The sequence below is a fragment of the Sciurus vulgaris genome, assembly GCF_902686455.1.
Source record: "Sciurus vulgaris genome assembly, chromosome: 3".
Classification (NCBI taxonomy): Eukaryota; Metazoa; Chordata; class Mammalia; order Rodentia; family Sciuridae; genus Sciurus; species Sciurus vulgaris.
In genome coordinates this window covers 22582908-22647013 of record NC_136463.1, presented here as the reverse complement: position 1 = coordinate 22647013, position 64106 = coordinate 22582908, and the positions used below count along the sequence as shown (strand labels likewise).

Here is a 64106-nt window from a genome sequence, read left to right as displayed (position 1 = left end):
TTTGTTTATTTTGATTCATTGTACACAAATGGGGTACAACATATTTCTCTAGTCGTACATGAAGTAGAGTTGTACCATTTGTGTAATCATACATGTACATGGGATAATGATGTTTGTATCATTCTGTTATTTTCCTTATCTCCCTCCCCCCTCTTTTTCCCCTATAAATCCATCCTTCATCCACTCTTGCCTCCCTTCCACCCCCCATTATGTATCATTATCCACTTATTAGAGAAAACATTTGGTCTTCGATTTTTTGGGATTGGCTTATCTCACTTAGCATGATATTCTCCAGTTGCATCCATTTACCTGCAAATGCCATAATTTTATTCTTCTTTATGGCTGAGTAATATTCCATTGTGTATATATACCACAGTTTCTTTATCCATTCATCAACTGAAAGGCATCTAGATTGGTTCCACAATCTGGCTATTGTGAATTGAGCAGCTATGAACATTGATGTGGGTGCATCACTGTAGTATGCTGATTTTAAGTCCTTTGGGTATTGGCCAAGGAGCAGGATAGCTGGGTCAAATGGTGGATCCATTTCAAATTTTCTGAGGAATCTCCATGCTGCTTTCCAGAGTGGCTGCAGCAATTTGCAACCCCACCACCAATGTATGAGTGTACCTTTCCCCCCACATCCTCGCCAACACCTATTGTTGCTTGTATTCTTGTTAATAGCCATTCTAATTGAGGTGAGATGGAATCTTAGGGTGTTTTGATTTGCATTTCTCTAATTACTAGAGATGTCAAACAATTTTTTCATATATCTGTTGATAGATTGTATATCTTCTTCTGTGAAGTGTCTGTTCATTTCCTTAGCCCATTTTCTGATTGGGTTATTTGTATTCTTGGTGTAGCGTTTTTTGAGTTCTTTATAGATTCTGAGATTAGTGCTCTATCTGAAGTATGAGTGGCAAAGATTTTCTCCCACTCTGTAGGCTCTCTCTTCACATTACTGATAGTTGCCTTTGCTGAGAGAAAGCTTTTTAGTTTGAATCTATCCCAGTGGTTGATTCTAGCTTTTATTTCTTGTGCTATGGGAGTCCTGTTAAGGAAGTCTGATCCTAAGCCAAGAAGTTGAAGGTTTGGACCTACTTTTCTTCTATAAGATGCAGGGTCTCTGGTCTGATTCCGAGGTCCTTGATCCATTTTGAGTTGAGTTTTGTGTGGGGTGAGAGATAGGGATTTAGTTTCATTCTGTTGCATATGGATTTCCAGTTTTTCCAGCACCATTTGTTGAAGAGGCTATCTTTTCTTCATTGCATATTTTTGGCACCTTTGTCTAGTATGAGAAAATAGTATTTATTTGGGTTTGTGTCCATGTCCTCTATTCTGTACCATTGATCTGTCTATTTTGGTGCCAATACCATGCCGTTTTTGTTACTATTGCTTTGTAGTATAGTTGAAGGTCTGGTATTGTGATACCCCCTGCTTCGCTCTTTCTACTGAGGATTTCTTTAGCTATTCTGGGTTTCTTATTCTTCCAGATGAATTTTGTAATTGCTTGCTCTATTTCTGTAAGGTACACCATTGGGATTTTAATTGGAATTGCATTGAATCTGTATAGCAGTTTTGGTAGTATGGCCATTTTGACAATATTAATTCTGCCTATCCAAGAACATGGGAGATCTTTCCATCTTCTAAGGTGTTCTTTAATTTCTTTCTTTAGTGTTCTGTAGTTCTCATTGTAGAGGTCTTTCACCTCTTTTGTGAGATTGATTCCCAAGTATTTTATTTTTTTCGATGCTATTGTGAATGGGGTATTTTTCCTAATTTCTCTTTCTCTGAAGATTCATCACTTATGTATAAAAATGCATTGGATTTATGAGCATTGATCTTGTAACCTGCTACTTTACTGAATTCACTTATGAGTTCTAAGAGTTTTCTGGTGGAATTTCCAGGTTCCTCTAAATATATAATCATGTCATCAGTGAACAGGGATAGTTTGAGTTCCTCTTTTCCAATTCGTATCCCTTTAATTTCTTTGGTCTGTCTAATTGCTCTGACTAGAGTTTCAAGGACAATGTTGAATAGAAGTAGTGAAAGAGGACATCCCTGTCTTGTTCCAGTTTTTAGGGGGAATGCTTTCAGTTTTTCACCATTTAGAATGATATTGGCCATGGGCTTAGCGTAGATGGCCTTTACAATGTTAAGGAATGTTCCCACTACCCCAATTTTCTCTAGTGTTTTGAGCATGAAGGGATGCTGTATTTTATCAAATGCTTTTTCTGCATCTATTGAAATAATCATGTGATTCTCAACTTTTAGTCTGTTGATATGGTGAATGACATTTATTGATTTCCGGATGTTGAACCAACCTTGCATCCCTGGATAAAACCCACTTTGTTGTGGTGCACTATTTTTTAAATATGTTTTTGTATGTGATTTGCTAAAATTTTGTTGAGAATTTTTGCATCGATGTTCATTAAGGATATTGGTCTGAAATTTTCTTTCCTTGATGTGTCTCTGTCTGGTTTAGGTATCAGGGTGATATTGGCTTCATAGAATGAGTTTGGGAGGGTTCCCTCCTCTTCTATTTTATGGAATACTTTGAGAAGTATTGGAATGAGCTCTTCTTTAAAGGTTTTGTAGAACTCGGATGAGAACCCATCTGGTCCTGGACTTTTCTTTGTTGGTAGGCTTTTGATGATCTCTTCTATTTCATTGCTTGAAATTGATTTATTTAAGTTGTGTATGTCCTCCTCATTCAGTTTAGGTAATTCATATGTCTCTAGAAACTTGTTGATGTCTTCGAGGTTTTCTGTTTTGTTGGAGTATAGATTTTCAAAATAGCTTCTAATTATGTTTTGTATTTCACTCTTTTCTGTTGTGATATTTCCTTGTTCATTCCGAATTTTAGTAATTCGAGTTTTCTCCCTCTTTCTCTTTGTTAGTGTGGCTAAGGGTCTATCAATTTTGTTTATTTTTTCAAAGAACCAACTATTTATTTTGTTAATTTTTCCGATTGTTTCTTTTGTTTCAATTTCATTGATTTCGGCTTTGATTTTAACTATTTCCTGTCTTCTACTATTTTTGGTGTTGGTCTGCTCTTCTTTTTCTAGGGCTTTGAGCTGTAGTGTTAAATCATTTATTTGTTGATTTCTACTTCTTTTGTTGAATGCACCCCATGAAATAAATCTTCCTCTAAGTACTGCTTTCATAGTGTCCCAGAGATTTTGATATGATGTGTCTTATTTCTCGTTTAGTTCTATAAATTTTTTTATTTCCCTCCTGATGTCTTCTATTATCCATTCATCATATAATAGTGTATTATTTAATCTCCAGGTATTGGAGAAGTTTCTGTTTTTTATTCTGTCATTTATTTCTAATTTCAATCCATTATGATCTGATAGAGTACAAGGTAGTATCTCTATCTTCTTGTATTTGCTAGCAGTAGCTTTGTGGCATAAGACATGGTCTATTTTAGAGAAGGATCCATGTGCTGCTGAGAAGAAAGTGTATTCGTTCTTTGTTGGATGGTATATTCTATATAAGTCGGTTAAGTCTAAATTGTTGATTGTGTTATTGAGATCTATGGTTTCTTTGTTCAATTTTTGTTTCGACGATCTATCCAGCTGTGAGAGCGGTGTGTTAAAATCACCTAGTATTATTGTGTTGTAGTCTATTTGATTTCTGGAATTGAGAAGGATTTGTTTGACGTACATGGATGAGCCAATGTTCGGGGTATAGATATTTATGATTGTTATGTCTTGCTGATTTATGCTTCCCTTAAGCAGTATGTAATGTCCTTCTTTATCCCTTCTGACTAGTTTTGGCTTGAAGTCCACATTATCTGAAATGAGGATGGATACTCCTGCTTTTTTGCTGTGTCCGTGTGCATGGTATGTTTTTTCCCATCCTTTCACCTTTAGTCTGTGGGTATCTCTCTCTATGAGATGAGTCTCTTGCAGGCAGCAAATTGTTGGATTTTTCTTTTTAATCCATTCTGCCAGTCTATGTCTTTTGATTGATGAGTTCAGGCCATTAACATTCAGGGTTATTATTGTGATATGATTTGTATTCCCAGTCATTTGACTCATTTTTGTTTTTTGACATGATTTGATTTCCCTTTTATTTGGCTATTCCTTTAGGCTAGTTCCTCCCATTGCTGATTTGCGTCGTTGCTTTTCATCTCTTCCTCATGGAATATTTTGCTGAGAATGTTGCAATGCTGGCTTTCTTTTTGTAAATTCCTTTAGCTTTTGTTTATCATGGAAGGATCTTATTTCATTGTCAGATCTGAAAGTAAGTTTTGCTGGGTATAAGATTCTTGGTTGGCATCCATTTTCTTTCAGGCTTGGTAAATGTTGTTCCAGGCCCTTCTAGCTTTTAGTCTGGATTGAAAAATCTGCTGATATTCTTATTGGTTTCCCCCTGAATGTAATTTGATTCTTTTCTCTCGCGGCCTTTAAAATCCTGTCTTTATTTTGTATGTTAGGTATTTTCATAATAATGTGCCTTGGTGTGGGTCTGTTGTAATTTTGTATATTTGGAGTCCTATAAGCCTCTTGTACTTGGTTTTCCATTTCATTCTTCAGATTTGGGAAATTTTCTGATATTATTTCATTGAATAGATTGTTCATTCCTTTGCTTTGTTTCTCTAAGCCTTCCTCAAGCCCAATAATTCTTAAATTTGGCCTTTTCATGATATCCCATAATTCTTGTAGATTCTGTTCATGATTTCTTACTTTAGTGTTCTATAGTTCTCATTGTAGAGGTCTTCCACCTCTTTTGTTAGATTGATTCCCAAGTATTTTATTTTTTTTTGAGGCTATTGTGAATGGGGTAGTTTTCCTAACTTCTCTGTCAGAGGATTCATCACTTATGAATAAAAATGCATTAGATATATGAACATTGATTTTATATACTGAACATTTTTATTTATATTGTTTTTAATATTTAATACAGTCCTATGAACTATTTTCCTTACTCTTTTAGTGGAAGAATCAAAGCAAGCACAGAGAGGTTAAAGAAAAAAAAGTTGTTCAAGATTAAGCAAAGATTAAGCCTATTATGTCTCCAAGTGGTCAGGGAAGGGGTGAAGAATAAAACTTTCAAGCCCTTGCTGAAGCTGTTTAATTTCCTGCAAAGTTTCTTGTTCCTTGTCAGCTCTGCAGACTTCTACTCATCTGCCATGACCCTGTTGAAATGGTTCCTCAATGACATCTTTCCTGTTAAGCTACTTTTCCTGATAAGTCACATATCATTATTCTTTGTCTTGTGTATCTAATTTGGCACTCAACTGTATTATAGTCATTGCGTTCTGTCATTCCCCCAAGTGCAAGGCCTAATACCCTGAAGTCCTGGGCTACAGCATTTATTTTTGTTACCACAGGGTGGGAAGAGATGATACCAGTGTTAAATGTTTGTGAAGTGAATGAAGGCTTTTTGATGACCTACAGGCTTGTAACGGTCCTTTCAAAAACATACATCTTTTGACTGCTGGAGTAAAGAAAGGGAACACTCCAAACAAATGGATTGCCAGTCCATCTGAGGAAAACTGCATTTATGTGGTAACATATCATCTGATAAATGACATGTCAAAAGTTGTGGAAGTTAAGTCTCAACTTATATTGAGACTTGTTTATGGACACCACGAATACTGTGCTTAACTCAAAGGCCTGTGTTCACACAGAAAAAGACAGGAAGGAGGTAAACACCAAATGGTAATATCAGTCCTTCACCTCCTGACTTCCCTGTTTTACTCTTATTGCTAGAAAAAAAATAAAAAGATGCCATCATTACCAGTTTGATATCAGTCTGCCAAATTTATTTGCTGAACATCTATTGTTTTCATTTTTATTTTACATAATACAGAATTGGGGCAGTTTACCTGAGGGGTGATCCCAGGAGATGCAAGTGAGGAATTGGGGAAAGTAAGACAGAGGAGGAAGGAAACTCCCCAAAATTTTTGTGTTAATGATGGGGTCACTGCTGTGGGCAACTTGGGAGCAAGCATGGTTACATGTCTGAGGCTGGAAGCATTTGGCTGCTATGATTGTATGCTCAGAATATTCTAGAAAATCAACTGAGTATTGACATTAACCATGAGTTCATTAAAATACCAACTTGTAAAAATCAACAGACTTCTTAAGCACTAGCAACAATCCTCCATAAAAGGTAAGGGGCCAAAAATCCATCATTCTTATGATAAAAAAAACATGTAAATAAATAAATCTGCTGAGCAATACAATTGACCCAGATGGAGGAAAGTAGTAATATTTCCTGAAGGACATATGTGGATAAGTTCCAAGCACCCTTAGTGTGTGTGTATCATAGTGAGGGTTGAATCCAGGACCTTGTGCTTGCTAGGCAAGCACTCTACCAACTGAGCCATATCTCCAACCTGTCAAATGGTATTTTAATAAATACCAGAACAACAAAATGTATAACTAAAGCCAGATTTGTGAATAAATGCATATATGCAGTACACATACATTTAATAAGTATTCATCTCATACCAATGGCTCTCAGATGATATTGGCTCTCCAATGGCTATTCTAGAAGACATTCTTTGGGTTGAATTCTTCTGTGTTATTTAGATTTTTAAAGACTGCATATTTATGTACAAATAATGAAATAAAAATCCCCAGAAAAGAATAAATATGATTAATATAAAATTCACAATTCTCTCCACAGATTCTGTTAAATGTGTTTTCTGCTCTTTTGTTTTACATTCCTATTTCTGTGATGCACTGAAAGACTGAATGTATACCTCAGTTCATCATTCCAGCTCTCAAATTAGTTATCCTGAATTCCAGATTGGTTTTCTGAATAGGTTAAGATCCCCAGGAAGCAGACACTGAGATGGAGATTAGCATGCCTGAGGCTGATGATGTGTGTTCTTGGGACTAACCCCTGTGGAAGGGAAGGGAGGGGAAGGGAGCAGAATTGCATACTGGGAGAAATCAAATAGGAGCAGCCTCTGTGGAAGTCTCAGCTGACCCCCCAGGAGCTGTGAAGCTCAGAGGACTGGTTAGAGACATCCCCAGGGCAGGAGAGCAATGAAGGATTTTATTGTTTCATGCTGGAAAGGGGACATGATCTTCGACCAAAAAAAAAAAAAAAATCAAGGTCTCCGGCAATATCCATGAGCTTTCTACAGGCCCTTCATTGACATCACCTGGCTGGCCCCATCGCATGGCAGGATGAAAGTCCCACTGACACTCTGTCCAAATGAAGTACATCTACTGTACATGTGGACAAAGGTTTATTGCATGTGACTGAGTAGAAAATACATAGATTTTGCTAAGCAATCTTGGCTGCTTTTATTGGTCCCAAAATATTGAATGATGGTATTTTAAAAGATCATGAATTCCATTCAATTTTTCCAAAACTTTTCCCTTTATTATTATATTCATGGACACTCTTTGATTTGTTTATGTGTTTCATTCCTTTTTTTTTTTTTTTCTAAAGACTACAAAGTAGTGAGTTGATTTACCTAAGACCAAAAGACTTTCTAGAGAAAACAGGAAGTGTTAAATGTTGTTTGACTTCTGTCGGAAGGTTGCTGAATATGTACTGCCTCCCCTACAGAGACAGGCAAAATGTGATTACCCAGGACCCAAACATAAAAACTTTTTAAAAAGAGAGAGTGACAGCCATTGGTGTTAATATACCCTTTGTTTAGCTGTACATACAAATTATCATGTTTGTGTCCTTAGGCCAAGTTTTAAGCTTGTTATGTCTTGTTTTCCTTACCTGAGGTTAATTACTATATATATCATAGAGGGATGTTCTGAGGCTTAAGAAGATCATATATATGAAGCATTTGGCCTGGTGTCTAGAACGTCTCAATTTTATCGTTGCAAAGATTATAGGTATGTGGTGATTGTATAATTTCTTTTTTGATACCTGATTCAATGTATAGGTTTGTTCATTGCTTCTATTTAATTAATGTATAGGCTGTACATTTTCTCTGCTAGTACAGATATAAATCAAGCTTTTCCAACTTTGACACCATAGACATTTGGGGTGGGATCACTCTTGGATATTAGGGTGCCCTGTGCATTGTAGAATGGTTAGCAGCATCCCTCGACTCTTCCGACTGGACAACACCTGTGCCAACCGTGTCCCTAGACACTGCTGAGGCCTTCCGAGGGCAAATTTGCCCCTTGTTGAGAAACACTGGTGTATGGCTACCTCATTTCCCCCAATGGTTATATTGTCTTCCTAGGAAGCTACCAAGGTGTACTTAACTACTCACTGATCAATAGATATTTGATCTTTTTCTTACTTTTCTTTTTAAAAACGATGAATGAAGATCTCCTTTCAAATTTTATAACCAAGCCAGATTTGGTGGTGCACACCTGTAATCCCATTCACTTTAGAGGCTGAGGCAGAAGAATCACAAGTTCCAGGCCAGTCTGAGCAACTTAGCAAGACCCCATCTCAAAAAAAAAAAAAAAAAAAAAAAAAAAAAAACAAAACTCTGTGCTCTGTGGCAGAGTGCCCCTGGATTCCTACCCCAGTACTGCAGGAATCAATAAATAAAATAAAATAAAATAAAATAAAATAAAAATTTATAGTTAAAAAAAGAGCAACGATCATAGTAAATTTTCAATAATAGAATGGAGGTTTATTTTTTTCCATAGGAATAACAAGGTATATGAAAATCCTTGCAAAGGACCAGGCAGTGATACGTCATTGGATTTTAATGTCAGAGGGGTTAAACACCTGTGGCCCTACAGGTGATAGAAGCAATCTTCGATTCTTTAAGCATGATGAATGGATGTCCTGAAGATGAAGGCAGACACGATGGAGGTAATGCGTTAAATTAGTAGGAGATCCTCAGTGAGTTCATTTGGGGAAGGCAAGAAGTCGGGACATAATTCAGGATATGGATACAGAATTACTAGGAATGAGATTGGCTTATGGGACTAAGGAGATCAGTTCTCTTGAGCATGACATGCTTTAGAAGGAAAGTCTTTGTGTGTGGGGTAAGAGTAGATGGGGAGGTGGTGTGTTCAAAGGCAAGATTCAGCAGTCGGGGACGGCACAGCACATGGGGCGGGGGCAGGTGGAGATGACACAGGTGGGGCGGTAGCAAGTGGTGTGGCAGGAGACATTGCCACAGACTGGACGCAGGCGGCAGCAGGTTTGGCAGCAGCAGGAGTCACAGGAGGGGCGGCAGCAGCTGGAGATGCAGCAGCAGGGCCGGCAGCAGCTGGAGCCACAGCCGCTGGAGCCACCACAGCAGCTGGAGCCACCACAGCAGCTGGAGCCACCACAGCAGGGGCTACAGCAGCAGCTGGGGCGGCAGCAGGTGGTCCTGCAGCAGGTGGTCTGGCAGCAGCTGGGCTGGCAGCAGCCACAGCCCTGGCCAGAGCAGCAGCATCCACAACAGGAGTTGCACATGGTGTCAGAGGATGGAGGTTCTGGCTGGGTTTCCAAGTGGATGAGTGTTCAAGTTTGATCTTTCCTTGCTGTCTCTTGCTTTTATACCCTGCTGAGGGTTGCTAGAACCATGTGAAGGATCTTGTTTATACTAAGAAAAGATCAGTTAGTTTTAGGTTATTAGATAATTGTGTTTATCTGGTAAATATCCCTATTTATAGAAAAGGTACCACTTCCTTTTCCTGTTGTATAATGAGCTCTCCCATTTGGTGAAGCCAAGTGAATCAGCTCCATTTTTCTTCCTCTCTGATGTGTCTCCTAAGGTAGACCCCTCACATGTCTTTCATTGGATTTGATGTTTATTCTTCATTTATGTATTTGCCTCCAGAACTGGAATAGGTTTTATGGTGAGTAAATCTCCTCTGTTGTGCAATAGGTTGAAAGCAATTAGGTGATTCTGATACAAAAATAGGATGGAAGACCTACGTTTTTGAGGTATATGGGAGGTAGCTTGTGTGCAGTGGTTTCTTTGGATTTTCTGGATGGTCAGTGAGGTGTAAAGGATTCCAGTGACATTACTGTCTATTTTGTCTGACTGAATCTATTCAATCTGAAGAGTTATAATACAATGGATTCATTACTTTTAAGTAGTAAAATCACATTGGCATGATGGATCCTTTTAAAAAATATTAAAATTTTAATAATATGTTTATCAAAGGCAGGGTGTCATAAGGGAACATTTTGGACCTACATTTTGGTAAGTCAATATGTCCAATGAGTACATCATAACTGAAGTGTTAATGAAAGTATAATTTTTCAGAGTCTGACCTGTTTTCTCTCAACAATGTTTGTGGAGACATTTTCTTTGATATTAAGGAGAAGAAAAGGGTACACTTCAATCTCTGTCCTATAATCTCAAGGCAAATGACACATACATAGGAAAGAGTTTGATAACTCTTTTCCAGGACCATTTTATTAGTAAACAAAATAATAATTGTGTATTTAAATTCATACATTCCCAGTGAAAAGTGAGCTAATGCTAATTAGTTAGACTTTGTTGAAGGCCTGCTATGTGTCAGAAATTTTCTGAGTCCTCTATGATTGTTATCTTGTTTACTAAGACTCCATCAGGTGGACACAATTTTTCTTAATTCTTCACACATGAGGTCACTGAGTTCCAGGTAGGCTGAAGTACAGAGTCCAGAGGGGTGGTGGTTCCCTCTTAGGAAGTTCAAGGAAGGGGTGAAGAATGATAGCCCATGCCAGTTCTCAAGCCTGGAATCTTCCACTTGCCTAGAATATTGTTTTCTCCTTTGTCAACTTAGCAAACTCTCATGCAGACATAAAGGTCCAGCAAATTTCATTTCCAAAATTTTCTTGACATCAATTATGCTTAAAATGAATCCTTCCCTCCTCTTTGCTTCAAAATATGACTCTGCTCTTCCCTCCTCTTTGCTTCAAATATGCTTATGATAAAGTGACATACTTTATCGTGATTGTTTTAGATCTCCTTTTCCCAGTCTTTTTTGGTAAGGCCCACAAGGTACTAGTCTCACGAAAATGTCTGATTCACAGTTATTAGCATAGAAGCTAGTCAGGGACTTGGATGAAGGTTGATTGAGTGAATGTGGGATTTATTGAAAGTGTAGGACATTTACTCAGTCTTTAATGCATTTGTATAAAATCCAGTTAAATGGAGAAGAAATGAAAAAGAAATGATATGAAATGAAAAAGAAATGAAAAAGTGTTCAGTGAGTGCATGGTTGTTCAGTGAGTGCATGGTTATGCTTTTGGCATTTGCCTGTGTCAATAACCTGTATAGGTAGGGTGTATAGGAAAGCCGAGAAAGATAATGCTCAACAGGTAGGATGAGGAGAATTTAACAATGTTTTTGAATTTATACAGAGACTGAATGTCATATTATCACTCAGGGGAAGAAAGCTGTGAGCAAACATGTAGGCCTTGCAAATAGTATTTGACGTGGGCTGGGGGAGCAACAGGAGGCAGGGTAGAACATTAAGGGTTAGTTGTGTTCTAGGGGTGAATGGTGTCTAGTGTGGTGTAGCATGGTAAGTATTGGAACAATAGGCATTTCAAGGAAATCAACCAGAATCAGCTACAGAAAGACAGTAGAGGTAATAGGAGACCTTATTATTAAAGAAGATTCTCAATTTAACATGTGCCTATTTTTATACCCATGCATGCATAGATGTTTTGCAATTAGGTTCTTCTTGATAGTTGAAAGACAATCACTTGTAGTTTAAAAGTGCAAGATAAGAATCCATCAAATGCAGAGAAACTACCAAATGCTTGGGAGGAATTGTAAAAACTCGATTATTTGATCATTATTGATGGAAATGTAAAATGGCACAGCTACATGGGAAAATAGCTTAGTAGTTAAAAAACATGTAATTATTGCATGACCTAGCAATTGCAATCCTAAGCAATAAAAATTTAAATTCTCAAAAGAGAAAAAAAAAAAAAAAAAAAAAAAGAAACCATCCCAAAGTAAAAACACAAGTGACTAGATGGAAAAAATATTTGTAATGTATGTCACAGGCAAAGGTTAATAGTATATAAAGGACTTCTAAAATAGATTAGAAAAAAGACAAACTGTCTTTTTTGCAGAATTTTTTTCACCTTATCTAGGTACTGAATTTCATGCAGTAAGAGAAATGAAGTAATATGGAATACCACTTCTCACCTGTTAAGTGGTCAAAAATTCAAAATTTGACAATATCTGCTAGTGAGATAATGTGGAAATAAGCACATCACACTTTTCTTGTGAGGATTTGATTATAACTAGCAGCATTATTCTTTGACCTAGCTATCTCAATTCTGTAAAGTATCCCAAAGATACTTATGCAAAAATATAAAGAGATGTTGTACAAAATTACCCATAATAGTTCTAGATGTAAGAGCAAAACAGAATAGCAACAAAAAAATGGATCCAACCTAGGTGTCCTTCAGTGGGGTACTGATGAAAATCTATAGCATGATCCTAAAATGGGGTATTATTCAGTTGTAAAAAATGAATCAGGAGTATCTTTATATTGGACTATGAAGTCATTTCCAGGAATATATTGTTAAGAGCTGATAAAGCAGATGGAAAAAATGTGTATCATATTCTACAATATGTCTAAAAAACTCAGGTTACAAATATAAAAAAATTGTTTACATTTGAAAATGATGGAAGAATAAAGATAGAAAAAATAATACCATAAAAATGGATTTTTAGGGCTGGGGAGATAGCTGTCGGTAGAGTGCTTGCCTTGCAAGCACAAGGCCCTGGGTTCGATCCCCAGCACCGCAAAACAAAACAAAACAAAACAAAAAACGGATTTTTACTTCTAGTTAAGATGCAAGAGCATATGTCTACATAAATATTTGTTCACAAGTATCCATGATAACTGTATTTGTAATAGAAAAAAGTATGGAAACAACAGGCAAATGGATAAACAAACTAATATGTCCATGCGAAGAAATATTTCTCTGAAATCAAAAGGAATCAACTATTGATAAGTGTGACAACTTGAATCTCAATATGCTGAGTGGAATGCTAAGTAAGACAATGTGTACAATATGTAATTCTATTTATAAACAATTCTAGAAAATACAAGCAAATTGATAGGGACTGCAGATCAGTAGTTTCCTGGAGCTGGGGAATGGGGAGAAATTTCAAAGGAGATGATGGATGTTGATTACCTTGACGATGGGGTTGGTGACTTAAGTACATGCAGAGATCAAAACATCCAATTGTGCACTTTAAATATATAGTTTATTGTAGGTCAGTTGTACCTAATAAAGCTGAAAGAAGAGAAAAGGAAAAAAAAAAAAAACTCATGGGAGTATCAACCACAATTTGTTTTCAAAGAGTCTGCACAGAGAGGGTGAAAGGAACAGGGTGAAGAAAACACAGGTAGGTGCTAGATTTCTTGAATAGACCATGCTCTGTAGCTTTGAATTTGGATCCATATAAATATTTTGCATGACTGCAAAACAAAATTAAACTTGAAAAATCTCCCAAGATCACAAAAACAGTAATAACAGAAGTGATAATAGAACGTCACTGTATCCAGTGAAAATAGTTATCTCAAGAAAACAAAGTTTTTTCAAAAACCTGAGAAACGATCTCAGTTCATTTTCAAGCAATCATATTGTTATTGTTAGTGTTGGCAGGGTTATTCCAAGATCATTGCACAAGCATTGTGCAGTAAAGAAAATGGGTCATTCTAGTGGAGAAATGTTTTTGGCATGGGAGAAAGGAGATGGGTGAGTGAAGAAACTGGATGTTAAATAAAAACCCTTGAGTTCTCTGTAGAAACTCACGATGTGGCTTATCCTTTAAAAATTATTTTCTAACTCTGAACACTGAAAAAAACTAAGATGAATAAATATTAACTTAGAAGCCTTCTCACATTTCAATTTATGGTTTCACATGTCACTTTCCACTAAAAGGAATCAGGGTTCCTTGGAAAGGTGGCTGGTTATGTCTGGGGAAGGAAATGTACAAATAAGTCTGGAATATTTTGTTATATCCAAACCAAGAAAACCTTCAGAGTCTACTAGATTCTGGTCAAAAGGACTCAGGAGCCAGCTCGAAGTTGCTTATTTGAGCATCGCAAGGGACATGAGCTGGAATGGACTGATACCCCATCAATATACTGAAATCTATGAGTTCCTATTGACAGGAAATTTTTAAAGAAAGTAAAGCCCTTCCTTAGTTACTTTTGATTGATGCACACTGGTAAATAAATGGAGAGCATTAAGCATTTATTTTGCCTTTCTAGAAATATTATTCATCAGCGTAACCACACATCCATGAGAGCATATGGAGAGGATTCATTACAGGCTATTTCTCTATGGAATTGTCCGAGGTAATCAATAACAAAGCAATAACAGATTTGCAATATCACAGTTTTCCCATGCTTCATGAAATGATGGTTCTCGGTGATGATCATCTGCAGCTGCGAATACCACAGAGACACCTGGACATGATGTGGCCCCCATCTGCCCCAGTGGAGAAGCACACCACACCCATGAGGTAGTGGTGGAGTCCTCAGGGTCGTTGGAGGTTTGCCTCCTGTTAGTAGGCTCAGCTGTTCTCTGGGTGAAGTTCCTGTAACTCAGTTCTCGTCATTGGTATGTGACCCAGAGGAGAAGCAGGAGAAGATAATGAGGGAAGCCTGAGTCGTTTTCAAGACTGAGGCTTCTACATCATCTTTATGAAAAAGGGTGGTCCTCAACACCAACAAGGAGAACTCACCACTTCTGCGAGTGCAGAGAGTTCAGGGAAATTGGGGGATCCAAGATCTCCAGTTGCATCGACTCAGACACTCCAGTCCTATTTCTCCCAGTCTTGTTCTTTCCCATTTGCAGCCCTGGCCTTGGCATGGCAAAATGGTCTGAGAAGCAAACCACTCTGGATCTCTGCTACTCTATTCTTAAATCCTAGGCTTGGTCCTCTGCTTTATCCACCCTCTGGCTGCAGGAGATGAGAGCTTGTATTCTGTCCTGAAACCTCTGCCTGAAATCACATGTGTCCTGTGATTTCTGACTTCAGCTTGCATTGCTATTCCAAATCGCCCATTACTCCCAGCAACAGACGCCCAGTTCCATTATTCCTATAGTTGCTACAAATTGCTTTCATGGATATGTAACACCAAAATATGTTCTTCCATAGAACATTGTTTACACTCTTTCCAAAAAGTTTTTTTTTTTTTTTTTTAAATTCTCAATTTTAGCCTTGAAATAGATTGTAGTGACAACCAGGCTGTGATAAATATGTCTCAACTTCTAATGTAGAACTGACAGCCCTGCTCAATGTCCTACAGTGCAGGTAAAATACAACTGTCCAGATCAAACAAACTCTAAGAGAAAAACATGATCACACTGAATCTCCCATTCAAGAAGGTGGTGGTTTATTTGGGTATGGAAATCTGACATAGGAAAAATTGGGGGTTAATACTTAGAAAAGAGAAACTTAATTGAACAATGAAGAGCAAAACTGCGAAAATCCATAAGGTAGAAATATTGAACTCAAATTGTGGCTTCTTGAGCTTGATGATCTGATTGGTGCCCACAAGTTAGGAAGGAAATTCTGGAGAGAACTAGTCAGGTCAACACAGAAATTGGTATATTACAAGCAAATCCACACTTGGGTAGGAGTGAGAGAACCACGTGGAGGAATAGGACTGAGGCCAGGATGGCCAGGATGCGCCTGTGGAGTTACTGGGCCTGAGGCAGGCTTATTAAAATCGCCAGACCCAGCTTAGTGCAGCAACATCAGTCTCTCTCCGTGTGACCTAATGGTCAGCAGTGAATGAAGTTCAGCATCTCTGGGGAAAGAGGAGATGGGGAGGTGGTGTGTTCAAAGGCAAGATTCAGCAGTCGGGGACGGCACAGCACATGGGGCGGGGGCAGGTGGAGATGACACAGGTGGGGCGGTAGCAAGTGGTGTGGCAGGAGACATTGCCACAGACTGGACGCAGGCGGCAGCAGGTTTGGCAGCAGCAGGAGTCACAGGAGGGGCGGCAGCAGCTGGAGATGCAGCAGCAGGGCCGGCAGCAGCTGGAGCCACAGCCGCTGGAGCCACCACAGCAGCTGGAGCCACCACAGCAGCTGGAGCCACCACAGCAGGGGCTACAGCAGCAGCTGGGGCGGCAGCAGGTGGTCCTGCAGCAGGTGGTCTGGCAGCACCTGGGCTGGCAGCAGCCACAGCCCTGGCCGGAGCAGCAGGATCCACAACAGGAGTTGCACATGGTGTCAGAGGATGGAGGTTCTGATGTTAACTAGAGAGTGAGTTTCAGTGAACTTTAAAGTCCCTTTGCCATGCATCCTCTTTTATACTCTGCCTAGGCTGTTCTGACCATGTCCTGGACCATTTCCTGATGTTTTTCTAAGGAAATATTAGCCATTAAGTGACATCATGTGTTTTTCCAAATATTTGAAGGTGAAGAAAAGTAAGATTTCCTTTTCCTTGTGCATCACAACAGTCCAATCTGGTCTTTCTCACTGAATTGCCACTTCTATTTCCTTGTTTGTCAACTTTGTCTTCTGAGGAGAGCCCGCCTCATGGAGTCAGTCATTGGTATGTACCTGTGGTCTGTGTGTCACTCACCATGATTTTGGGCAGATTAGTCTCATGATGCCAAAATCTCTTTTGATGTTGAAAGAGAATCAGAATTATAGTAGGGAAATAGAAAAAAGTTTGTCTTTGTAAATAATTCCCAGTGAGCCATGAGGAAGATAATCCTACCTGTGAGTCATGAATGCTCATTAGGTAGTGACCTGTCTAGACTACTTTGAGGAATGCATCAGGCACTACTTCATTCAGTTTCAAACTCTTACCAATAACTCATTACTTTACATAAGAAAGGCCATTTGGAGCCAACTTGAAGGGACTCTTACTGACCCAATATGGGACAACTTCAGTACCAAAATTAATAATGGCAGTAATAGATTTTAACCCTTCAAATAAAACAATAATTCATGTCTCTGCTGAAACTAATTAGAGAAATTATAAAGGGAGGTGAGGAAGTTATCCATGTCAGTAGAATGACAATAAATGTAGAGGAATAATGGAGTTGTAAAATCACTTATTTATATAGATCCTAATAAAACCAAGTACAATTAAGTAAATTTCATCAATGAATGCTATAACTACTGGGTACAATTTTGATCAGGAACAGGGTATTTGTACACTTCAAAATATTTCCCCATCCCAAAATGGAGAATATCATGCTAAGTGAAATAAGCCAGACTCAGAAAATCAAAGGTCAAGTATTTTTTCTCATATGTGGAATCTAGACCAAAATAAAGGGAAAAAAGTGGGGGAAATTAGATACCACAAAGATATAGAAAAGGACAGTGAGGCAGAAGAAGAAGATGGAGAGGGAGGAGGGATGGAAAAGGGAAGAAAATGGGGAGTTAATTTATAAAATCATACTATGTGCATATATAAATATACTACAGTGAATTCCACCTGTATGGATACGTAGGACACACCATTCAAAAACTAACAAATTAGCCAAAGAAATAGTTTCCCATTAACGATTTACTAACTTCAAAGGGAACAATGCTAACTTATGCTGTGAACAAACTTGAGAATACACATTTAACCCTGGGATCAAAGTTAGTATCTTTTATAATGAACAAACTGACCTGGGTCTCTTGAAGTCATATTCTGAGAAGACATCGCTTATGTAATATTCATGTCAAAAGCCAAAATCTGAATATAATTATGAGGAAACAGCAGATATACTCAGACTAAGGAACACTCTGCACAGGGGCTGACATGTTCTCTTGAAAAATATTAGAGTTACCTAATGTTAAGATGGGCTGAAGAAGTGTTTCAGGTTTTCAAGAAAACCAAAGACATGAAATTGAAATGCAAAGTGTGGATGTGGATAAAAATATTTTTGTAGCACAGTATTGGCAATGTTTGGATATGGAATGTATATTAGATAAGGGATAATAGTATTACATCAGCAATATTATTGTCATTGCATCCATCCATCCATTCATCCAGTCCCCCACCGATTTACTTATATTTTAATCTATTAATATAGAGAGAAACCAACTGTGGCAAAATGACAAATCTAGGTGAAAGTTTCTTTGCATAATTATTGCAACTATTCTGTAAGTTTGAAATTTTTTTCAATAATAAAAGTTTAAAAGTACCAAAGAAGATTGGGATTGAGAACATTTTTCTTCAGTGTTTGTATATTAAGAGTGGGTAGTTTAGCTGGGTGCAATGGTGCATGCCTGTAATCCCAGCAGCTCGGGAGGCTGAGGAAGGAGGATCGAGATTTCAAAGTCACCTAGGGAGGCCCTAAGCAATCAGTGAGACCCTGTCTCTAAATAAAATATAAAATGGGGGCTGGGGAAGTTGCTCAGTGTTCAAGTACCTGTGTTCAATCTCTGGTATCAAAAAATAAAAAAGAAAACGAGTGGATAGTTTGGATCTTTGAGGAGAAAGGCAAAATATATGATGAATTTTACTTTAGAGAAGCTTCTAGTATAAGTACCCATTTTTATTGATCTAACACATACAGTAATTCTTTCATCTTCTAGGGTCTCTGAAACTAAAGAATTTCTGGTAACATGGTTGACTGAGTGGTTATGGACAGATCCACTTCCTGATACAAGCAAGTAAAAGTGCTTCAAAAACATTCAAAAAATATTTCAATTTCATAGATGAATTTGAAAAAGGAAGAGAAAAATAAAATGAAAAAATTCTTAATTTTCAGAATCAAAGGGGAAATCCAAGCAGCGAACTCTAGCATATGTCTTGTGGCCTATGAAGTCTTGTCATACAGTTATAGGCTTTCAGAATTGGAGGCTGGTAGTCCCAGGCAGGTACAAGAAATGGGACCTTCCTTGAATTATCACAAGGCAGGGTCTAGGACATAAAACTCCTGCATAAAGTTTGTATTCTTAAAGTGGTAGCTTGTGATGAAGATGGAGACAGAAAACCTAAGTCTGATTTCATAAATTCTAAGTGGCAATCAAATCTCTCGTGAACATTTAAATCACACAATGCCTCCAAACTTCCTGATTTGTACTCTATGCACAGTGAAGTAATCAAGGTTAGAAACTAACTGCTACTAAATAGAGAATGTCTTTGGAGTCATCAGGCACAAAAGCGAAAACCAAAATAACTCCCAGACAGAAACAATTCCCACAAAAGAAAATTTCAAAACAAACACATTAAGCACATGGTGAAATAAATCTTAAGAAACCAAACACAGACTGTTTGGAATGTTCTTAGGGACACTTCCTGAGTAAAATAAATCCATGGCCAATGTTACAAAGTACACAAGAAATAATCCATCATATATTCACAGTTGATAAAGAGAAAGGGAATATAACTCGGAGGAACTGAGATAACTGAGATTCTGAAAGATCCTATTAATGAATCGCTTTAAAAGGCAAAGAAAAAAATAGAAATAAAAATTAAGAAGTTGGAAATTACAGACAATGACAAATTTGGAAAAGTGTGCCATAGAATTACCTTTGTGGTGATCACCATTCCTTCTATATCACCTTGCTTTGATATGTTGCTTTCCTTCTGCTTGAAGAAGGAAGATAACTTTATTTCACTGTCCTTTTCCCCTGCCTCTGGCTATGTGATTCTACACTGGCAGTGTTTTTCTTTTCCCAGCATTTTGAAAATGTCTTTTCATCAGCTGGATGTCAGGTTTGCTCTTCTTTTGGGCAAAATATGTGTTGTTGCTTTTTTTCCTCCTTGCTGGCTTGCTTTGTTTGTTTGTTTTTCTAATATAGTTTATATTGAAGGTATAGGGCATGATATTTTGTACAAGCTAATCAACATCTTCATCCCCTCACAGGGTTACCTTGGTGCAGGTGGTGAGAACACTCCATGGCTGCTCTCCTAGGAAGTTTCAAGTCTACGAAATAGTATTGTTAACTATGGCCACCATGAAGTATATTAGATCTCCAATCTCTATTCTTCCTATATAATTGCAAATTTGTACTCTTTGACTAATATCTCCCCAGTTTTTAACCAACTTCCTGACCTGGAAACCAAAGTTCTCTTCTCTGCTTCTATAAATTTCACTTTTTTAGGTTCTTCCCTGGGATGCAAGGATGGTTCAACATATGGGACTAATAAGCATAATTCACCACATCAATAAAGATAAGAATCGCATGATTCTCTAATAGAAGCATAAAAAGCATTTGACAAAATACAGCATCCATTCGTGTTTAAAACACTAGGAAAACTAGGGATAGAAGGAGCATATTTGATATTGTAAAGGCTATATATGGCAAACCCCAGGGTAAAATCATTCTGAGTAAAGAAAAAATGAAAGCTTTCCCTCTAAAAATAGGAACAAGACAGAGATGCACACTTTCACCACTTGTAGTTCAACATAGTCCTTGAAACTCTAACCAGAGCAATTAGGTACGAGAAGAAAATTAAAGGGATAGGAATAGGAAAAGAACTCAAATGATCTCTATTTGCTGATGAAATGATCCCAAAAAACTATATATTCAGAAGACCCAAAAAACTCCACCAGAAAACTTCTAAAGCTCATAAATTAATTAATCAAAGTAGCAGTATACAAAATCAACACCCATAAATCCTATATTTCAATGATGAATCTGCTGAAAAAACTAGATTGTAGAACCAACCTAGATGTCCTTCAATAGATGAATGGATAAAGAAACTGTGGTATATATACACAATAGAATATTATTCGACCATAAAGAGGAATAAAATTATGGCATTCACAGGTAAATGAATGGAATTGGAGAATATCATGCTAAGTGAAATAAGCCAATCCCAAAAAACCAAAGGCCAAATATTTTCTCTGATAAGTGAATGATGATACATAATGGGGGTGGGCAGGGTGGGAGGTTAGAGAAGAATGGAGGAACTTTGGATTATATATAGGGAAATGAGAGGTGGGAGGAGTTGGGGGTAGGAAAGATGGTGGAATGGGACAGACATTATTACCCTGTATACATGTATGATTACATGAATGTTGTGAATCTACATCATGTATCACCATAGAAATGAAAAGTTGTACCCTATTTGCATACAATGAATCAAAATGCAGTCTGTAAAAAGAAAAAAAGAAAAAAATTAGGAAAAATGATCCCATTCACATAGTCTAAAAAAAATACTTGGGAATCAATCTAACAAAAGAGTGAAGGACTCCTACATAGAAAACTATAGAACAGTAAAGAAAGAAATTGAAGAAGACCTTAGAAGATGGAAAGATGTCCCATGTTCTTGGATAGAGAGAATAACTATTGTCAAAATGGTCATGCTACCAAAAGTGCTATACAGACTCAATGGAATCCCCAACAAGATTCCAATGATGTCCTTCATAGAAATAAAAAAGCAGACATAAAATTTATTTGTAAAAATAAGAGGCCAAGAATAGCCAAAGCAATCCTTTATAAGAAAAGTGAAGCAGGAGGCATCACCATACCAAAACTTAAATTATACTACTGAGTGACAGTAACAAAAACAGCATGGTATTGTCACTAAAACAGCATGAAGACCAATGGACTAGAATATAAAATATGGAGACAGCTGAGCATGCCATGGTGCATGCCTATAATCCTAGTGGCTCAGGAGATTGAGGCAGGAGGATCTCAAGTTCAAAGCCAGCCTCAGCAACTTAAAATAAAATATAAAAAAGGGTTTTGAATGTGGCTCAGTGGTCAAGAACCCCTGGGTTCAATACTGAATTAAAGAAAAAAATAAAAACAGAGACATACCCACACAATTTGGTTAGCTCACACTTGACAAAGGTGCCAAAACGTATATTGGAGAAAATATTGCCTCTTTAACAAACAGTGCTGGGAAAACTGGAAATCCATATGTAGTAGAATGAAATTTAATCCCTATTTCTCACCCTGCAGAAACAGCTCAAAGTGGTCAAAGTGGATCAAAGACCTAGGAATTAGACCAGAATCCTTGCACCTGCTAGATTCCACATGTCAGTGAGATTGTGCAGTATTTCTCTTTCTCTATCAGTCTTATTTCTCTGGGCATAATGGCCTCCAGATTCATCCATGTTTGTCACAAATGGCAGAATTTCTTTCCTTTTGAAGTATGAAAAATATTCCATTTTAGATAGAAGCCACAATTTCTGTATCCATTCATCCATCAATAGATTCTAGATCTTGTCTATTGTGAATATTGCTTCAATGGATATGGGAGTACAGATACCTCTTCAAAATACAGATTTTGTTTCCTTCAGTTTTATAGCCAAAGTGGGATTACTGATATTCTAATTTCAATTGTTTTAGGAACTTCCATGCTGTTTTCTATAATGGCTGTATAAATTTCTTGCTGCTTTTTACAATTTTCTCTATCTTTGATATTTAACTCTTTCCATGATGGGTTTAGATGTTCTTTTTCTTTCTTATTTTTCCACTTATCTTGGGATTCAAAGGCATTCTGAAATCTGTGATTTGAAGTCTTTCATCACTTCTGACAAACTGATATCTGGTGTCTCTTCTTAATAACTTCTACCTTTTTCTTTTTTTTTTTTTAACTCGAATTTACATGTGTTTTAGAACGTTTCACTTTGCTCCACAAATGTCTTACGCTTTTTTCTATATTTTTTACTTTTTTCATCTCTCTGCACCTCAATAGGAACATTTTCTACTTAATTTGCTCTTTATCTCTTCTGGATTTTTTTCTACTACTAAACCATTTATTGAACTCCTAATTTCAGTTTTTGAGATTTTTAGTTTTAGGAATTTCACTGAACTTCTTTTAATTTTTTAAAAATGATTCCTCTTCTTTAATGAAATTTGTCTGTTATTTTAAGCTTATTAATCATAGTTTTTGTGAAGTCTATTCTAACACCTATATTTGGGTCATCTTTAGTTCTCTATCTATTGTCTTTTCTTTTCTTAGATCTTACTCATTTGGTTCTTTCCTCTGGTATGCCTGGTAACATTTTTAAATTGAATACTAGATATTATGGATGAGAAACTATAGAAGGTTGAGATAATTGTGTCTTTCACCTGAAATTATTTAAATTTCCTCTGAGATCATACTCTCTTAATTATGCCTGTATAGATCAATTTGCATTGTTTACAAATAACTGCTTCCTTAGTTTTATCCAATTATCATAGTTATCCTCATTGGGAGGTTTGATCTGATAGCACCTACCTGGTTACAGCTGGAAGTGGAACACTTTTCTTTTCCAAATAGACACTCTCTCCTTCATTTAGATTTTGGACCTTGCACTCTATTGGTTGTTGACTTACCTCTTTGGCTTTTCCTTTCTAGTTTTCTGTGGTTTCTATTACTCCTTTCTCAGATTACAAGTATTGGAGTGTTCCACAGGTTAGGTCATGTATATTTTCTCTTCAGGCACTTGTTTTCTATGACATAGAAAGCCATGTATAGTCCCACGGCATTAAAAACTACTTTATATTTTGAGACCAACTGAAGGTTCTACCAATTCTCACCTACTATTTCAGATACATCAGGAATTCTGTGCTATGAGGGTAGTAGAAACATTGTCACTATAGAGTTTATTTTTCATGTAATGGAAATGCAAGGAAGTTAAAGACATTCATGATTCAATATTAATGCATTAAATATTATCCCCTAAAGGCTTAAAATATGCATTTAGGACAGAGATTTCTAAATATTTCTCCTAGTATATATTGATCAAAAATGTATTTTTCCCTCTTTTCCTAAAAGAGAATTCACAGGAATTTGGGAGTATTCCAGGTTTACAGGAAGTAAACAAGTTCACTTATTGGGTTTCTTGTTAATCCTCACATCTCTAATAACTTTTTTAGACAAAGGGCATCCAGAACCATATTGTTAAATACTTGTATCAGAAAATCCACAAGGACAAAAATATGTTAACTAACACTTGATTATTTTACATTTTCTGCTGTGTCCCAACATCTCAGTAGGGTTGATATCTCCAAAGATAATTTTGTTGTTGTTAATGGGTGGAGATGAAATCAGAGAAGAGAAGACTAATGATAAATTGAATTACATGAGTGATGAATAAACCCTAAATAGAATGCTTTGGTTTTCCAAGAATGGGAGAAAAGAGGCAATGGTAGAACAAAGGTGGTGGAAGATAGAGAAAGAAACAAACAAGAATGGCAGAATGGAAGGATGAAGCAAATAAGAGGAGTGGAATTTTAGAGACGATATTCTTTAAAACATGAAGGAAAGTTTGCTGTGGATTCACCTGCTTGACCATGCTTCTCCATAACCCTAAGAAAATTAAATAAAATATTTGCTATCCTTTAATGCTTTTGGAAACATCAACATATTGTTATATCTTTTTTTTTTTCGTTCTCATTTGAATCATAACGTGTTGGGATTGACCTCATGGTGAGAACAGGAGGTGGAAAGCTTGGTTTAATTGTGTTATGTATATAATATCCCAGTAAATGACTAGCAAGCACCAGACACCAGAAAATGCCAATTTTATGCCCGGAAAGTGGAGTTTTACTTAAAAGCAGCAACAAGAAGGTAAAAAAAAATGTCACTATAAAGGAAATATAAGATGGCAAAATGAGACTTTCAGAAATGAAGGCTTAACACACACCTTTAAATATTCTGTATTATATGCATTTGTGTCAATTTCAAACTGAAATAGCTAAAATAATTAAATATCATTGATGGCACCTATGTGCTAAAGAAAGGATTCTAAGCTGGAAACACTAAACTTTGACCACTGCAAATTGAAACATGACAATTATCTATACTCTTTACATCACTCTTATACCAAAACCAACTGTTAAACAGAAAGGTCTGCCACCCTCAAGCTAGTGTAAGCATACAGTGAAGCTGTCCCACAACACTGACCTGCTCTGTTCTTCAGGAAATTGTCCTCAGATCTAGATATAGATGCTACTTCACCTGGATCTTTCTGCTCTATCTACACCCTCTGTCCTGCCCTGGGAGGTCCATGGCTAGTGAAAACTGAAGAAGAGTTCTGGGGTCCAGACACCTCACTCCTTGAAGAGGCAGGGCTGTGTTCTTAACTTCTAGAACTTTAGAGGGATCAGATGAGGGTGAATTAGCTGCAATAATATTTTGGCTCAGTGCTTCTACTCTTTTAGCTTGCTTCCCACAATTTCTTCCATATTTCTCCTAAAAGCCTTCCTTTATTAAACTCGCTTGGAAAAAAAAAAAAACAAAAAACTGTTTCAAGGTATGCGTTCAGTGAACCCCAGTTAACATACACATCACAGCCTCATGATTCACAGCCTCAGGTTGTAGCCCCTGAAGGATGAGCGTTAGTAAAGTGGTATCATTACTTCCCATACCTTAGACCCAGTGATGTAGGGGAAAAATGCATTCAGGATGACTATTCTAAAAGAAACAACTAGAAAATTGGAAAACTTCAAGTTGTTCAGAAAATTTTCCAGACTGGTGTACCGTGGACCAAGAGTTGACTTTGACAACGTGTCAAGCATCCATCTGTATGAAATGTTTTCAGGGCACCCACACTGAGAACATGAACACAGGAGTCCTAGTCTGGGTGACCTTGCCACCAGGCCTAGATACAGGGCTTTGAAAGCAAATAGGTTGGTTGGGGAATGATCCCAGGAAGCACTGTAGGGGACTTGGGAAATGATCCAGGGAAGTGACAGAAGGCAGTAGAGAGTAACTACTGAGTAGAATACCCTGGAGACAGCCAAGGTCCAATCCCACAGAAGACCTCAGGAAGACTAGAAGGACATACTGAATGGGATTTGAGCCGAAGCACCTGTGCACCAACTCCCATTCACTGTTTGAGCTCCGCTCCTGGAGGTTTGAACCCTCCTGCCCCAAGCTTGTTCTTCATCCACAGAAAGTCCTCAGGCAGGGAGGTTCAAATCATTTTCCTCCATGAGCAGAAGGAATGCTCAGGCAGCAGACGTGGAGCATCTCCATTGTATGCTATGATCTCTCGCTCTTTAGAGAGGAACTACCATCAAAGTGAGAGAAGAGGACAAACATCCCAAAAGGAAAAAATAAAGAGACACAATACCTTTATGTTTGGAAGTCAGTAAAATTCACATTTATTTAAGATGTAGGATTCTTACCACGTGAGAAAACATGAGAGAGAAATTCTTTCCATGGGGTAACATTATAGTTAACAGAAGACAGAGAAAACTCAAACTTGCTTTCATTTGGGAGACACACATTAACCCCTTGGGAAAAGGAAAGTGTATTTGAAGGGCAAACTCAATCTTATAAGCAGCTGGAATTAATGTTAACAATTGGCCTCTGAGGGTTCGGGTGCACAGATGGACTCCATCAAAAATATTGGTGGATGAAGAAGAGGAGGGGGCAGGTCAGGGTGCACAGCAGCAAGAACCACGAGAGCAGGTTGGACAGTAACAGGTGGTCTGGTAGCAGGAGGGTTGGCAACAGCTGGGGATGAAGCAGGAGGGCCTAAAGTAGCTGGACATTCAGCACCTGGGACTGCTGGCAGCACACAGACTAGCAGCAGCTGGGGCGGCAGCAGGTGGTCCTGCAGCAGGTGGTCCTGCAGCAGATGGGGCGGCAGCAGCAGGAGCCACAGCCACCGCACCCACCACAGCCACTGGAGCCACCACAGCAGGGGCTGCAGCAGGAGCCACAGCAGCTGGGGCGGCAGCAGGTGGTCCTGCAGCAGGTGGTCCTACAGCAGATGGGGCGGCAGCAGCAGGAGCCACAGCCACTGCACCCACCACAGCAGGGTCTGCAGCAGCAGCTGGGGCGGCAGCAGGTGGTCCTGCAACAGGTGGTCTGGCAGCACCTGGGCTGGCAGCAGCCACAGCCCTGGCCAGAGCAGCAGGATCCACAACAGGAGTTGCACATGGTGTCAGAGGCTGGAGGTTCTGGGGGTGTTTCCAAGAAGGTGGGTTTGGAAGGTTTGGAGGTCTCTCTGCCCCACAGCCCCTTTTATACCCTGCTAAGGGGCTCTGTCTTCACATGCCACACTCTTCCCTTGTTATTGTTTGTATCAGTAAATAGGCAATTAACAAATTAGACCTGTTTATTTTTGTTTACATTTTCTGGTTGGTTGGAAAATATGATTTCCTTTTCCTGATTTGTTAGGCTTCACTCTTCAGCTCTTTCCAAATCACCTCTAAGGATCTTTCTTGCTCTGGCTTCTTCAAAGAGAGGTTTCTGGCGGCATTCTTTCCCTTTACTATGGGCTTTGGTTTCAGGTTGTGTAGCGCTTCATGTTGGCCTTTGGATAATAATGACTTTAGAGTCCCATTACGCCTTCTGGGGACATAGAAGGATAAAGTCCTTCATATAGTCTGATGGCTCATTCATTACCAGTCTGGTGGGAAAAGAAGTTTTGAAGATGTGAAACAGACCACTGGCATGAGAGCAGCAAATCTGTAAGGACACATTCCCAATGCCCACTGTCAATCATGTCCTCTTTCCTAGATCTTTTCTTGGGATATACAGAACTATCTTAAGGTGAAAGCCTTTGTTTTTTCCATGAAACATATCTCCAAACATTATTTTTAGGATGGCTTGTGGAAGTTGACTGCAGAGGTCAGCTACACCCTCAACTCTCCTATTGGTGGGGAAATGTTTCCTTCTCCTTTTGACTTCCTGTCTTTGTGGTTTTAACAGGTCCTATTGATTTATGTTCTTTGTTTCCAGGACACACGTGCCAACCTAATTTAGATGCCTGAGGATCTTGGCCCCTTATGTAACTCACACCCTGCCACCTTGCTCTTCCTGTTGTATTGCTGGACTGTGAAGCTCTACTATAGTGTGCTTTGTCAGTATTGAGGTGTTTGAGTGGATTTCATTCTTTAGGTTTTATTTTCCAAAAAGCAAACAAACCAGAAGAAAATCAGAGAGTTAAAGAAAACCAGAGGGTTAAAGAAAACATATCTAGATCACTTGTGGTCAGCTCACATTTCTTCATAATAAGAAAGGAGTGAAATCCTAAAGGGCTCAAAACTGGGAATGCAAATGCCTAAGAAGGGGAAATAGGGGAATGATATAGCCAATATGATTTTGTTATATTGTATGCATGGACAAATCTGTAATAATGAATATCACCATTATGTATAATTGAAATGCACCAATGAAAAATATAGAAAAAAGGGAAATGTTGCCAGTACATTGGTCGGTCCCCTGTAGATCAAGAAGCAAGTAGACAGAGATGAGTTGGTATCCCTATGATGGGATTCTTAAGTGTCTTCATTAAGTTTTAATTATACTTATTTAAAGAATCAGTCCCTTGATATATTTCCATCATGTTAACTTGCTTAGCAAATACCTAATTTACTGGTTCTTAATTTTAAGATGTCTGTGTGTCTGTGTGTTATGAAATGTTTAAATGGAACTTGATATCAGTTGCAAAGTAAAATAGTAGAATTGTTCATTTTCCTATCCATTAAACACAGCTACCATGTCTCTATTTAAATCACAATGTTATACTAACACAGCATAATTCTCATTTTGGTTTGATGGGAGAATAGGAAATATGTAAATAATTCAATGTCCTGAGTAGGGAAATATTTCACCAGATATTCTGTGCAAAAAGGACAAAGGAAAAAAATTAAGACACAGAAGAAAGATGTTTTGATTACAAAGGGAAAGGTGTCTATATAAATTGATGGGATATAGCAAAATCTGTTCACCACAGCTGAAAATGGGGGAGGACATTGCATTCATAGATCAATGTATAGATAATTACAGTCCCTACACCAGTGGTTTCCACAGTCGACTGCATACTGAAGTCACCCAAGGAGTGGTCAATGCTGCCAATGCCTGGCTCCTTCCTATTACCATTTTGATTTAATTGCTCTTGGTGAGAGTCTGGAAAGGTTTTCATGTTCCTCAGGTTTGTTGATAGGAAGCTAATTTGAGACCCTACTCGTTAAATTGCTTGTATTGCATGCATTTGTGTCAATTTCAATTGAGGACACATGGAGCAAAATAATCAAATTTTAATTTATATGGCATCTAAATTATAGAGAAAATGATCCTGAATTGGAAGTACTGAACTTTGAGCAAGGGCAACTGACCCTCTGATATTCCACTGGACTGTCTCATTTCACCCTAGTACCCAAAGCAGCAGACCCACATGGATCTGAATGGTCCAGTACAGCACAAAGTACAATAGAAATCCCTATAGATAGCACAATTTTTTTTTGCATTTTCCTTTTTTTTAATGTAATTTAATTTTTTGAAAATATTTATTTGAAGGAGGAAACAGAACAGGAGAGACATCACTGTAAGTTCTCCTTGCTAAATTTTGCCCATGGTCTATTGAAATAGAATAAGTAGTTAACATCCAGACCGTACTTAAAAATGATCTAAATTCTATCCAAACACTACCTGTTTTATGATAGTGCAGGAGATGGAGAGTAACTTTTCCCCTCTAACCAATTTTTCCTTGTCTTTTAAGAGTGCTACCAGGCAAAAATCTGAGTTAAGATACTGCAAAATACTGAATTAGTGCAAAATACATTCCATGCTTTCATAATTATGTCAAAATGAGTCCTGATGTTATGTATAACTAAAAAGAATGAATAAAAATAAATAAATTGAAGAGACTACAAGGAAATTTGAATGAGGTGGACCTAACTGATATTTGCAAGCACCATTAAGGAATTGGGTTATGTCTGGGAGCAGAATGGATACATCATGTTACATATCCGTTGAAGAATGACATGCAAAGCAGACTTCTTGTCAGGTATCACTTTTATTATATTAGATCACAACCTTTTTACTACCTCTTTTTACTCAACATGACAGTAAAATCCATTTTGATATAATAATACAAGCAACAAATACATTGTACTTATTGTGTTCTTAGCTAAAAAGGACTAGGATTAAGTGAATTATGCTGTGTTAGTATAACATTGTGATTTAAATAGAGACATGGTAGCTGTGTTTAATGGATAGGAAAATGAACAATTCTATTATTTTACTTTACAACTGATAATAAGTTCCATTTAAACATTTCATAACACACACACACACACACATACACACACACAGTATTTTCAGTATTGATAAGAAGTGGTGTATGTAATCAGAGCAATATATAAAGTAATAGGTATTGGCTAAATTATGTTGTTACATTGTGTATTGAGTGCATGAATGATAAATAACAACAAATTCCCTCAATTATGTGCTACTAAAATGCATCAATAAAAAATGTGGAAAAAATGTAATATAAATGTCCATCTACCATTGATTGAATTTCTTTATGTCCTTAAAATATCTTCATTCATTGCTTATATGAACTTGTTTTTAAATCTGTGACATAGCATTTCAGTACTGCTGAATATTCTCTATTACAAAATCATAAATGTAGTGAAAAGTATACATGGTACATAATCATAATTATTAAGGAAGTATCTATGCCCTCAAAGTTAAAGTCCAAAAAGACTGTGGCCATCACCTAAAAGGACTCCTGTAAGTCTTTTCTTGACCCCATCCATCTCCCTCCCTCCACCATGAAGAATCAGTATCCTGGTTTTTAAATTTGATTTTTTATAGTTTTTCTTTACACTTTACCCACCTACACAGGCATTCATAAATGATGTGATTTAATTTTTTTTAAATTTATTTTTATGACAAACAAATAGTATACATGTTGTTTCTGTTTGTACATGAAGTAAAGCCATACCATTTGTGTAATCATACATTTACATAGAGTAATGGAGCTTGCTTCATTCTGTTATTTTTTCCCTACCCCCCCATTCATTCCACCCATCTTTTCCCTCTATACACTCCCTCCTTCCTGCATTCTTGCCCCCATCCCACCCTCAATTATGTGTCATCATCCGCTTATAGGCGAGATCATTCATCCTCTGGTTCTTTGAGATTGGCTTATCTCACTTAGCATGATTTTCTCCATTTCTTCCATTTGCCTGCAAATGCCATAATTTTATTATTCTTTATAGCTGAGTAATATTCCATTGTATAAATATAGCACAGTTTCTTTATCCATTCATCAATTGAAGGGCATCTAGGTTTGTTCCACAATCTGGCTATGGTGAATTGAGCAGGTATGAACATTAATATGGCTGCATCTTTGTAGTATTCTGCTTTTAAATCCTTTGGGTATAGGCCGAGGAATGGGATAGCTGGGTCAAATGGTGGTTTCATTCCAAGCTTTTTGAGGAATCTCCACACTGCTTTCCAGAGTGACTGCACTAATTTGCATCCCCACCAGCAATGTATGAGTGTACCTTTTTCCCCATATCCTCTCCAACACCTATTGTTGCTTGTATTCTTGATAATCGCCATTCTAATTGGGGTGAGATGGAATCTTAGGGTAGTTTTGATTTGCTTTTCTCTTATTACTAAAGATGTTGAACATTTTTTCATATGTCTGTTGATTGCTTGTAGATCTTCTTCTGTGAAGTGTCTGTTCATTTCCTTAGCCCATTTGTTGACTGGATTATTTGTATTCTTGGTGTAGAGTTTTTTGAGTTCTTATATATTCTGGAAATTAGTGCTCTATCTGAAGTATGAGTGGCAAAGATTTTCTCCCACTCTGTAGTTTCTCTCTTCACATTGCTGATAGTTTCCTTTGCTGAGAGAAAGCTTTTTAGTTTGAATCCATCCCAGTTATTTTATTTATTTATTTATTTATTTATTTATTTATTTATTTATTTTTATTGTAAACAAATGGGATACATGTTGTTTCTCTGTTTGTACATGACGTAAAGGCATACCATTTGTGTAATCATAAATTTACATAGAGTAATGTTGTTTGATTCATTCTGTTATTTTTTCCTTCCCCCCACCCCTCCCACCCCTCTTTACCCTCTATACAGTACTTCCTTCCTCCATACTTGCCCCCCTCCCTAACCCTAACTCTAACCCTAACACTAACACTTCCCTCCCCCCCATTATGTGTCATCCTCGACTTATTAGCAATATCATTCGTCCTTTGGCTTTTTGAGATTGACTTATCTCACTTAGCATGATATTCTCCAATTTCATCCATTTGCCTGCAAATGCCATAATTTTATCTTTCTTTATGGCTGAGTAATATTCCATTGTATATATATACCATCCCAGTTATTGATTCTTGCTTTTATTTCTTGTGCTATCGGAGTCCTGTTAAGGAAGTCTGATCCTAAGCTGACATGTTGAAGATTTGGACCTACTTTTTCTTCTATAACATGCCGGGTCTCTGGTCTGATTCCATGGTCCTGATCCATTGTGAGTTGAATTTTGTGCAGGGTGAGAGATAGGGGTTTAATTTCATTCTGTTGCATATGGATTTCCAGTTTTCCCAGCACCATTTGTTGAAGAGGCTATCTTTTCTCCATTGCATATTTTTGGCTACTTTGTCTAGTATGAGAAAACTGTATTTATTTGGGTTTGTGTCCATGTCCTCTATTCTGTACCATTGATCTACCTGTCTATTTTTGTACCAATTCCATGCCGTTTTTGTTACTATTGCTTTGTAGTGTAGTTGAAGTTCTGGTATTGCGATACCCCCTGCTTCACTCGTCTTGCTAAGGATTTCTTTAGCTATTCTGGGTTTCTTATTCTTCCAGATGAATTTCATGATTGCTTGTTGTATTTCTGCAAGGTACTTCATTGGGATTTTAATTGGAATTGCATTGAATCTGTATAGCACTTTTGTTAGTATGTCCATGTTGACAATATTAATTCTGCCTATCCAAGAACATGGGAGATCTTTCCATCGTCTAAGGATTTCTTTAATTTCTTTCCTTAGTGTTCTATAGTTCTCAATGTAGAGGTCTTTCACCTCTTTTGTTAGATTGATTCCCAAGTATTTTATTTTTTTCGATGCTATTGTGAATGGGGTACTTTTCCTAATTTCTCTTTCTGAAGATTCATCACTTATGTATAAAAATGCATTGGATTTATGAGCATCAATCTTATATCCTTCTACTTTACTGAATTCACTTACGAGTTCTAAAAGTTTTCTGGAGGAATTTCCGGGTTCATGTAAATATATAATCATGGCATCAGCAAATAGGGATAGTTTGAATTCTTCTTTTCCTATTCGTATCCCTTTAATTTCTTTGTTCTGTCTAATTGCTCTGACTAGAGTTTCAAGGACAATGTTGAATAGAAGTGGTGAAAGAGGGCATCCCTGCCTTGTTCCAGTTTTTAGGGGGAAATGCTTTCAGTTTTTCACCATTTAGAATGATATTGGCCATGGGCTTAGCATAAATGGCCTTTACAATGTTCAGGAATGTTCCCACTATCCCTATTTTTTCTAGTGTTTTGAGCATAAAGGGATGCTGTATTTTATCAAATAATGCTTTTTATGCATCTATCGAAATAATCATGTGATTCTTGACTTTAAGTCTGTTGATATGATGAATAATGTTTATTGATTTTCGAATGTTGAACCAACCTTGCATCCCTGGGATAAAACCCACTTGATTGTGTTGCACTCTCTTTTTAATATATTTTTGTATGTGACTTGCTAAAATTTTGTTGAGAATTTTTGCATCGATGTTCATTAAGGATATTGGTCTGAAATTTACTTTCCTTGATGTGTCTCTGTCTAGTTTAGGTATCAGGGTGATATTGGCTTCATAGAATGATTTGGGAGGGTTCCCTCCTCTTCTATTTCATGGAATACTTTGAGGAGTATTGGAATGACCTTCTCTTTAAAGGCTTTGTAGAACTCAGCTGAGAACCCATCTGCTCCCTGACTTTTCTTTGTTGATAGGCTTTTAATGACTTCTTCTATTTCATTACTTGAAATTGATGTACTTAAGTTGCGTATGTCCTCCTGGTTCAGTTTAGGCAATTCATATGTCTCTGGAAACCTGTTGATGACTTCAAGATTTTCTGATTTGTTGGAGTATAGATTTTCAAAATAGCTTCTAAATATATTTTGTATTTCAGTCATGTCTGTAGTGATATTTCCTTGTTCATTCTGAATTTTAGTAATTTGAGCTTTCTCTCTCCTTCTCATTTTTAGTGTGGCTAAGGGTTTATCAATTTTGTTTATTCTTTCAAAGAACCAACTATTTATTTTGTTAATTTTTTCTATTGTCTTTTTATTATTTAAAAAAATTATTTATTTATTTTTTATTGTAAACAAATAGGATACATATTGTTTCTCTTTGTACATGGAGTAACAGCATACCATTTGCATATTCGTAAATTTACATAGAGTAATGATGTTTGATTCATTCCATTATTTTTTTCCTTCCCCCCCACCCTCCCACCTCTCTTTTCCCTCTATACAGTCCCTCCTTCCTCCATTCTTGTCCCACTCCCACCCCCCATTAAGTGTCATCATCCGCTTATCAATGAAATAATTCCTCTTTTGGATTTTTGAGATTGGCTTATCTCACTTAACATGATATTCTCCAATTTCATCCATTTGCCTGCAAATGCCATAATTTTATTATTCTTTATAGCTGAGTAATATTCCATTGTATATATATACCGCAGTTTCTTTATCCATTCATCAATTGAAGGGCATCTAGGTTGGTTCCATAGTCTGGCTATTGTGAATTGAGCTGCTATAACATTGATGTGGCTGTACTCTGTAGAATGCTGATTTTAAGTCCTTTGGGTATAGGCCGAGGAGTGAGATAGCTTGGTCAAATGGTAGGACCATTCCAAGTTTTCTAAGGAATCTCCACACTGCTTTCCAGAGTGGCTGCACTAGTTTGCAGTTCCACCAGCAATGTATGAGTGTACCTTTTCCCCCACATCCTCTCCAACACCTATTGTTGCTTGTGTTCTTGATAATCGCCATTCTAATTGGGATGAGATGGAATCTTAGGGTAGTTTTGATTTGCATTTCTCTTATTACTAAAGATGTTGAACATTTTTTCATATGTCTGTTGATTGCTTGTACATCTTCTGTGAAGTGTCTGTTCATTTCCTTAGCCCATTTGTTGACTGAGTTATTTGTATTCTTAGTGTAGAGTTTTTTGAGTTCTGTATATATTCTGGAAATTAGTGCTCTATCTGAATTTTGAGAGGCAAAGATTTTCTCCCACTCTGTAGGCTCTCTCTTCGCATTGCTGATAGTTTCCTTTGCTGAGAGAAAGCTATTTAGTTTGAATCTATCCCAGTTACTGATTCTTGCTTTTATTTCTTGTGCTATGGGAGTCCTGTTAAGGAAGTCTGATCCTAAGCCGACAAGGTGAACATTTGGAAATACTTTTTCTTGTATAAGATGCAGGGTCTCTGGTCTGATTTCAAGGTCCTTGATCCATTGTGAGTTGAGTTTTGCGCAGGGTGAGAGATAGGGGTTTAGTTTCATTCTGTTGCATATGGATTTCCAGTTTTCACAGCACCATTTGTTGAAAAGGCTATCTTTTCTCCATTGCATATTTTTGGCACCTTTGTCTAGTACTAGAAAATTGTATTTATTTGGATTTGTGTTTGTGTCCTCTATTCTGTACCATTGACTTACCTGTCTATTTTGGTGCCAATACCATGCTGTTTTTGTTACTGTTGCTTTGTAGTATGGTTGAAGTTCTGGTATTGCGATACCCCGTTTCATTCTTCCTGCTCCAGGATTGCTTTCGCTATTCTGGGTTTCTTATTCTTCCAGATGAATTTCATGATAGCTCACTCTATTTCTGTGAGGTACATCATTGGGATTTTAATTGGAATTGCATTGAATCTGTATAGCACTTTTGTTAGTATGTCCATTTTGACAATATTAATTCTGCCTATCCAAGAACATGGGAGATCTTCATGGGAAGATGTTTCCATCTTCTAAGGTCTTCCTTAATTTCTTTCTTCAGTGTTTTGTATTTTTCATTGTAGAGATCTTTTACCTCTTTGGTTATATTAATATCCAAGTATTTTATTTTTTTTAAGGCTATTGCAATTGGAGTTGTTTTCCTCATTTCCCTTTCAGCTGTTTCATCGCTTGCGTATAAAAATGCTGTAGATTTATGTGTGTTGATTTTATAGCCTGCTATTTTGCTGAATTCATTGATGAGATCTAGAAGATTTCTGGAGGAGGTTTTTGGATCCTCTAAATATAGAATCATGTCATCCACAAATAGTGACAGCTTAAGTTCCTCTTTTCCTATTCATATCCCTTTAATTTCTTTAGTCTGCCTAATTGCTCTGGCTAGAGTTTTGAGGACAATGTTGAATAGAAGTGGTGAAAGAGGACATCCCTGTCTTGTTCCCGTTTTTAAAGGGAACGTTTTCAGTTTTTCTCCATTAAGAATGATGTTGGCCATGGGCTTAGCATAAATAGCCTTTACAATGTTCAGGTATGTTCCTACTATCCCTATTTTTTCTAGTGTTTTCAGCATGAAGGGGTGTTGTATATTGTCAAATGCTTTTTCTGTGTCAATTGAAATAACCATATGATTCTTATCCTTAAGTCTATTGACATGATGGATTACGTTTATTGATTTACGGATGTTAAACCATCCTTGCATTCCAGGAATGAACCCCACTTGATCATGGTGCACAATTTTCTTAATATGTTTTTGGATACAGTTTGCCAATATTTTGTTAAGGATCTTAGCATCTATATTCATCAAGGATATTGGTCTAAAATTTTCTTTCCTTGATGTGTCTTTTCCTGGTTTGGGTATGAGGGTGATATTAGTTTCATAGAATGGGTTCGGTAGGGTACCCTCTTTTTCTATTCCCTGGAATACTTTGAGAAGTATTGGAATGAGTTCTTCTTTGAAGGTCTTGTAGAACTCGGCTGAGAATCCGTCTGGTCCTGGGCTTTTCTTGAATGGTAGATTTTTAATGGCTTCTTCTATTTCATCACTTGATATTGATCTGTTTAAATCGTGTATGTCCTCCTGGTTCAGTTTGGGAGGAGCATATGTCTCTAGAAATTTGTCAATGTCTTCGGTACTTTCTATTTTGTTGGAATACAGATTTTCAAAGTAGCTTCTCATTATGTTCTGTATCTCAGTGGTGTCTGTTCTAATATTTCCTTTTGCATCATGTATTTTAGTAATTTGAGTCTTCTCTCTCCTTCTCTTTGTTAATGTGGCTAAGGGTTTGTCTATTTTGTTTACTTTCTCAAAGAACCAACTTTTAGTTTTGTCAACTTTTTGAATTGTTTCTTTTGTTTCAGTTTCATTGATTTCAGCTCTGATTTTAATTATTTCCTGTCTTCTACTACTTTTGCTATTACTCTGTTCTTCTTTTTCTAGGGCTTTGAGCTGTAATGTTAGGTCATTTAGTTGTTGACTTTTCATTCTTTTCTGGAATGCACTCCATGCAATGAATTTTCCTCTTAGTACTACTTTCATAGTGTCCCAGAGATTTTGATATGTAGTATCATCATTCTCATTGACCTCTAAGAATTTTTTAATCTCCTCCCTGATGTTTTTTGTTATCCATGTTTCATTCACTAGCATATTATTTAGTCTCCAAGTGTTGGAGTAATTTCCTTTTTTTACTTTGTCATTGATTTCTACTCAGTCCATTTTGATCTAATAGAACACAAGGCAGTATCTCTATTTTTTTTGCATTTCCTAAGGGTTGCTTTGTGGCATAACATATGGCCTATTTTCGAGAAGGTTCCATGTGCTGCTGAGAAGAAAGTGTATCCGCTCGTTGATGGATGGAATATTCTATATATGTCTATTAAGTCTAGGTTATTGATTGTGTTATTGAGTTCTATGGTTTCTTTGGTTAGATTTTGTTTCGAAGATCTATGTAGTGGTGACAGCAGTGTGTTAAAGTCGCCCAGAATTATTGTATTGTGGTCTATGTGATGCTTGAAATTGAGAGGGATTTGTTTGATGTACAGGGATGCACCATTGTTTGGTGAATAAATATTTACTATCGTTATGTCTTCCTGATTTATGCTTCCCTTAAGCAGTATGAAATGTCCTTCTTTATCCCTTCTGACTAACTTTGGCTTGAAGTCCACTTTATCTGGTATAAGGATTGAAACCCCCACTTTTTTACTGAGTCCATGTGCGTGGTAGGTTTTTTCCCATCCTTTCACCTTTAGTCTGTGGATGTCTTTTTCTATGAGATGAGTCTCTTGCAGGCAGCATATTGTTGGGTCTTTCTTTTTAATCCATTCTGCCAGTCTATGTCTTTTGATTGATGAATTTAGGCCATTAACGTTCAGGGTTGTTATTGAGAAATGATTTGTATTTCCAGTCATTTGGCTTATTTTTGGTTTTTAAGTTGGCTTGGTTTCTCTTTTGAGTGGTTTTTCTCTAAGGTAGTTCCTCCCTTTGCTGACCTCCATTGTTGTTTTTCATTTCCTCCTCATGGAATATTTTGTTGAGAACATTCTGTAGTGCAGGCTTTCTTTCTTTCTTTTTTTTTTTTTTTTAGTAACAAATAAAGAGCCACACATTTTTAATACTGAATAGAAAATCCATCCGTTAACCTTGCACTGATTCTTAAAGAAGTTTGTGAATAATTTGGACAAGATATAATGTGTGTATTACACTCAAATGAGTTATTGTGATTGTTTTTTTTACTTTTTTTATTTATTGTAAACAAATGGGATACATGTTGTTTGGCTGTACGTGGGTTAAAGGCATACCATTTGTATAATCATAAATTTACATATGATAATGTTGTTTGATTCATTCTATTATTTTTTCCCTTCCCCCCCACCCTTCTTTTCCCTCTAAACAGTCCTTTCTTCCTCCATTCTTGTCCCCCTCCCTAACTCTAACCCTAACCCTAACCCTAACACTAACTCCCCCCAACCTCCCCCTTATGTGTCATCATCCACTTATCAGCAAGATCATTCGTACTTTAATTTTTTTGAGATTGGCTTATCTCACTTAGCATGATGGTCTCCAATTTCATCCATTTGCCTGTAAATGCCATAATTTTATCGTTCTTTATGGCAGAGTAATATTCCATTGTATATATATACCACAGTTTCTTTATCCACTCATCAATTGAAGGACATCTAGGTTGGTTCCACAATCTGGCTATTGTGAATTGAGCAGCTATGAACATTGATGTGGCTGTATCTCTGTAGTATGCTGATTTTAGGTCTTTTGGGTATAGACCAAGGAGAGGGATAGCTGGGTCAAATGGTAGTTCCATTCCAAGTTTTCTAAGGAATCTCCACACTGCTTTCCAGAGTGGCTGCACTAATTTGCAGCCCCACCAGCAATGTATGAGTGTACCTTTCTCCCCACATCCTTGCCAACACCTGTTGCTTGTATTTTTGATAATCGCCATTCTAATTGGGGTGAGATGGAATCTTAGGGTGGTTTTGATTTGCATTTCTCTTATTACTAGAGATGTTGAACATTTTTTCATATGTTTGTTGATTGCTTGTACATCTTCTTCTGTGAAGTGTCTGTTCATTTCCTTAGCCCATTTGTCAATTGGATTATTTGTATTGTTGGTGTAGAGTTTTTTGAGTTCTTTATAGATTCTGGAGATTAGTGCTCTATCTGAAGTATGATTGGCAAAGATATTCTCCCACTCTGTAGGCTCTTTCTTCACATTACTGATAGTTTCCTTTGTTGAGAGAAAGCTATTTAGTTTGAATCTATCACAGTTATTGATTCTTGCTTTTATTTCTTGTGCTATGGGAGTCCTGTTGAGGAAGTCTGGTCCTAGGCCGACATGTTGAAGATCGGGACCTACTTTTTCTTCTATAATCTGCAGAGTCTCTGGTCTGATTTCAAGGTCCTCAATCCATTTTGAGTTGAGTTTTGTGCAGGGTGAGAGATATGGGTTTAGTTTCATTCTGTTGCATATGGATTTCCAATTCTCCCAGCACCATTTGTTGAAGAGGCTATCTTTTATCCATTGCATATTTTTGGCGCCTTTGTCTAGTATTAGAAAGTTGTATTTATTTGGGTTTGTGTCCGTGTCCTCTATTCTGTACCATTGATCTACCTGTCTATTTTGGTACCAGTACCATGCCGTCTTTGTTACTATTGCTTTGTAATAAAGTTGAAGTTCGGGTATTGCGATGCCCCCTGCTTCATTTTTCCTGCGAAGGATTGCTTTAGCTATTCTGGGTTTCTTATTCTTCCAGATGAATTTCATGATTGCTTGCTCTATTTCTGTAAGGTACGTCATTGGGATTTTAATTGGGATTGCATTGAATCTGTATAGCACTTTTGGTAGTATGGCCATTTTGACAATATTAATTCTGCCTGTCCAAGAACATGGGAGATCTTTCCATCTTCTAAGGTTTTCTTTAATATCTTTCTTTAGTGTTCTGTAGTTCTCATTGTAGAGGTCTTTCACCTCTTTTGTGAGATTGATTCCCAAGAATTTTATTTTTATCGATGCTATCGTGAATGGGGTAGTTTTCATAATTTCTCTTTCTGAAGATTCATCACTTATGTATAACAATGCATTGGATTTATGAGCATTGATCTTGTAACCTGCTACTTTACTGAATTCACTTATGAGTTCTAACAGTTTTCTGGTGGAATTTCCTGGTTCCTCTAAGTATATAATCATATCATCCGCAAATAGGGATAGTTTGAGTTCTTCTTTTCCTATTCGTATTCCTTTAATTTCTTTGGTTTTGTCTAATTGCTCTGGCTAGAGTCTCAAGAACGATATTGAATAGGAGTGGTGAAAGAGGGAATCCCTGTCTTGTTCCAGTTTTTAGGGGGAATGCTTTCAGTTTTTCACCGTTTAGAATGATATTAGCCATGGGCTCAGCATAGATGGCCTTTACAATGTTAAGGAATGTTCCCACTATTCCTATTTTTTCTAGTGTTTTGAGCATGAAGGGGTGTTGTATTTTATCAAATGCTTTTTCTGCATCTATTGAAATAATCATGTGATTCTTGACTTTAAGTCTATTGATATGGTGAATTACATTTATTGATTTCCGGATGTTGAACCAACCTTGCATCCCTGGGATAAAACCCACTTTGTTGTGGTGCACTATCTTTTTAATATATTTTTGTATGTGATTTGCTAAAATTTTATTGAGAATTTTTGTTTCAATGTTCATTAATGATATCGGTCTGAAATTTTCTTTCCTCGATTTGTCTCTGTCTGGCTTGGGTATCAGGGTAATATTGGTTTCATAGAATGAATTTGGGAGGGTACCCTCCTCTTCTATTTCATGGAATACTTTGAGAAGTATTGGAATGAGCTCTTCTTTAAAGATTTTGTGGAACTCGGCTGAGAACCCATCTGGTCCTGGACTTTTCTTTGTTGGTAGGCTTTTGATGACCTCTTCTACTTCATTACTTGAAATTGTTCTATTTAAATTGTGTATGTCCTCCTCGTTCAATTTAGGCATTTCATATGTCTCTAGAAACCTGTTGATGTCTTCGAAATTTTCTATTTTGTTGGAATATAGATTTTCAAAATAGCTTCTAATTATGTTTTGTATTTCAATCCTGTCTGTTGTGATATTTCCTTGTTCATTCCGAATTTTAGTGATTTGGGTTTTCTCTCGTCTTCTCTTTGTTAGAGTGGCTAAGGATTTATCAATTTTGTTTATTTTTTCAAAGAACCATCTATTTATTTTGTCAATTTTTTGTATTGTTTCTTTTGTTTCAATTTCATTGATTTCAGCTCTGAGTTTAACTATTTCCTGTCTACTATTTTTGGTGTTGGTCTGTTCTTCTTTTTCTAGGTTGTGTATTTGTTGATTTTTTACTTCTTTTATTGAATGCGCTCCATGAAATAAATTTTCCTCTAAGTACTGCTTTCATAGTGTCCCAAAGATTTTGATATGATGTTTCTTTGTTCTCATTTACCTCTAAGAATTTTAAAATTTCCTTCCTAATATCTTGTTATGCATTCATCATGTAATAGCATATTGTTTAATCTCCAGGTTTTGGAGTAGCTTCTGTTTTTTACTCTTTCATTTATTTCTAACTTCAATCCATTATGATCTGATAGAATACAAGGTAGTGTCTCTATCTTCTTGTATTTGCTTACATTAGCTTTGTGGCATAATATATGGTCTATTTTAGAGAAGGATCCATGTGCTGCTGAGAAGAAAGAGTATTTGCTCTTGGTTGGATGGTATATTCTATAAATGTCCGTTAAGTCTAAATTATTGATTGTGTTATTGAGATCTATGGTTTCTTTGTTCAATTTTTGTTTGGAAGATCTGTCCAGTGGTGAGAGAGGTGTGTTAAAATCACCTAGTATTATTGTGTTATGGTCTATTTGGTTTCTGAAATTGAGAAGGATTTGTTTGACATACATGGATGAGCCACTGTTTGGGGCATAGATGTTTATGATTTTTATGTCTTGCTGATTTATGGTTCCCTTAAGCAGTATGTAATGTCCTTCTTTATCCCTTCTGACTAGTTTTGACTTGAAGTCCACATTATCTGAAATGCGGATGGATACCCCAGCTTTTTTGCTGAGTCTATGTGCCTGGTATGTTTTTCCCCATCCTTTCACCTTTAGTCTATGGGTATCTCTTTCTACGAGGTGAGTCTCTTGCAGGCAACATATTGTTGGATCTTTCTTTTTGATCCAATCTGCCAGTCTATGTCTTTTGATTGATGAGTTCAGGCCATTAATATTCAGGGTTATTATTGAGATATGATTAGTATTCCCGGTCATTTGGTTCATTTTATTTATTTATTTATTTATTTTGAGACGACTTGGTTCTTCCTTTATTTGACAATTCCTTTAGGATAGTTTCTCCCATTGCTGATTTGTTTCTTTGTTTTTCATCTCTTCCTCATGGAATATTTTGCTGAGAATGTTCTGTAATGCTGGCTTTCTTTTTGTAAATTCTTTTAGCTTTTGTTTATCATGGAAGGATTTTATTTCATCATCAAATTTGAAGGTGAGTTTTGCTGGGTATAAGATTCTTGGTTGGCATCCATTTTCTTTCAGGGCTTGAAAAATGTTGTTCCAGGCCCTTCTAGCTTTTAGTCTGGATTGAAAAATCTGCTGATATCCGTATTGTTTTCCCCCTGAATGTAATTTGATTCCTCTCTCTTGCGGCCTTTAAAATTCTGTCTTTATTTTGTATGTTAGGTATTTCCATTATAATGTGCCTTGGTGTGGGTCTGTTGTAATTTTCTATATTTGGAGTCCTATAAGCCTCTTGTACTTGATCTTCCATTTCATTCTTCAGATTTGGGAAATTTTCTGATAGTATTTCATTGAATAGATTGTTCATTCCTTTGGTCTGTTTCTCTAAGCCTTCCTCAATCCCAATAATTCTTAAATTTGGCCTTTTCATGATATCCCATAGTTCTTGTAGATTCTGTTCATGATTTCTTACCATCTTCTCTGTTTGTTCAACTTTGTTTTCAAGGTTAAATATTTTATCTTCAATGTCTGATGTTCTGTCTTCCAGGTGTTCTATTCTATTGGTTATGCTTTCTATGGAGTTCTTAATTTGGTTTATTGTTTCCTTCATTTCAAGGATTTCTGTTTGTTTTTTTTTCAATATCTCTAACTCTTTATTGAAATGATCTTTTGCTTCCTGTATTTGCTCTTTTAACTGTCGATTGGTGCAATCATTCAGTGCCTGCGTTTGCTCTTGCATCTCGTCATTTGCTTCCCTGATCATTTTAATTATGTACATTCTGAACTCCTTTTCTGTCATTTCTTCTGCCATGCTGTCGTTGGGTTTCATTGATGTAACATCTAGATTTGTTTGCAGCATTTTCTTTCCTTGTTTTCTCATATTGTTCAGGTATCAGTTGACCGCTGTGATATTGCAGATTTCCTCTATTGTCTTATAATATCCCTGAAGATTTCTAGTATATCCCCTCTTAGCCTTCAGTAGTCTGAAGTCTTGGAGGAAGTTGATATTGCGGTGCTCCACAAGGAAGCTGACTCCCTAGGGGAGGTGGCCTTCCGGTGGGGTATATTCCCTGCTAGTGGGCAGAGGTACCTTCACTTGCTGATGAATGGTCATCCAAAGGGGAACTAGGATGTGGGCTGATGCAAGGCCAGTTTGGGTCTGTGTCTCTGATTTTACAGTGCTTTTGGGAGAACCTCACCCGACAGGGAGGACTCACCCAGTGGGGAGGTCTCGCTGGTCGGTTTCCCTCCCAGGGGTTCCGTTCTATTCACAACTACCGCCTGGGCTGGGCAGCCTTCTTCTGCAATGTTCCCAGGGACCCGGACCTACCTCCTGGGCCTGGAAGCCTCGCCCTTCGCAGATGAATCTCCTTAGGCTGCCTCTCCTCAGAGAAGCTGCCTGCAGTCCTGGAGCCTTCGCTCCACCCCTCAGTTTGTCTGTGGGGCTCTTCCACCAAGAAGCCGCCTAGGCCCTGGGACCCTGCTCTGCACTTTTCGCCTGGCTATGCGGCCCCTCCTCTGAGCAGCCACCTGGAGCCCCTTACAATCGCTCCGAGTCCCAGTGACCCGCCACACGCCTTTTCCTCCGGCAGCTACCTGGTGTTCCGTGCGGTCGCTCTAAGTCCAAGTGACCCACCACGCACCTCCTTCTCCACCAGGCAGTCACCCAGAGATCTGGTGCGTCACAAGTCCCAGGAACTCACTGTGCACCTTCTCGTCCCGACTGCCACCCGTAGCCCTGGTGCAGTCACTTCGAGCCCAAGCACCCCGCCGTGCTCCTCCTCCTTCTCCAGACAACCCCCCTGTGTTCAGGAGTGGATGCTCTGGGTCCAAACCACTCACCACGCTGTTCCACCGGATAGCCGCCCAGAGCCCTGGCGCAGCTGCTCCAAGTCCAAGCGACGTGCTGAGCCCGTATTTCTCCTTCTCCTCTGGGCAGCCCCCTGTGTTCAGGGGTGGTCGCTTTCAGTCCAAACAGCTCACCAAGCACCTTCTCCTTTGGGCAGCCTCCCAGAGCCCGGGTGGGTTGCGCCGAATCCAGGTCCTGTGGTGAGCAGCCACCTCTCCAATGCTCCCAGTTGTCTGCGTTCACTGCTCCAGCGGGGGGAGGGGTGTCTCGCCGGCAGCTCTACTTCACAAAGTTCCCTGCTTTCGGGGCTACCACCCCGTCCGGGACGCCTCCCCAATGGGAGACACTCACCCGGCTGCTTTGAGTTGGTCCCAAGTCTCTCTATATCTCCTCTTCTTGAGTCCTGAGTCCTGGAGCAACACGAAACGCAGCCACCCTCTAGTCCGCCATCTTGAATCCGTGCAGGCTTTCTATTTGTAAATTCTTTTAACTTATGTTTATCATGGAAGGATTTTATTTCATCTTCAAATCTGAAGGTTAGTTTTGCTGGGTAAAGGATTCTTGATTGGCAACCATGTTCTTTCAGAGCTTGAAATATGTTGGTCCAGGCCCTTCTAGCTTTTAGAGTCTGGGTTGAGAAGTCTGCTGCTATCCATATTCGTCTCCCCCTATATGTAATCTCATGCTTTTCTCTCGAGGCCTTCAAAATCCTATCTTTATTTTGATGTCAGGCATTTTCATTATAATGTTCCTTAGTGTGGATCTGTTGTGATTCTGTGCATTCAGTGTTCTGTATGCCTTTTGTATTTGATTTTCCATTTCATTCTTCAGGTTTGGGAAATTTTCTGATATTATTTCATTGAATAGGTTGTTCATTCCTTTGCTTTGTATCTCTGTGCCTTCCCCAATCCCAATAATTCTTAAATTTGGTCTCTTCATGATGTCCCATAGTTCTTGGAGATTCTGTTCATGATTTCTTACCATCTTCTCTGTTTGGGCCACTTTATTTTCAAGATTAAATATTTTGTCTTCATTGTCTGAGGTTTTGTCCTCCAAGTGGTCTAGTCTGTTGGTGATGCTTTCCATTGAGTTTTTTATTTGGTTTATTGTTTCCTTCATTTCAAGGATTTCCGTTTGTTTTTTTTTGAGAATCTCTATCTCTTTTTTGAAATGATCTTTTGCTTCCTGCAGGTGCTCTTTCAGCTTATTGGTATTATCATTCATTGCCTGCATTTGCTCTCTTATCTCATCCTTTGCTTTGCGAATCATCTTTATCATGTATAATCTGAAGTCCTTTTCTGACATTTCTTCTAACATACTGTCATTGGATTCTATTACTATAGAATCTAAATTTGTTTGGATCATTTTCTTCCCGTGTTTCTTCATGTTGTTCATGTATCTTCCCCTCTAGCGCTGCAGATCTGGGGTATTGCAGATTTCCCCCTATAGGCTTATAGTGGTCCTATAGGTGTCCAAAACCCTTTCTTTAAGGCAGATCAATATTAGCAGTACCCAAATCAGACACTATGCAATCCTAGACCAAATAGCCCCTATGGGGACAATAACATCATGTAAATAAGGGAGAAAGTGACTCTGAGGGAACAGGTAAACAGAAGGAAAAGAAAGCAAGAAACGTAAAGAAATAAAAACTTAAATATTTTTTTTTAAAAGGAGAAAAAAGAAAATCTACTGTATAACAGTCATATACTAATGAAAACTCCTGATGTATGAGAGGTACCTGATAATGGGCTTCAAGCCTCCAGCAGGCGTCGCAAGATGGGATTTGCCCCACCCAAAGATCAGAGCTACAGCTTCCAGGATTATCCAAGATGGCTGCTCTGGCTTCCAAATGTGTTGGCAAATTGGGAGCTGTAGCTCATTGGTGGACGTGGTCAGCTGGAGGTCCTGGAGACAGGATGCAGTTGGTTCGGCAGTGGTCCTGGAGGTTGGGTGTGTTTGGTGTGGTTGTGGGATCCAGGAGGCAGGGTGCAATCAGTTGGTCTGGGTTCCCGGTGATAGGGCACAGTCAGTTGGTCTGGGGGTCCTGGCAGCAGGGAGCAGTCAATTGATGTAAGGGCCCCAGAGGCAGGGAGTGATTGGTCAGGCTGAGGGATCCTGGAGATGGGGCTCAGTCAGTCCGTCCAGGGGTCCTATAGGGCCTGGCTGTTGTCTGAAAATGGCGGCAGCCTCTTATAATCAAACCTGCAAGTACTGTGACAGTGAACTTCCAGGCAGCAGCAGGCAGCTGGTTCTCCACTGGCGGTCTGCGGTCAATCTGCTGGCAGCTGTCGGACAATGGGGGGGGGGTGAACCTTGAGCGTTGGGTGATGGATAGGGGCAAGGCAGGCGATGGACAGGCGAGAGGCAGGCAAATGGCGGATGACAAACACCTGACTGTGAGCAATCTGCTCTCAAAAAAGGCGTCGATATGTTGGCAGATTGCAGATGATCACAGCAGACAAATGGGGTAAAGAGCAGGGGATTGATAAGCAGCAAAAACTGCCTCACCGAGAAACAGATAGCCTCTGCTTGAATCCAGCTTTGCGGAGCAACAAGGAACCAGACTATGTGATAGAGACCTTCTTGGATCCCACGTGGTCTCTACGTCTCTAGGTCTCTAGGTCCTTAGGGGAGCCTGCTGTCTCTTTCTAAGGCATGTTTCTCACTTCAACAAATCCTCTTGCTCCATCTAGCACGTTTCTCCTCCAACTCTTTCTTCTTGATAAGAACCTGGAACTCAACACCGGCCACCTCCCTGCAGACCAGACACCACTGCTCGCTCACCGCGGACTGCCAGGGACACTGACCCAGGGGCTCCGCGCACCACCTTGGCGACCGTCAGCTCGCGACCAGCACAGGAGGTGCGGCCCGTGGGGCCTGGTCTGGGCGCCGCCGCCTGCTTCCAGGTGAGAACCGGAGGCGGGGCGTCAGCGCCCCCGCGGTCACACACGGGAGGCCCACACGGGAGGCCCGCCCGGAAGGAAGACCGGCACACAACGGACCAGGGAGGGAGAGGCACGTGCGTCCAGTACCTCTAGGCTGGGAACCACTCTGGTCGCAGCCAAGGGAGCCACGCTGGCTGTTGGGGAACCGCCACCCGCGCTCTCTATTGTCTCTTTTGTTTCAATTTCATTGAATTCAGCCCTGATACTATTTCCTGTTTTCTACTACTTTTGCTGTTGATCTGTTCTTTTTCTAGGGCTTTAAGTTGTAGCGTTAAGTCGTTTATTTGTTGATTTTTTTCTTCTTTTATTGAATACACTCCATGAAATAAAATCTTCCTCTAAGTACTGCTTTCATAGTGTCCCAGAGATTTTGATATGATGTGTCTTTGTTCTCGTTTACTTCTAAGAATTTTTTTATTTCCCTCCTGATGTCTTCTGTTATCCATTCATCATATAATAGCGTATTATTTAATCTCCAGGTGTTGGAGTAGTTTCTGTTTTTTCTTGTCTTTTATTTCTAATTTCAATCTATTATGATCGGATAGAATACAAGGTAGTATCTCTGTCTTCTTGTATTTGCTAACATTAGCTTTATGTCATAAATTATGGTCCATTTTAGAGAAGGATCCATGTGCTGCTGAGAAGAAGGTATATTCGCTGTTTGTTGGATGGTATATTCTAAAATTGTCCGTTAAGTCTAAATTATTGATTGTGTTATTGAGATCTATGGTTTCGTTATTTAGTTTTTGATTGGAAGATTTGTATTAGTATTATTGTATTAGTTTATTATTACTGTATTAGTTTACTGTATTAGTATTGTATTTGTATTAGTATTATTGTGTTGTGGTCTATTTGATTTCTGGAATTGAGAAGGATTTGTTTGCTGTACATGGATGAGCCAATGTTTGGGGCATAGATATTTATGATTGTTATGTCTTGCTTATTTATGCTTCCCTTAAGCAGTATGAAATGTTCTTCTTTATCCCTTCTGACTAACTTTGGCTTGAAGTCCACATTATCTGAAATGAGGATGGATACTCCAGCTTTTTTGCTGTGTCCATGTGCATGGTATGTTTTTTCCCATCCTTTCACCTTTAGTCTGTGTGTATCTCTTTCTATGAGATGAGTCTCTTGCAGCCAGCACATTGTTGGATTTTTCTTTTTAATCCAATTTGCCAGTCTATGTCTTTTGATTGATGAGTTCAGGCCATTAATATTCAGGGTTATTATTGAGATATGATTTTTATTTGCAGCCATTTGACTCATTTTTGTTTTTTGACATGGCTTGGTTTCTCCTTTATTTGGCTATTCCTTTAGGCTAGTTCCTCCCTTTGCTGATTTGCATCATTGTTTTTCATCTCTTCCTCTTGTAATATTTTGCTGAGGATGTTCTGTAATGCCAGTTTTCTTTTCGTAAATTCTTTTTGTTTATCCTGGAAGGATCTTATTTCATCGTCAAATCTGAAAGTAAGTTTTGCTGGGTATAAGATTCCTGGTTGGCATCCATTTTCTTTCAGGGCTTTGATATATGTTGTTCCAGGCCCTTCTAGCTTTTAGGGTCTGGATTGAAAAATCTGCTGATATCCGTATTGGATTCCCCCTGAATGTAATTTGATTTTTTTCTCTCGCAGCCTTTAAAATTCTGTCTTTGTTTGTATGTTAGGTATTTTCATTTTAATGTGCCTTGGTGTGGGTCTGTTGTAATTTTGTGTATTTGGAGTCCTATAAGCCTCTTGTACTTGATTTTACATTTCATTCTTCAGATTTGGGAAATTTTCTGATATTATTTCATTGAATAGATTGTTCATTCATTTGGTTTGTTTCTCTGTGCCTTCCTCAATCCCAATAATTCTCAAATTTAGCCTTTTCATGATATCCCATAATTCTTGTAGATTCTGTTCATGATTTCTTACCATCTTCTCTGTTTGGTCAACTTTGTTTTCAAGATTAAATATTTTGTTTTCAATGTCTGAGGTTCTGTCTTCCAGGTGTTCTATCCTATTGGTTATGCTTTCTATGGAATTTTATTTGGTTTATTGTTTCCTTTATTTCAAGGATTTCTGTTTGTTTTTTTTTTTCAGTATCTCTAACTCTTTATTGAAACAATCATTTGCTTCCTGTATTTGCTCTTTTAACTGTTGATTGGTGTGATCATTTAATGCCTGCATTTGCTTTTTCATCTCATCCTTCAGTGCCTGCATTTGATCTTTCATCTCCTCGTTTGCTTCTCTGATTGTTTTAATTATGTACATTCTGAACTCTCTTTCCGACATTTCTTCTGCCATGCTGTCAGTGGGTTTTTGATGTAGCATCTACATTTGTTTGGGACATTTTCTTCCCTTGTTTTCTCATATTGGTCAGATATCAGTGGGACTCTGAGATATTGCAGATTTCCTCTATTGGCTTGTAGTGTCCCTGTAGATTTCCAGTATATCACCTCCTAACCTTCAGTAGCCTGAAGTCATGGAGGAACTTGATAATGCAGTGCTTCCTATGAAAGCTGCCTGTAGCCCACTGCTGGGTGGGGGATTGGGGGATGGGTGTGCTCTGGAAGCCTCTCACTAGGTGGGCCTGCTCCAAGAAGCCTGCTGTGGACCGGGCCTGCCACCGGATGGAGCCGGGCTGCTCAGGAAAGCCTTAGGCTCCCCTGTCCTGGTCTGAGAAGCTGCCTGCAGACCCGACCAGGGCCCACCACTGGGGACTAGGTGTGCGTAGAAAGGCTCTCACTGGGCGGTTCTGCTCCGAGAAGCTGGCTGTGGACTGGGCCTGCCGCCAGATGAAGGTGGGCTGCTCGGGAAAGCCTCTTGCCCTGCCCTGGTCCTAGATGCTGTCTGAGGACTGGGACCCACTGCTGGGTATGGAATTCGGGGCTGGGTGTGCTAGGAAAGCCTCTCACTAGGTGGGTCTGCTCAGAGAAGCTGGCTGTGGGCCTACCACCGAATGGAGGTGGGCTGCTTGGGAAAGCCTCTCGTCACCCTGCCCTGCTCTGAAATGCTACCCACTGTCCTGACCTGCTGCCCGGGCTGAGCTTCACCCAGTGGGAGTGACTCACCCAGCGTCTCTGAGTTCATCCGAGTCTCTCAATAACTCCCCTTCTTGAATCCTGAGTTCCCTTTGTCCTCCACTGGCAGCCTGTTAGTACAAATCACAGTACTCTTCTTGTATTGAGGAAATCCCACCAGCATTGTCGCGTGAAATCTCCAGTGAAATGTAAAGCTCCATAAAGGGTCTCGATCTGTGTTTATAGTTGTTACTCTCTAGTGGAAAGAACAATGTTTAATAGCTCCGGCTGTGTAACTGTGGGGCGCAGACATGGCAGTGGGAACTCACAGGCTTATTCAGCTGGGCCTCAATGGTGAACAGCGCCTGGGCCCCTCTTGGAGGGTTTGTTTTCAGATCTTTCTTGTTCTCCCTCCAGCTACTCCTGGGTGGATGGGAGAGCCACATGTCTCTCCCTCCCCCACCTCCTCTAAGCTTGCGTGCCTAGCTGGCTTCCACTGGCCCCCCTATCCTCCCTGGCCAGTCTGCAGAGACTGCACAGGCCTCAACCTTGAGGAGCTGGGCAGTGTGCACAGCGCCCATGCCGAATGCAGTGAAGTGGAGTCCCAGCAGTGCCACTGGCCCTAAAACAGGGTGCAGCGAGTGTTTCCCATCACTTCTAACTGCCGTGTGCCTTCTGGTGCAAGGTGGGAAAGGTCTCCCGCCTCCGGGCCCTAAGTTGAAAAATGGCTCCCAGCTCCGGTGGTCCATGTGATTTAATTTTACATGCTTTTGGATTTTACATAAATAGAACCTTACTATATGTCTTTTGCATTTCATTCTTGGCTCCACATTATATACTAACCAAGCATGGTAGCCCATACGGAAGCCCCAGTGATTTCCACCTCCCAGTGTTCATGGTTTTGTGCTTTGTATATGGATGGTGTACCGCCAATGTTCCATGTGATCAAGGCTTGGTTGCCAGGGTGGTTAAATTGGGAGATGATGCAGACATGAGGGTTCATGGTAGGCTCTTAGGTCATTGGGAGCATGCCCTCCCAAAGGGATCTTGTGACTCCAGCCCTTTCTGTCTTTCTCATCTTCCTAGCTGTTGATGGGAATATTTTGCTCTAGGATGTGCTCCCTGCCACTGCCAGCCAGTGCCCTCACCAGAGGCCGGAAGGACAGGGCCCTGCCAGATCTTGACTGAACCCTCAAGAATGGTGAGCAAAATGAAACTTTACTCTTTGTATTGATTTTGACTCAGGTGTTTTATTCCATTAATGTGAAGCTGACTGATACGGTGGTCTAAGTAATTGCCTCCCCCGGCAGAACTTCCTTCTAACCAACAGCATATGGTGACATGCAGGGATTAAGTTACAAAACTCTCTGACTTTCCTCTAGCTAGTCAATCTTCTCTCACAGCTTCTACCTCCGTCACTGGCTTTGATGAATCCAGCTGCTGTGTGGGGGGTGATGTTTTCGGGAAAGAGCTGAGGAGAGGACAAAAAAGCCGACTGAGACTCCCATTCCCATGACCTCCAGGATATTCTCAGCAACCACAGGAGTGGACTAAGCAGTAGATCCTTCTAGATCAATGCCTTCCATGAGACCCCAGTGTGGGCTAACTCCTTGATTGAGGCCTTGTAAACACTATGAAGTAGAAAATGCAACCTAACTATACCTGGATTGTTGATGCACAAAAACTGTGAGATAACAAATGTATTTTAAGATCCTAAGTTTTGAGATAATTGCATGAAAAATGAACAACTCATCCAGATTTACCTGTTTCTGCACAACCCACAGAAGAGACAGAAAAGTCAAAGGGTGGAAAAAGGAGGATAGATTAGAACATATCTAATCATAAGTCCTGAAAATCCAACAGGCTTACTGTGTTCCTAGGTGAGACCCTGTTTACCAACATAGTAAGGAAAAACCCAGCAAGAAAGTCACCGACAATCATCCGTGAGAAATTCAGTAGTGCCTTTTCTCTAAAATGGGAGCTTGTGGTAAGATTATGGTCAGAACTGAGCACCTCAAGGACAATGGGGATTGTTAAGATTAAAGAATAGCAAAGACCAGAGGGAGTCATTTAAATGTAAGAATTAACGTGGATATAGCCATGGATGGGCAGCAAGTGAGGAATGGCAACTGGGGCAGCAGAGCATGAAACTTACAAGTATCCATGAGTAGCAATAACAGAATATGGGTTTCTTCACTATAGGATATAGGAGGCCCAAACTGGTACAGCTATAACCATAGGCTCTGTGACTCAGTATCTCTACTAGAGTATATGTATGTGTATATGTAAATTTAAAAGAGTTTAAGATAAAATGAACAAAGGGTTCAAGAAAGTTGTCCCAATGGAAAGCCAGTCTGGCATCTTCATACAGTTGTCAGATCTATGACTCATTACCTGAAACAGAGGCCAGTCCTCTAGGAGAAAGGACCATAGCAAACATATATTAGCACTAACACCTGTATTCCATTTGCTAAGGTTCCTTCAGCAATCTATTCAGGAATACCCATATATATGGATACTTCCAGATGGCAAAGGGGGCTTGATACTGACAACTGGAATTCAAATGCCAACATGGCTTCCATTAGAATATGGCTCTAATGGTCAGAAAATATATGGAGACTTGGCCCAGGTGAATGTCACATTTTGTCCACTGAATTCACAGAAACTTCTGGTGGTCATTTAACCTGTTCACAAACATAAACCCCAGCACATTCTTTCCTTGAACTACAGAGTAAGAATATTATATAGAGAAGGTAGATGAAAACCTTAGGTACAGCCCAATCCTCACTACTATCCTACAGGAAAGCTAGGAAATAAGAATTGGAGATTAGTGCTACCACCAAAAATTTAAATAATGAAGGGGCGTTGAAACCCATATTGTTTGCAGAGAATTCACTAGTTCAGGATCCAAAAAAATCAGATGTATCATAATTACTTACAGTTTATGACCACAAGACTTGTCAAATAAAAAATCCAAGTTAAAGGGATGTGATGATGTAGTCGATTAATACAGTCTCTGGAATGGGTGATGTGGAAACTTGAAAATAAAACCTTCAGAATTCCTAAGGAAGGAGAGGTTGGAGTGGATCCGGTTCACATGGAACCAACAGCAGTATCAACTCACTGTCTTAACCCAGGGCTAGGTGAATTCTCCTGGTCACAGTTCAGTTCAAAATGAAGTGAGCATTCTGGACACAGTACAGAACACCATACTGATCTATGATATTGAAGGCATCAGGTTAGCCAACATAAATACCATAGACACCCCATAAGACGCCCATACCCCTGAAGATAAAGATAAATCTGACAAAGCTTTCAAGTCTTGACACGTTCCTGCCATATTCAAGAGTCCCAACTGGAGAGAAAGCCAGGACATCCTCATCTGAATACCTAACCATCCATCAAGAGTCCAACACAGAGACTCTAGTAAGGTACCATCCTTGGGACATTAGTAAGTTATTTGTTTCTGACTGATGTTGACATCTATTCTGGGCAAGTGTCTGCCTTTTTGCTTTGGCCTCCTCAGTCAGCACCATGGTACTGGCCTTCAAAAGCATCTGCTTAGCACCATGGAATCTTAAATCACTGCATCTGAGATTAACATACCCAAATATATAGCAAAGGATGTAGGATAATTAATATGTGACCACTGACACCCACTGTTCCTGCATTATTCCTCACCACCTGGAAGCAGTTGAATGGATAATGTGATGCCAGCACCTCTGCATCTTGGCTTTTGGTGATGACCTCCTTGGAGGATAGAGCCTTATTCTTCAGGATGAAGTAAACATGTAAACCAATGACCATCAAGTAGGACTATGTTTCCAATAGTTAGAATACACTAATACAGAAAAGCAAGGCATGGAAAGTTGACCTCTGCAGAGTCCAGCCACCTGGCATCTAGGAGAGGCAGAGCTGTGTTCCGACTCACACTCCAGAGATTTCTTGTGGGTAGTGGGGAGATGAGGTAGAATTCACTTGACAGCACACTTCAGCTCAGCTGCTTCTATTGGTTTAACTTGCTTCCCACAGTTTCTTCCAGATTTCTCCAGAGAGCATTTCTTTGTTCAGCTTTTCTTCCAGAATATCTGTTTCTAATTATGCCTTGAGTGAATTGCACTGAATACACAAACCACAAATGACACCTCCCTAAACACGGCTTTTCTTTTTCTTTTCTTTTCTTTTTTCTTTGGATGAGAGTAACTACTATGGTGTTTTTTTCCTAGCCCTCAGATATACTGATGTTCTGGGCCAGGGATGTATCTCAATGATACAGGGCTTTCTATCATGCATCAATCCTGCATTTAATCTCCATTTAACCACACACACACACATGTGCACGTACCTACACACACGCAAAGTATATACTGATAGGGAAAAACAACCACCAAAAGATCAAAGACAACTAGTGTAAAACTAATATTTTTACAAACGTTAGAAGAAACAGTAAGATTCAGACCAATGTTAAGAGTTTATCATACAGTAACCCAAGACTTGACCCTGACACTATGGCAACCATCCCTACAGTATGAAAAATGTGTTGAAAGGCCAACATCGAGATTAAGGTGACTTAGTTGGGGTGCCCCTAGAGTAACCTAGGATACAGGGGTTTGACAGCAAGTAGTTTGGGAAATGATCCCAGGAAGCACTGTAGGACACTTGGGAAATGACCCGGGGCAGTGAGGGAAGCCAGCAGAGCATGCCATAATGAGCAGAACACCACAGGAGGCGCTGAGGCCCAATCCCATGGAGGACCCGTGAAGGACTGGAAGGACTCACTCCAGGGGATTTGAGCCAGAACATTTGCTCACCAACACCCTGTCACTGGTTTAGCTCTGCTTCTATTGGCTTCACCTTCTCAGAGAAAGTCCTCAGTCAGGAAGTACACATTAGATGCATACTAATACATCTTCCTGTTTTAGGAAGCATGGTGCTCACAGAACACAGGTGGAGCACCTCAAGTTGTCTGCTATGGTCTTTTCATTCTTTAGAGATGAACTACCAAAAAACTGTCAGAGGACAACAATTGAAGAAGGAAAAATAAGGAGACATGATGCCATTAAATCTGTATGACTGCAAAATTCCGATTTATTTAAGATGTAGGAATATTATCATATGAGAAAACATGATAGAGAACAAATATTTCCATGGGAATATGATAATTGACAGGCTTTAGGGAAAATTCAAACTTGTGTTCAGCTGGGAGAGTGATAGTAGCCTGGCAGGGCAGAAGACAGCATATTTGGAAACCAAAAAGTCAATCCTAGTTGAAACAGAGGTTTTACAATTGGCCTTTCATGATTGGCCTCATAAATGGATCACAAAGAGAATATTGGTTGATGAAGGACAGGAGAGGACAGATCAGAGCACTCAGCAGGAAGAACCACTAGAGCAGGTGGGGCGGCAGCAGGTGGTCTGGCAACAAGTAGGTCGACAGCAGCTGGACACACAGCAGCTGGGGCGGCAGCAGGTGGTCTGGCAGGTGGTCTGGCAGCAGGTGGGGCGACAGCAGCTAGAGCCACAGCCACTGGAGCCACCACAGCCACTGGAGCCACCACAGCAGGGGCTGCAGCAGCTGGAACCACAGCAGCTGGGGCGGCAGCAGGTGGTTCTGCAGCAGGTGGTCTGGAGGCAGGTGGGGCGACAGCAGCTAGTGCCACAGCCACTGGAACCACCACAGCCACTGGAGGCACCACAGCCACTGGAGCCACCGCAGCAGGGGCTGCAGCAGCTGGAGCCACAGCAGCTGGGGCGGCAGCAGGTGGTCTGGCAGCAGGTGGGGCGACAGCAGCTAGTGCCACAGCCACTGGAACCACCACAGCCACTGGAGCCACCACAGCAGGGGCTGCAGCAGCTGGAGCCACAGCAGCTGGGGCGGCAGCAGGTGGTCCTGCAGCAGGTGGTCTGGAGGCAGGTGGGGCGACAGCAGCTAGTGCCACAGCCACTGGAGCCACCACAGCCACTGGAACCACCACAGCCACTGGAGCCACCACAGCAGGGGCGGCAGCAGCTGGACACACAGCAGCTGGGGCGGCAGCAGGTGGTCCTGCAGCAGGTGGTCTGGCAGCAGCTGGGCTGGCAGCAGGTCTCCTGGCAGAGACCTTGGCCACAGCCCTGATCAGAGCTGACGGAACCAGAACAGGAGTTGACCATGGTATCAGAGGGTGGAGGTTCTGAATGGATTTGCAGGAGGATGAGTTGTTAGTTTTGGAGGCTTCTTGGTTCCTGTCCTCTTTTATACCCAGCTGAGGAATTTCTATGATTATGAAAAGACAATTTCCTTGTTTTTGTTTACATGACACAAATGCACTTAGTAAATTGTATTTTTTTCTAGTCAAATTTCCCAACGTATAAAGATAATTATTTCCTCTTTCTCAAGTTCCCTAATGTTCCCCCATGAATCATCTCTTCTCTTTCCTCCTTTGGGTGTAGTATCACATGACTTCAGACTCTGGGTATCATGTTACATAGCAGAGTCTCTGGTCTGATTCTCATCTTGATGTGATTGTGGGAGAGTTCCTCATAGGGCTAGGATCTCTAGTGGATAAATGCAAGATTCTATCAGATGGAATGCCAAAATGAACAAAGGAAGTAGAAGCTCAACTTCCTCAGTAGGTGACATGAGGAAGCTCACTATTCATGTGATGTTTTAGGTGGTCAGTCAACTAATGAAATTCCTAGGACATTCTAAGCTGGGTTTATTCTCATCACCCAGAGATGCACCTTGAAACAGTTAACAGTGACTCAGTGTTTGAAGGACTACAGAGTCATCTGGGAGCAATCTGTGTCTATCATCAAAATTGTCCTCCAGGCTGAGATAGAGTAATTTAGACAGTAGTTTTCAATCTGTGTTTTGGGAACATAAAACTATGTCATCATTATGCTTTATTGACATGTTATTAAATATTTTCATATGTTCTGAGTTAAAAATTCTAGCAATTTTGTAGTATCACTTATTAATATATTTTAATTCTAATTCTAATATTTTTTTACACATTAAGGATAGTATAAAAATTTTTCATACCTTTATGTAGTTACAGAGAAATTGCATCCATGAAGGGTTTATAAATCAAAGCCTCATATGATTTTGGTGCTAGGTAAGGATTCTTTTTAGTGCCGCAAGGATTCAGAGCAATATCTATCTATCCATCTCTATATATATATGTATATGCTGAATATAGATATTGAATATATTGAATATATTCACTATATATAGAATATAAATATATTGAATATATATTTATTTATATTTTTTCAACATATTATGAAAAGACAATTCCATGTATATAGAAAAGAAGAAATTACCTTAGGGATATCCCCTTTGCCTGGAGAGGGGGTAACTTGTGAACACAGCATTTTCTTAGTTATCTTTTATTGGTGAATTTGAGTGCTGTTTTCCCTCAGTATCTTCCTTGGCCCCACACAAAGTCCTTTCTCCATTGCACTTTTTTGTGTTTTATGTGTCTCACGAGTTCTATGATTTAGTTTTCTATCAGAAATGCAGTTGTTTATTGGCTCCCCTCTACATAAAAAGTCCATTAAAGGAGGGACAATGCTTTGTCTCTCTTTGCATGACAAGGCCTAGAGTAGAAAGTGCTTTTGATAAAGGAGATATGTGCATAACGAATGAAGATTTTATTAAGGATTTTCAGGGTCACATATTGACCTTTGAGAACACGTATCATTCAAATAGGTGGAGAGAAAGGGATTCCGAAGAAGGACCACACAAGTGAGGCTGGACTTAACTCCAGCTTGTGATTGATGACAGTGATATACTGCTAGGTCTGTTTTGAGAAATGAGAGATGAATTGAGATTAATTAGAACAGAGATGGTCTTGAATCCTGGAAATAATGGTGGGGAGCTCTGAAAAGCCATTAGGTTGGAATGTAGTCTTTTTGTATGTGCAATTTAAAAAAAAAATTTGATCTACCATTACAAATTCCAAAACATTCTTGGATTTCTTGGAAGAGATATTGTTGAAAAGGTTAAAGTGAGACAGGGTTAGAGATGGACACTCAGCATCAGGTAATGGGAATAGACATAATGAAGATAAGTTGTTATCTTTGTTATGAAATAATTATTTATTATAAAATAATAATAAAATAATGTCAAGGAAAGATTTGGCAGAGGCTTGGAAGAAACAGAAAAGAGAGGTATGAGGAGGTGTGTTGGTCAGCTTTACATTATTATAATAAATACCTGAAATAATCAACTTATAAAGATAAAGAGGATCACAAGTTCAAAGCCATCCTCAACAACTTAGTGAGGCCCTGAGCAACTTAGCAAGATCCTTTCTCAAAATAAAAATAAAAATGGGCCGGGGATATAGCTTTTCTATATGAAAAGGACAGAAAAGTAAAATTATAAGTATAATTTACAGGAAGCAAAATCAGTACATCTATGGAATGATGTGTCAGTAATAAACAAAGAAATTTAAACAACCTGGTTATACCATTTTACACCTCAGTGCTGACAAAAATCGAAACATCTGACCATATCAAATGTCAACAAAGACCTAGCAACAGAAAAAAAAATGCATGCTCTTAACTGGAGGTTAAATTTATAGGCTTATTGGAGAGAACTGTTTCCTAGTTTGTTATTGTTGGTTTTGTACACACTCTGATCCAACACAATTGCACTTCTGGAAGTATGCTTGAGAAATTCCCTCACATGTTCTTGAAAGGGTTGTTCATAGCTTCATTGATTATGATTGCAACATCTGAGAACTAAGTACTCATCAAAGGGAATACAAATATAATAAACAGCACTGGAAATTAACAATTGGGGTTTACTTCTTTCCAAGTGGGTAAATGTCAAAGCACTGTTGAGTGAATAAAGGAAGTTCCACAATTAAAAAAAAAAAAGTTATTTTTTTTTCATCATCTTGGAGGTTCTAACCCATAATCAGTTGACCCTGTTGCTTTTGTGTCTATGGTGAGGCAGTACTTCATGGCAGGAGCACATGACAGAGCAAAAACTACTCACCCCGTGGCCAGAAAGCAAAAGAGAAAGGGGAAAGGGTTGGGGGTCCCACAGTTCCTTTCAGGAACAGCCCCCGATTATGAAAGAACCTCCCAATAGGCCCCATCTCTTAAAGATTCCACCACCTCCCAATAACAGTTCCGTGGACACCCAGACTTTAACATGTGGGTCTTTGGAGGACATTCAAAGTTCAGACTGCGTAGCAAGAGGGTTCTTTGTAAGATATCCCAGTTTAACTGTTTGTTTATATATTTCATGACTATGTATATGGTTTATAGCTCCTCCCTCCTAACAGCCAATAATCTAAAATTTTAAAAAAGATAAATAGATCAGAAAGTGGAAGTTGTGCCTAAAAAGGAAGAAGGTAAAAAAAAAAAAAAAGGCTACTTAGAGACAAAGAAGAAATATTTACATCAAAAGATGAGAATGGGGTATTTGCACGGTTATTTGCTAACTCTGTTCTCCCAGGAGCCTAAGTCAAAGAGAAATACAGAGAGTGATAGAAACCCTGCTCTTTTCTTCCCTTCTGCAGGCTCTGAGTGTTGTTGGCTGGGCACTTTGCTGAAACCACAACATAACAACCACATTCTTTGCAGTTGTTCCAGTGTGTTACAGGTAGAGTGGTTCATTTACTAGTCTCAACAGTCCAGGACAGTGAATTCCATTGCAACCCTCTTCCAGATGAGGATCTGAGGCCCAGGGAAGATCAAAGCCAGTAAGCAGGAGAGCAGCAATTTGATCCCTGCCAAGCCAGCACTGGGTCCAAGTTTCCAATCATTTACAATATACAGCCTTTCTGCAAAATTAGATGTGAAAGAAATTTTATTTGCCCCCATGTTGCATCTGATGCAGTCAGATTTTATGGTTTCTGGGGTTTGTGTCCTATTTCGAAAAGCCTTTCCAGTTACAAACTTAGATACACAATGTCTCATAAAGTCTGTTAATTTCAAGGTTTGATGTTTTGTCTTTTTCAAATATTTTCTCCATCAGGAATGTATACAGGTATAAGATATGAGGCTTAAATATTTTGAAATTGGGTTTGACCACAACCCCAAACCACTCATTAAATAATACATCTCTTTCCTTCATTTGAAATGCCACCTTTCCATATACTAAGTTCCTGTATATATTTTGGTGTATTTCTGGAGTAAATATCTACAGAGTTCCTGGCCATGAGCATGTAACTTGCCTCTGACTGAATTGAACTGGTACAGCAGTCTTGCTGGGCTTCTCCTTCCTGTAAAGTTCCTACACATTAGGTCAACCTAACCAATCAGAGGAACTGACTTGTTTGTTCCATTAGTAATCTCCTTCCTTATCTCCTGGCCAGACAGGAATACCAGTTGTGAGTTTAAGGGAATTAAGACTCCTGCTTCAGCTGCTTCCTACACTTAAAGCATCTTTCATTGCCCTTCTGTAATTCTGTATGATTCAGTATGTAGCACTAACAGGACTTGAGCAAATTCCAAAGGTTCATGGCCAAATAAGAATGAGTCAAGGGCTGACTTAGTCCACGTTGTATTCAGTTAAAAATTCACCCCCACTATACATTTAGATAAAGTTTTTGTGAGCATAAAATAATCACTTCAGTTACTTTCCCTTTCATAACTTTATCTGTGTGTTGATTTCCTCTAGCATCACGTTAACTCTCCCTGAATGCAATTACTGTACTTAAGTGCCTGTGTGAACTAATTCTAAGATACGTTGCATGCCACCCTCTGGCTACTTCACCCAAATTATGGCATAGGGTTTCTGGACTCCACCTTGTTATTATAAACTGTCCTTGTTATTAATGAGCTTTCCCTTAACTGTATTGACACCTTTGCAAATGGATTCAGCATTTCTTCTCATTCCTGCTCTTGTAAAAAACAGGAAATTATAAGCCTTATATATTTTGATACTGAAAAAAACATATAAAACTTCTATTCTTTGATTTAGCTCAAGCTAATAATGCATCATGTTAAAACCAGAACTTGCATCCTATAATTAGAGGTTGTCAAAGAAGAACATAGGAAGGATAAAAGATTTGTTAATTCTGGTGAATGCAAAGGCCGGCCTGTCCTCTGTAGAACAATTTAGATCAAGTGGAAAAGGTGGAGCTGAAAATGACTATGAGACATTTCTTTGATATTCAAATAATATAACACCCAACCTGTGTTGAGGTGAAACCCACTTTATGCCAGCTTGTATTTGTTTGGTCTTTTGATATCTTAAAATTTATTTGTTTATTCATTTTTAAGTTTTAGAAATAACAATCAATTCTTAGTTGATCACACTTGTTTCTTGGAAATATTACTCTGCTAATATATAATGTATGTAAACTTATTGTATTGCATTTAGAATGTTTTTATCATATTTTGGGTTATGGAACCAAAACTTATAAACCCGTTTATTTGTAAAAACATAATATTATTGTACATCTTGTGACACATTTTCCCAGCTAAGGAAGATCATTCTTACCTGAGTTTCAGTGATGAGAAAACTAAAATCTCAAAGAAAAATATCCTGCCCATGTTCTATTTTTATTGTTATCATGAGTGGTGTGCAAATTTTATTTTTAAAGTGCTATTAAATAATGAATGCTTCACCTCTCATGCATCAGGTTACTGAAGACTGGGAGGTTTGAATACTATATGACTGTTGTAGTGTAGATTTTCTTTTTTCTCCTTATTGAACAATTTTAAGTTTTTATTTCTTTACTTTTCTTGCTCTCTATTCCTTTTGTTTACCTGTTCCCTCAGAGTCTCTCACTTTTTGCATGCTAACATCCAATTTCTTTTGATTACACTCTCATTCTTTCTATTTTCTAGAACTTCCGTATATTCTTTTCTTATCCCATTAACAGCCACATTCTACATCCTTCTGCATCCTCTTTGTCCTCCATTAGAAACTACAGACCTTATTGCAAATCTGTTTGTTATACTGAAGATAATACTTGAACTCATTCTGTTTATTATGACAATATTGTTAATGTCCTCATCGGGGCTATTTGGTCTAGGTTTGCATAGTGTCAGAATTGGGCACTGCTAATATTGATCTCCCTTTAAAGAAAAGGTTTTGGAAACCTATAGGTCCACAATAAGCCCATAGGGGGAAATCTGCAATACCCCAGACCTGCACTGCTAGAGGGGAAGATACATGAGCAACATGAAAAAACAAGGGAAGAAAATGATCCAAACAAATCTAGATTCCATATTAATAGAATCCAATGACAGTATGTTAGAAGAAATGTCAGAAAAGGACTTCAGATTATACCTGATTAAGATGATTTGCGAAGCAAAGGATGAGATTAGAGAGCAAATGCAGGCAATGAATGATAGTACCAATAAGCAGTTGAAAGAGCAAATGCAGGAAGCAAAAGATCATTTCAACAAAGAGATAGAGATTCTAAAACAAAAAACAAAAAACAAAAAACAAAACAAATAAACAAACGGAAATTCTTGAAATGAAGGAAACAATTAACCAAATAAAAAACTCAATGGAATGCATCACCAAAAAACTAGACCACTTGGAAGACAGAACCTCAGACAATGAAGACAAAATATTTAATCTTGAAAATAAAGTGGCCCAAACAGAGAAGATGGTAATAAATCATGAACAGAATCTCCAAGAACGATGGGACATCATGAAAAGACCAAATTTAAGAATTATTGGGATTGGGGAAGGCACAGAGATACAAAGCAAAGGAATGAACAACCTATTCAATGAAATAATATCAGAAAATTTCCCAAACCTGAAGAATGAAATGGAAAATCAAATACAAGAGGCTTACAAAACACCAAATGCACAAAACCACAACAGATCCACACCAAGGCACATTATAATGAAAATCCCTAACATTCAAAATAAAGATAGGATTTTGAAGGCCACAAGAAAAAGCATCAGATTACATATGGGGGAAAACCAGTACGAATACCAGGAGACTTCTCAACCAGACTCTAAAATCTACAAGGGCTTGGACCAACATATTTAAAGTTCTGAAAGAACATGGTTGCCAACCAAGATTCCTATGCCAAGCAAAACTAACCCTCAGATTTGAAGATGATATAAAATCCTTCCATGATAAACAAAAATTAAAAGAATTTACAAACAGAAAGCCTGTGCTACAGAATGTTCTCAACAAAATATTCCATGAGGAGGAAATGAAAAACAACAATGTAGGTCAGCAAAGGGAGGAACTACCTTAAAGAAAAACCACTCAAAGGTGAAACCAAGCCAAGTTAAAAAACCCAAAATAAGCCCAAGTGACTGGGAATACAAATCATATCTCAATAATAACCCTGAATGTTAATGGCCTAAACTCATCAAACAAAAGACATAGACTGGCAGAATGAATGAAAAAGAAAGACCCAACAATATGCTGCCTGCAAGAGACTCATCTCATAAAAAAAGACATCCACAGACTAAAGGTGAAAGGATGGGGAAAAAACCTACCACACACATGGACTCAGTAAAAAAGCGGGAGTTTCCATCCTTATATCAGATAAAGTGGACTTCAAGCCAAAGCTAGTCAGAAGGGATAAAGAAGGACATTTCATACTGCTTAAGGAAACCATAAATCAGGAAGACGATCGTAAATAACGATCGTAAATATTTATGCCCCAAACAATGTTGCATCCCTGTACATCAAACAAATCCTTCTCAATTTCAAGAATCACATAGACCACAACACAATAATTCCAGGTGTCCTTAACACACCGCTGTCACCACTGGATAGATCTTCCAAATGCAAACCAAACAAAGAAACCATAGAACTCAGTAACACAATCAATAACCTAGACTTAATAGACATATATAGAATATTCCATCCATCAACGAGCGAATTCACTTTCCTCTCAGCAGCA

The 64106-nt window shown here is 38.7% G+C and overlaps 2 protein-coding genes across 2 annotated transcripts; both read right to left on the bottom strand.

Moving 5' to 3' along the window:
• Positions 1-8985: 8985 nt before the first annotated feature.
• Positions 8986-9363, bottom strand: LOC306657160 (uncharacterized protein; the record flags this gene model as incomplete). Its single annotated transcript, XM_079132904.1, has 1 exon — positions 8986-9363. One exon carries the CDS (start codon positions 9361-9363, stop codon positions 8986-8988), a length of 378 nt encoding a protein of 125 aa, XP_078989030.1.
• A 6362-nt stretch (positions 9364-15725) lies between these two features.
• LOC306657129 (uncharacterized protein) lies at positions 15726-56432 on the bottom strand (the record flags this gene model as incomplete). The annotated part of the gene is made up of 2 exons (XM_079132861.1): positions 15726-15945; positions 55705-56432. 2 exons carry the CDS (start codon positions 56430-56432, stop codon positions 15726-15728), a joined length of 948 nt encoding a protein of 315 aa, XP_078988987.1.
• Between the last annotated feature and the right edge of the window lie 7674 nt (positions 56433-64106).